At 49.7% G+C, this 60,514-nt stretch overlaps 1 protein-coding gene across 3 annotated transcripts; it reads left to right on the plus strand.

The window, feature by feature from the left end:
- Nucleotides 1-2,703: 2,703 nt before the first annotated feature.
- On the plus strand, nt 2,704-56,994 carry TRIM67 (tripartite motif containing 67). Of its 3 annotated transcripts, XR_009252088.1 has the most exons (11): nt 2,704-4,652; nt 39,401-39,496; nt 40,648-40,770; nt 41,824-41,934; nt 43,507-43,666; nt 45,695-45,840; nt 48,389-48,527; nt 49,857-50,160; nt 52,839-53,001; nt 54,146-56,233; nt 56,539-56,994. XR_009252088.1 is itself a non-coding variant. In XM_058696131.1 (10 exons), the coding sequence occupies exons 1-10, from the start codon at nt 3,609-3,611 to the stop codon at nt 54,209-54,211; spliced, it is 2,352 nt and encodes a 783-aa protein (XP_058552114.1). In that variant the 5' UTR covers nt 2,704-3,608; the 3' UTR covers nt 54,212-56,994. The 3 variants fall into 3 exon arrangements, 2 of the variants coding, with proteins under 2 accessions (XP_058552114.1, XP_058552115.1); XM_058696131.1 differs by having other exon boundaries at nt 54,146-56,994; XM_058696132.1 differs by having other exon boundaries at nt 2,705-4,652; nt 43,507-43,660; nt 54,146-56,994.
- The last annotated feature ends 3,520 nt before the right edge of the window (nt 56,995-60,514 follow it).

The following is a 60,514-nucleotide window of genomic DNA, read 5'->3' on the forward strand; positions in this document are numbered from 1 at the left end:
TAGCTAAGAGACAGAGAGAGAGAGGGAGAGAGACAGAATCCCAAGCAGGCTCCAAGCTGCCAGCTATGGAGCCCGACGTGGGGCTTGAACTCATGAACCATGAGATCATGACTTGAGCTGAAAACAAGAGTAGGTTGCCCAACCAATAGAGCCACCCAGGTGCCCCAGTGGCCCAGCCTTTGATAATATACTAGTGACTTGAAAAACTGGATAGGGCATTCAATCCTGGGATCAAATTTCTTCATGAGTCATTTTTATGAAATGGGACATATTATTAATAATAACTAATATACAGAGCCTTTTAGAACCAAAAGGAAATTTAAAGTTCAATGAATCCTATCCTTAAATTTTATAATCGAAGTAGACCGAGGATCAGAGATACTAAAGACTTTTCTACACACCTATGCACATGGCACAGTTGGGGCTGAAAGAGGCCTTTTGATAGATAATTGTTGACAATTATTAGTAATTATGGTTCTATAGAGTGAAGTATTGGAACTGGTTGTATCACATGAGCTCATCTGAAGCAGCTAGAGAATACCAATCTCCCAAGTGAGCAATGCCTTAGCAACACGCAGTAGAAGGCTAGGCTGATTTAAGTCATGGAATTGAGTCGGTGGGGCCTATGGTATACACTCACAGGCGTATATTCCTGATGTATTACATGAGCTTCCTTCCCAAGAGAAACAAATTCATGCTCAACCTGAGTGACAGAGTTATTGAAATGGTGGGTCCTCTGTAGGGTAAGATTTGCATGCCCCTCCAGCAGCCATCCTCACACCGCCCCCAACCAGTTTACCTGGGTCTGAAAATAACAAAGTAGATTAGGTCTCAGGGTTATGACTGCTTGGTGGGGGAGGAGGGGCTGCTCACAAAAGAACCATAAGAGGTTATTACTTTCTTTGTAGTCACCAGGAAGCAGGGCTGGGCTGGGCTGGGCTGGGCTGGACTGAGCAATGACAATGCTAAAATCACCAGAAATGCATCTTCAAGTGCATTCAGTCACAGATCTACCTATGCTCATGCCAACCATCCACGACCTGATACTGTAGCAACTTCCTTGAAGGCTTATCAAAGCGTTGCAGGCAGGATCCAGCTCATTGTGGCTTTATCTACAAAAGGCAGATGAGGACAGACTTGTCACCATCTCCTGCCTGGGGAGACTGATACCTGGTTAAATAATCGTTCTAACCTCCCTGTCGCTGAAGGGAAGTCAAGTCAGGTCTCTTACTGCTGGGGTGCTCTATCTGGCACTAGGTTGGACTGCTCTTCAACCTTAAGACAAACCGGAAGCAGGCTGCTCAATAGTGGACAAAACAGAACTGAAAAGTCCTAGGATTTCAAAGCAGAAGGAGGCTATGCAATTTGCATTTAGGATTACTTCATTTAGCTCGAATACATAATTTGACCCATCTGACAGAGGTGGGATCCGAGACTAGGAAAGCTTAAGCAAGCTGCTCAAGATAGGACGACTGATCAGTTAGTTAAAGGGCCAACAATCCCAAAGTTCCAGGCGGGGCCACAAGGAGTACTGCAGAGAGTGTATCGCCACCCCGCTGCCCCAGCGGTGTACCCGCGAGTAATCCCTGTCCCTAAGGCACCAAGCCGCAGGGCTGCAGCCTTTTCCTGCTGTGACCCGTCAGCCAGCTCAGCCCCCTCACCCGGTGACCCGCAGGCGCTGAGCCTCCACGCTTTGCTCTGTGGCGCCTATCTTGTCTTTGTTTGGAGTCCGGGAAAATCTGAGACCGGGGGAGGCGTGACTTCACTATTCATATCGCTTTTAAACAAACGATTTCCCAATGTGTGTCTGTTTCAAGGCTGCTGACACTTCCGTAGGCAGAGCCTGCCGCGCGGTGAGCCCTACCTTCTGCCTATCCCCACCCACCAAGCCCTCGGCCTCCCCCCACCGCGCTTCCCTCGGCAGCTGAGAGAGAACAGCGGAGCAGTCGAAACAGCCAGGGCCGCGGGTGGGAGGCTGTTCGCGTAGCTCGTGGCTGGCGTGGAGATCTCCCCATTCATAAAACTACCATCCCTGCTCGCTGAATTCCCGCCGGCCCCGCACCGCCCCACACTCAGCAGGGTAGGGCTGGGCCCCGGGTGCTCGGTTCCGAGGGCCACGGGGCCTAACGCGGCTCGTTTTCGCGCTTCGCCATGAAGTCCCAATTTACAAATCCCATCTCGTGTCCTCGCTCAGTCTGTATGGACGACTGACATCGACCGCGGATGAGCGCTCTCGGTTGAAAGCAAGAGAGAAAATGGCTTGGGGTTCAATGCATAAATAACACCTCACTCACCCTTTGACTTCAGGCTATCCGACATTTTGTGACTTGCATTTTTTGCTCTATCCTAGATTTAGGAAGCGCCTGTCAAACTATGCTACCTATTCATTTGTAAACAACTGGCTTTTTAGGTCCCTTTCTACCCTTTTACGGCGGTGGGTGGGAGCGCGGTAGTGGGCAAGAGAGATGATGGCAGGGGCGGGGCGGGGCAGGGCGTTGTACTAATTTAAGATGCAATTTCCATCCAAATAATAGATTGTTATTAACAATGATCCTCTCCGCGAAACCCTTAAAATTGCCCCATGACTCCCCTAGCAGCAAAAGGCGAGCCCTTATTCGCTGAGCTGACGCCTCCTCGGCTCCCCCCGCCCCCCACTACTCCTGCTCTGGAAATTACAACTCCTCAGCGCGCCGCGCAGGGAGGAGGAAGTGGCGGCGGCGGCGGCAGGAAGGCGGGGAGGGGATTCCCGAGCCAGCCGGGCGCTCGCCCTCCGCCCGCCGGCTGCAGCGTCGCGCGGCCAAGGTCAGAGGCTCCGCCGCCGCAGCAGCAGCAGCAAACCAGATCAGCGGGTCAATCCTTGCCGCGGAGGGGAAAAGCCCCAGGGCGCATTTGGTTCGCACCAGCAGCCACCAGGGAGGGAGGCGAGAGAAGGTCTCCGAGCCTGCTGGGCCCCACCGAGACAGTCGCGGGCGCAGCGACCCGGCACGGCAGGTGGCCGCCTCTCAGTCTGCGCTCCAGGAGCTGGGGCGGCACTTTGAGCTCTGGGCGCTGTCCGTCGCCTCGTGGTGCTGAACCCAGCCCCACGGCCAAGGGGCCTGCTCACCCGCCTTCTCGCCTACTGATCGCTCCGATTGGGGCAGGACAGGGGCAAAAGGGAGCCCCTGGGCAGCTGCCCACTGGAGCCGAGGGGTTGAAACAGGACAGCTAAGAAACGGCAGCCTGGCCGCTGCTCCTGATGTGCATAGGAGACGCGCGCTGCAGCCGGCGGCGGCGCTAGTGCTGATTCATCACCTAGAGCTCCTCACAGGCCATCGCGAGGGCAGCGGACTGACTCTGGACTCTGGCCGCAGGTTGAAGCCGCTGGCGCAGGAGCCCCGCGGGTAGGAGGTGAGGACCCCTTCCCTGCTCTTGCCCCCAGTCGTCCTAGGGCGGTGGCGCCAGGACACAGAGAGGGGCGTGCCCCCAGGCTGTGAAGTGGTCATGCCTGTGTAATGCCCTCGCCTGCAGTCTCTCCGGTGCTGACCACGCTTGGTCCCCTCCTCCGCCTGTCTCTGGAGCTTGGGCCGTTCCATCTCCCACCCTGAGCACCTCGGTCTGTTCGCGCCGCGATGGAGGAGGAGCTGAAGTGCCCTGTGTGCGGCTCCCTGTTTCGGGAGCCCATCATCTTGCCCTGTTCCCACAACGTCTGCCTTCCTTGCGCTCGTACCATCGCCGTGCAGACCCCGGACGGTGAGCCGCACCTGCCCCAGCCGCTCCTGCACTCCCGGGGCTCGGGGCTACCCGCCGGCGCCGCCGCGGCACCCCCTCTGGACCACGACGCGGCGGCTGGCCCGGCCTGCAGCGGCGGAGGCGGGAGCGCAGCTGGCGGCCTGGGCGGCGGTGCGGGCGGTGGCGGGGACCACGCGGACAAGCTGAGCTTGTACAGCGAGACAGACAGCGGTTATGGTTCCTACACGCCGAGCCTCAAGTCCCCCAACGGGGTTCGCGTGCTGCCCATGGTGCCCGCGCCGCCAGGCTCCTCGGCCGCCGCGGCCCGGGGTGCCGCCTGCTCTTCGCTGTCCTCGTCCTCTTCAAGCTCCATCACGTGCCCGCAGTGCCACCGCAGCGCTTCCCTGGACCACCGAGGCCTGCGCGGCTTCCAGCGCAACCGGCTGCTCGAGGCCATCGTGCAGCGGTACCAGCAGGGCCGCGGGGCCGCGCAGGGGGCGTCCGCAGCCTCTGCAGTGGCCATCTGCCAGTTGTGCGACCGCACCCCGCCGGAGCCGGCTGCCACGCTATGCGAGCAGTGCGACGTCCTCTACTGCGCTGCTTGCCAGCTCAAATGCCATCCATCCCGGGGACCCTTCGCTAAGCATCGCCTGGTGCAGCCGCCGCCACCACCCGCGCCGGCGGAGGCAGCCTCAGCATCCCCGGGCGCGGCCCAGGGCGCCCCCAGCGGAGGTGGCGGCTGCAAGAGTCCGGGGGGCGCGGGGGCTGGAGCGGCGGGGGGCAGCGCCGCCCGCAAGTTCCCTACGTGCCCCGAACACGAAATGGAGAACTACAGCATGTACTGCGTGAGCTGCAGAACCCCGGTGTGCTATCTGTGCCTGGAGGAGGGCCGTCATGGCAAGCACGAGGTGAAGCCGCTGGGAGCCATGTGGAAACAGCACAAGGTGAGTGCAGGGTGCGCTAGCGTGGGATCACGGGTGCAAAGAGGGTGGGAGGAGAAAGGCTCCTGGTCTCTTCCCTGGAGAGTTGGCAGAGGCAGGGATTACTTTGTTCACTCCCTCATTCCCTCCTCAATCATTTGACAAACACTTAAATGAATCCAAGTACTCTGAATTGGGTGTCGGAATGGGAAAGGCAGGGAAAGAGGACTTATTCGGTGCCCTTCCCCTGAGACTGTATGATTCTACACAAAGGGCACCCATAATGCAGAAACAGGGTTTTTTTCATTCCCAAAGTTGACTAATAAATTACCCTGACGGCCCCTTCGGTTTTATGGCATCCAGGGCCCTCTTCCTCCATGGAAAAAGATTTTTTAAGTACAGATGTTCCCACCTGCTTGCAGGAAATTGCAAGGCAGGGAGGATTCTTTCCGAGCCCTCAGTGAAGGGACACACTATTTCCTACAGAGCAGAACTCCCCTCTGCTACCAGAACAGAAATTTGCCTACTGTTTCAAGGAGTCTCTAGCACTTTCTACCCCCAGAATGTATCTCAGCCAAGAGGGAAGATATAATTGCTCATGGGCTTTGAGAATTTGGCGGTGCGCCCTCTTAAGAAAGGAGCATCATTTTCCCCCAGAGACTTTCTCTTCCTGGGACTCTGTCACTCATGCTGGTGGGAGTGTGGTGGCCCTGCAGAGCAAGCCACCCTTCCCTCTGCAAGCTGCTGCAAACCTTCTTCCCCTGCGACTGGCCTGGGGGTGCCACCTCCCAAGTGAAAATGGAACAGCCTCTAAGTGCCAGTTCACGGTTGCCAATGTGTCTTCCTATCTGACACTGGGCAAGAGAATCCTCAAAATCAGGTCATGCCCTTGTTCAGGCCCCCAGGCAAGAGTGGGTCCAACTCTTCTAATGAACATTGACCTTAATTTCCTATCCAAAGGCCAAGCCAAGCAGCTGGACTCAGGGGCACCGAAGGTCAGTGATTCTGGTCTGGCAGAGTTAGAGTCCCTGTTGGATGACCCCAACTACACCTGCACATTTGGACACTTATCATTCAATATCCTCTTTCCAGTAAATTCTCACTCCACAAAGAGGCAGGAGGTCTTAAGTTCCCAACAGAATTATGTATTCTGCTTGAGGAGGAAAGACACAGGAAATTAATCAATTTGCCATGGTTACCTTGTATCATCCAACTGGAAATGGACAGAAAATGTAGCATACGTGAGAGAAGGGACTAACCTATTCCTATTATAGATTTATTATAGTCACAATAAGTAACTATTAACTATATAATTTCATCTGCTACAATGAGTGTGCTATTATTGTAATTTAACATTTTCAAATCAGAAAATTAGAAAAGGAATGGGGAAAACTTTAGAAATCCCCCTTGGAGATGGAAATTTGCAGAAGAGACATCATGTCACAAATAAAACTTTTGCAAAGAGGTTGTGATCAGTTACCAAGACAAGAAGTATAGGTTCACATTTAGATGTCACAAGTTGTTAAATTTTCACAGTCTTGAAGGCTAGAAATAATTCTAGGTATTGCCACCCAAATCTTTAGACTTAGTGAAGAGTGGAAACCAACATGAATTGAGATTTTTTTTTTAAATTAATCTTTAAAAAATTTTTTTTAATTTATTTATTTTAAAAATCTTTTTTAAAAATTTATTTATTTTGACAGGGAGAAAGAGGCTGTGAGTGGTGGAGGGGCAGAGAGAGAGAGAGAGGTGGAGAGAGAAAGAGAATCCCAAGCAGGCTCTGCACTATCCATGTAGAGCCTGACATGGGCTCAAACCCACAGACCGTGAGATCATGACCTGAATTGAAATCAAGAGTCAGATGCTTAACCGATCGAGCCACCCAGGCTTCCCCAGATGAATGTGCAGTCTTAAAAGACATTAAGACTCTTGCCAGGAAAAGTGAGTTAGATAATGAGCTATGGTTTCCAGAGCCTCTTGGTTCTTGCAGAAAAAATCATTAGTCATCCTTTCCTTGATGTCCACAGCACTTTTATAACATTTCTAACCTCAACCAACAATGCACAGTTATGAGAAAATACGGAAAGCACACGTGAAATTTGCTCAACAGACTGGGAAAGTTATCTATGGAAAACACAACTATGCAGAATCTGGTGTGTCAGTGCTGTATGTAATGCCACAACTTCAGGGAAATCACAGCTTCACAAATCCAGAAGGAATGATGGGAGATACTTTTGTGAAACCCCATTTCCAAGAATGAATAGAAGTTCTCCTGTTCTCTTTCAGCAGGTACTGGTTTTCTAAAGAAAGGAAAATTATTGAGTGCTTATGATGAGCAGCTCACTGAAGGGCATGGAATCAAAGGAAAAGATAAATGAGGAAGCACAGGTGGAACATTTGGTCTTGCTTTGTGGTCAGGCATGTAGACCTCCACTGTGAGAGTAGCTTTTTTTTTAAGTTTATTTATTTATTTGGCGGCGGGGGGGGGGGGTTGTGGTGCAGAGAGAGAGGGAGAGAGAGAGAGACTCTCAGCAGGCTCCACACTGTCAACACAGAGCCCATCGCAGGGCTGGATCCCACATCCGTCCTCAAGATCACGAACTGAGCTGATATCAAGAGTTGGGCGCTCAACCGACTGAGCCCCCCAGGTGCCCTGGTAGCTACCTTTGAAAGAGAAACTGGAACACTCAATTTCACAGTCCCACTGGGGCAGTTTAAGTTCTTCAGTAAAACTTAAAGTCTCTGTTGTTGTTATCATCCAAAAATCCCAGCCGCCATGACAAAGGCTTGCTGCCCTACCAGAACTAGACTTGGGACAGAAACATTTCCCTAACACTCCTGTGACTGCAGAAGCCTTCATTTAAGCCCTGCTCTAATTCCTCCCAAGCATGACCAGAGCTTGCCATCTAATTAGTGACTCTTTAGCAAAGAGAAATGTAAGTGACACTGAAATCTATTTTAAAACGAGATTGATTATCACCTTTTGAAAACAGTGTAAAAACTTCAGGTGTTGGCTCAACACATTTTTATGTATTGAAGTATACTTGACATACAATATTCTATTAGCTTCACATGTACAAGTTAGTGATTGGACATTTATATACATTGCGAAAACTGACCACCATAATAGGTCTAATCTCCACCTGTCCCCTTAGAAACTTAATACAATGTTACTGACTGTATTCCCCATGCTGTACATTGCATCCCCATGACTTGGTTTTTGTATAACTGAAAGTTTGTGTGTCTTGATCTTCTTCACCCATTCACACCACCCCCCTTTTGAACCCCTTTCCCTCTGGCCACCACCACTCTGTTCTCTGTATCTATCAGTGTGGGTGTTGTTTTGTCTATTTGTTTGTCTTTTTTTTTTTTTTTAGATTCCACTTATAAGTGAAATCATGTGGTATTTCTCTTTCTCTGACTTATTTCACTTAGCACAATAACCTCAAGGTCCATCCATGTTGTCACAGGTGGCAAGATATCGTTCTTTTTTATGGCACAGTAATGAGAGAGAGAGAGAGAGAGAGAGAGAGAGAGAGCCTCTTCTTTATCCATTCATCTATTGATGAATGTTTAGGTTGTTTCCATATCTTGGCTATTGTAGCACTTTTTAGATGATTCTTCCAGAAAAGTGTTCATCCTTTGAAAGACACGTTGATGTAAAGAAACAATGTGTGGGGAAAGATAGGACAAAGGAAGGGAAGCTTTCTAGGAGAGCTTTTGTCTTTCTGCGTATTGAATATGGAATTCTAATTTTCCTGAAGCCAGGATTGTTGAAAGCTGTGTCTCTTCCCTAGACAGACACGTCCTGGATTATCAACAAGTCCATCTGTAACTCCTACTGGGTGCCAATGGTCAACGCTAAATTATTATCGGTAGAAGTTGATTCCTGAACTGAGGTATAAAATGCTAGATGAACCCTTCTTTAGAAGTCTTTGAAGATCCCGGGAAAATAAGAGAGTATTAAAACAAAATCTCGTTGAGACCCCAGGATTACTGTTCCTAATGAGTCAGCACTTCACAAGAGCAAAGGAAGGGATGACGAGGCCTAGAAATCTCAGGGAAAACAAGACTTCAGGTTACTTTCATGTCTTGAGGTTCTGCCAGAGGGCACTTGACTTCTCAGCACCCTGTTCCTACCTGATTTTATTTTTATAAAAGGGATAAGGAAAGGCTTTTAGCCTTTAAAGCCCGAGTGTAAAGGCTTCCTCCATTAAAAGAAATAACACATAAATAACAAAGGCAGAACATGTCATTGTAGCTGAACTGTGATCATTAGTACACTTATTTGAATATCGGCAGAATTTTATAACACAAGTGACCAATGCTCATTGTTAAGACTTAGAATTACAAATCTAGAATTGTAAGAAAAGAAATAGCCCTAAATCCCAATTTGGAGAGAAAAAAAAATTTCTAATGTTTAGGTTTTCCTTGTAGAATTCTATCATGCATTTATTTTGTGTCCTTTTTTCATTAATCATACAATATAAATATCTTTTCTGTCAATTAATGTACATCGTTTTTGATACAGCACGCCATTGCTGCATAAAGATTTAGTATTTTACTTGAGCCACACCTTAGTGCTGGACTTTAAGTTGTTTTCAGTCTATGCCTATACTCTTAATTATTTAAATCTATGCCTATACTCTTAATTATTTCCTTATGTTACATTTCTAAACATGGAGTTACTATGTGAAAACATACCTGGCTTTAAGATATTTGATTAATATGGGACGCCTGGGTGGCTCAGTCCATTGAGTGTCCGACTTTAGCTCAGGTCATGATTGCACAGCTTGTGAGTTCAAGCCCCACATTAGGCTCTGTGCTGACAGCTCAGAACCTGAAGCCTGCTTCGCATTCCGTCTCCCTCTCTCTCTGCCCCTCCCCCACTCATGCTCTGTCTCTCTCAAAAATAAACACTAAAAAAATTTTTTTAAAGAAATCCTATATATAAAAAAAAGATATTTGATTAATGTTACCAAATAAAAAAATTTTTTTAAAGAAATCCTATATATAAAAAAAAGATATTTGATTAAGGTTACCAAATTACCTTTCATAAAGGTTATACTTATTTTATCCCAAGAGAAAAAATTATGTAAATAATAAAAAAGTCATGTAGAGAGAGACCATGGTGGGCAGGAGAAAGGTGGATTATTTTGTGTCTAGTAATTACTACTTGCTATTTGCATCACATTATTGATAGAATTATTTTTAAAAAGAAGATTACAAATACAGTAAAATCTTGGATTGCGAGTAACTTGTTCTGCGAGTGTTCCGCAAGATGAGCAAACATTTTTAATAAATTTTAACTTGATAAGAGAGCAACATCTTGCAATACGAGTTATACATGATGCTGAATGTCACATGATCACAACTGAGCCAATGGCTCTTGAAATTCACATTGATATATGAGTGCTTTGGATTACAAGCAGATTTCTGGAACAAATTATGCTTGCAAACCAAGGTTTTACCATATGTAGAATTTTAAAAATTTTTTTAAGGTTTATTCATTTTTCAGAGACAGAGAGACAGAGCGTGAGCGGGGGAGGGGCAGAGAGAGAGGGAGACACAGAATCGGAAACAGGCTCCAGGCTCTGAGCTGTCAGCACAGAGCCCGACGTGGGGCCGAACTCACAGACGGCGAGATCATGACCTGAGCTGAAGTTGGACACTCAACTGACTGAGCCACCCAGGCGCCCCCATATGTAGAATTTTAGATCCCTAACTACTAGTTGGGGATCTGCCTTCTCTCAAAACTTGGTTTGATCTGCATGGCTGTTGTCCAAATAGACCTCTTGATCTTGAAGGCCTATGAAAAGACCAGGCCTTGAGGGCCCACCTACGGCACTTTAGGGTGGGGTTGGGTGGGGAGAAAGAGTTCAGTAGAGAGAAGTGCTTGGCAAAATCCTTTGGGGAGGTCTGAGTTCTATTACTCTATAGCTGATTGCTGCACAAGAGCTGAGCTGCCTGTTCTAAGCCAACTGCTACTGAGTGAAAATGCATCAGTGTCATCAGAGCATGTGGCATGGAAACATGTGCAATCTGAGGGAAAGTCTGGATTAAAAAAAAAAAAAAGGAGCATGCGCAAGCAGGGGAGGGGCAGAGAGAGAGGGGAGACACAGAATCTGAAGCAAGCTCCAGGTTCCCAGCTGTCAGCACAGAGCCCCTCCCGGGGCTCGAACTCATGAACCATGAGCCAAAGTCAGACACTTAACCAACTGAGGCACCCAGGCACCCCAGAAAGTCTGAATTTTCGAGAAGCTGAATCTTTCACCAACTCTAAAGTTCTGAGAAATGTACTGTAGGCTGGCTTCTGTTCTATATGCCCCAGGCCAGCTAAGAACCAATGGCTAATCTGTTTAGATTTCTGGAAACATGAGTTCACTGGAAACATGATAACTAGAGACCACCACGTACTCTCAAACCACCCTCCATGTTCACATCACCACTGTCTTCAAAGACACCTGGGCTATAGTCCTGCTCTTTTCTTGGATTTAATCCCAAGCAGGTTGGTGATTTCAGAACAATTACTCGAAAGAACCCTTATGTTAACAACCTTTGAAATATATGCTTTCCTCATCACTCCACACATTTGGAAAACAGAAGTGGGTTTCAGAGAAGACGGCAAAAATCCATAAGCTTGAACTGCTTTCCTTGAAGGCTGTTTATAGAGATAGGAGTACTTAGAATTTAGGAAGACCTTAAAGAATGTGAACGGACATTGCTAGTGATAAATACATTTCATACTGTGTGCTATGGTAGTCATTCCATGGCTGAGGTGTTGTCTTTTTAGCCTGCACTGGGAGGTATGGATGGATATTTATGGTGGGTGGATATTCATGGTGATGGGACTTTAGCTGTGGATGTCAACAACGTGGAATATTCCAGAGGGGAGCTTATCTCTTCCTCTCTGAGGCAGACTAGGGAGAGGGTTGACAAACTGTAGCCCACCATCTGTTTTTGTGAATAAACTTTTACTGGAACTGAGCCACGCTTGTTGGTTTACATATTGCCCATGGCTGCATTTGGCTACAGTTGCTGTTGGGGAGAGTTGAGTGGCTCTAACAGAGACCTGTGGCTTGCAGAGCCGAAACTATTTACCATCTGGTCCTTTGTGGAAAAAAGCGTGCTGACCTCTAGACAAGGACCTGCGACCACAGTGTGGTCTGCTGAGCAGCAAGCAGCAATGGCAATACCCAGGAGCTTGTTGGAAATGCCACAGTCTTAATGACTCCAGATTTGAATGTTAACCCTTGATTTGTGTGTACTTCAAAGTTTGAAAAACCCTGATGGGAATGCTTTCTGGGCTTCAGGGCACTGGGCCCATCACTCTAACTGTGCAAGTCATTTGAGAAGTGGGGTGCCCCCTCAAGCCTGAAGCTGATACTCAGTAAGCGGACTCTAGGGAGTCTAAGCAGATTGAACCAGAGAGCCTTACTTAATTACTCTGGCACCAAACAGAATCTTTAGGTTCAGCAAATTCTGGGTGCTGGGAGACATTTCAGTGTTCGAAGAACACCTGACCCGGAGGGGCAGGAATCTCTGAGGGGTGGAGGTGTGTGCAAAGCTGAGCCTTCCTGGGCTCAAGCATAGGTATCACAGGAGAAGAGAACGCTGGACAAATGCTCTTTGCTGCTTCCCTGGGATTGAACAGAAATGGATTTACTGTTTGTATCTCTGGATTTCCTTTGGGTTGATGACTTAGTTGTTCTGTGAAGAAGCAAAGAGAGTCTTTATCTACTCTTTAGCCAGGTTTGAAGGGCCTGCCCAGGGAATGGTGGAGTTTGGAAGTATCAAAACCATGGAACCTAAGGGGCAAGGGAAAATCCAGGCAGAGATGGGGGGGTGGGGGTATGAATTCACCCTTCCCTGCTTGCAATTTCCTCTTGCAAAGCAAGAGCTGTGCAGGATTTTAAGTTTTTCATTCCTAGAATAGACTGTTTCCGGCAGACGTGGTGAATTCCAGCCTCCTCATTTTGCAGATGAGGAACTTGAGGCCCAGGGGCTTGCTATTGTTGCACAGCAAGTTGTGAAATGATTTCGTAAAAAGATGATCCTTTCAATCTCTTCATTGTACCTTTTGATTAACTACAAAAATGTAACAGAATGCTGTGTATGTATCTGAACAAAAACACGTGTATGGCATCACTGAGAGAGTAATTGTGAATGGAAGAAATATTCTAAAAAGTAGGGACAGAGATTGGGCATGGCCTCTCTTCCATTCACCTGCAATGGGGCAGCATTAAATAAAATGGAAATAAAAGGATGTGGAGGAGACAAAGCATCCTGTTTAGAATAAATAGGATGAAAGAATTTGAGGGCTGGAGGGAATGTAACAGATTACATAGCACCGCCTCTTTATTTTCCAGGTGGCTATAGAGGGGTTAAGTGGTTTGGAGGAGAGAGTAGGGAATGGCCCAGAAGGGACAGGAATGGTGAGGTGGGGCTAGTGAGCTCAAGAGTGTAGAAGAGGTCTAAGTGACAGAGATAGCAGGATGGAATACTGGCACCTGCCAGAAGACTGGGCCTTGGTCACATGTCATTTGAAAAATCTGTTTGGACAGGACATTGTTTTTGTTTGTTTGTTTTTTTTAAGATATATATATATATATATATATATATATATATATATATATATATATTTTATTTTTTAGAGAGTGAGTGCAAGTGGGGGAGGGTCAGAGGGAGAGAAAGAGAGAGAGAGAGAGAGTGAGAGAGAGAAAGAGAGAATTTTAAGCAGGCTTCATGCTCAGTGCAGAGCCCAACTTGGGGCTTGATCCCACAACACTGGGATCATGACCTGAGCTGAAATCAACAGTCCGATGTTCAACCAACTGAGCCACCCAGGCACCCCAGACAATACATAGTTGTTGGTTTTTTTATGTTTGTTGTTTGTTTATTTATTTATTTATTTATTTGGAGAGAGAGAAAGAGAGAGAGAATGAGAGAGGTAGAGAATCCCAAGAAGGCTCTGTGCTGACAGCACAGAGCCCAACAGGGGGCTCCATCCCATGAACAGTAAAATCATGACCTGACCTGAAACCAAGAGTCAGATGCTTAACCTACCGAGCCACCCAGGCACCCACAGACAGTACATAGTTTTTAAAAATGAGGTCAAGGCTGTGTTAAGAAATGTAAGCAAATGTTGTCCAATCTCTTAATTCTTATTAATTGTTGGATTCTGGGTGGTAGTTATAAGGGCTGGAAACCAATAAAATATGAATAATCAGAAATGAGAAGCCTCTTAAAATGAAAACTGTGGCTTATCATCATTCAATGAATTATGTGTTGCCATATGGTTGACTTTGCCTATCAGCTGAGTGGTATACCCACATAACTAAAAGTGATCTCTAGTACTTAACTATGGATAACTAAAAGCTGGTGGGTGCCTCTTGACCATTAAGTCCTTTTTCTGAGCTTATGTCTCTAATAAGTATTTATTCTTCAATTCAACTAATTACTTCTTCAATCAACATGTAGATTGTGACTGTCTAAATCATACCAGGCACCATTCTAAACACCAAGGCTGCAGAAGGGTGTGCTCTCTTCTCACAAAGAGCATAAATGTAGTCCCAAGAGAAGAAAGATCAACAAGTGTACAAATAAATCAATTTCTAATATTAGATGATTTCTTAGTGGATATCAGAAATTATCTGATATCCACTAAGATGGAAGTAAAATAATGTGATAACAAAAAAAAAAAAAAAACAAACTTGGTGGCCTTCTTTAGGGGGAAGATGGAAAAAGCAAGACTTGAAAACTGGATGAGATGTGGCTAGCCCTGCCCAGTTCTGAAAGTAGCATGTTTCATAAGGAAACCAAGAACCAAGAACCAGAGGTGCAAGGTGCCCAGTGTGTTTGTAGGACAGAAATGGGCCCCTGTGTTTGGAGTATAAGAAAGATGAATAAGTGGCAGAAGCAGAAAGATAGGCAGAGTCTGGAGGCCACAGGAAACAGGTTGGATTTTATGGTAAATGAATGCAGTGGGAGACTGCCAGAGACCTTCAAGCTTGGAAGTGATTTTTTTTTTTTAATATCATTTTTGACTGCTGTTTGCAAAATGCATAGTAGGGGGACGAGAATAGAGGCAGGAAGACAAACTGGAGGTGATTGCAGTAGTTTGGGCTACTTTAATTGGGAGAGAGGCAGCAGTGATGGAGAGAAGTTTATATATTCGTGTCCCACTTGGAATTCTCTGAGCTTCTTGGAGTTGTGGTCTGATGTCTTTTATTATTTGGGGAAAATTCTCTTATATTGTCTCTTTAGATAATTCTTTTGCTCTGCTCTCTCTCTCTTGTCCTTTTTTAAATTTTTTTTTTTTTACCACTTATTCATTTTTGAGAGACAAAGAAACAGAGTACAAGCAGGGGAGGGGCAGAGAGAGAAGGAGAACACAGAATCCAAAGCAGGTTCCAAGCTCCGAGCTGTCAGCACAGAGCCTGATGTGGTGCTTGAACTCATGAGCTGTGAGATCATGACCTGAGCCAAAGTCGAATGCCCATCTGACTGAGCCACCCAGGAGCCCCTCTCTTGTCCTTTTGGAGTTCCAATAACATATATGTTAGATTGTTTGATATCATCCTACAGTTCTTGGATGCTCTGTTCTTTTTTCTTTAATCATTTTTCTTGTCTCTTTGTGTTATGGTTTCAATAATTTCTATTGACTATTCTTCAAACTCGCTGATTCTTTCCTAGACCGTGTCCTGTCAACTGATAAGCTTATTTCCAGATTTCCTCTGCATTTTCTTAGTTTCTTGTCCCTTCTCCAGCAGTAGGAAGCTTCAAGTAGTCTGGACCCATGACTGTTTTCTGCATATCCCCCAGAAACATAGGGTTTTTCTCTTTCCCTTTCTCCAGCCATAAGAGGTCTTCACCTTATTCAAAGCAATGAGGTAGAAGGACAGGAGTTTCTGTCTGTCCTCAGTGGCTTAGGATTTTGTTCTGGATGGGAGAAGGATCCCAGTGGAGCTTTGCACTTCCCTGTAGTGATTGTCACATGCCTCCTTCGACGCAACTTCTGGGGTGCAGAAGTTTCCCTTTTTTTAATCTAATGATCACTTTAGATTATGTAACTAATCAGGTTCCCTTTTCTCTTCAGCTGTTAAAATGTCTAGAGCCAAATATTTGATACATACATAATAGATTTAATTATGTTATGGATTCCAAGCTTTATTTCTGGCTCCATTTTTGTCCTCACCCTTCTTTTTCTCTCGTTTAAGTGATGCACTATTGAATTCTATAGCCCCTTGCAAACTGCCTTAAATACCTTTTGAAATAGATTAATAAAGAAGCAAACAGTGGCCCACTTGAATCAAACCAAAAAGAATAAGAAACCTCATTAAGATAGTACCCTAGTTCTGAGCAGTGCTCAGCCACTGCTAAAGAAATGCTGCTTGAAAACATTCAGTTCAGGGTACAGGGATCTTCCCAGTCACTGGGACATGTGGCTGCTCCCTTTCAGTCCTATGTAATAAAGAGACTCCAAAACGACTGCCTGCTCTAGACAATAGATCATTCACCCTATTTCACATTCTTCATGGGAACAACACCATATACCATTGGCTTGTTTGGAGGGTGTGATTACTACCTCTCAAATTGGCTTCCTTTCCAAGTATTTGCAGCTTATCACTGATGAATGTGTGTCCTCCTTACAGTCCAATCTAGCAGGGGCCACACCTGTAGCTTTTAGGGAATACGAAGATGCACAAAGGGGCAAGCCAGGGCACATTAAAGTCAAGAAGATCCTGCTGGGAGTAGTAGTGTCAGGAACTGTGAGACGTTTGAAATTTTAGCCTATGTACAAGCTCTCAAATCCAGTTACTACAATTTCATGCATGAAGGCAGAAGACATGAGACTCGAGGCAGAGATGAAGAACAATTTATCACTCCCAGCAATAGCAGTAGTCAGAGTATCAATCAGTATATCTGTGCCAATTCCCTGAGCCTCCATTCACCCTGGGTTGTATGCAGAGGGCCAGATCCACCTGCACACATAGTAGGTTGCATCACAAGACAGGAAGCGTGAACTTAGAGAGCCCAAATCTTTTATAAAGGGCAGTTATCATGGGGCACTTTGCTCCAGAGAGAAACAGCTGTCTAGTTTCCAAGATTGTTGTCTCTACAAACATTCTTGGAAAGACTGTCCAGAAAAAAAGAGTAATCAGTACTTCATGGTCAGATTTGCAGAAATGTGTGAGACCCACAGAAAAGTGTATTCCAACAGGATTAAAAAAAATTTAAATAGTTCCTCGAATGATTTCCACCTCATATGCTTCATGGGAAGTTACACAGGCCCCTCTGGTGCCCAAAGCTTCTTTTCAGTTTAGGTACACAGGTCTCAGGGCCACCTGGGTAAAGCAGGAAGGATTCATGCTGTTATCTGTCACGTTTCTTGCTCCTTTAGGGTTTGCCAGGTATCATGATGGTGGTGGTGATGGAATCTGTGTAATGGAGCCCAAATAATGTTATGAGTTAACATTGCACAGTTAAGGTAGCTTTCGTTCCTGAGTCTATTGATGTTTCCTCTAGCATATGAATGACAACAAACATCATTTCATGGCTCTGTATTATCTAATCAAAACATTCCATTGGATAAGCATTTGTTGGGCACCTACTGTAATTCACAGGCTGTGCTGGGGACTGGGGATACGCATAAAACAGGGGAGACTGAAGCCAAGATCTTTGAGCTAATGTTATGAATGATGAGTGTGAGTTTTATCAGTCAAGAAAGAAAGAAGGAACTTAGACGTACAGCAATGTGTGAGGTGTTAAGAAGAATGTTTTATGGTAGAGTAAGCCAGGGCTTAACATATATCCACTTGAAGCAAAGGGACATTGAGAAATATGATGCCATTCCTGATTTAAAAAAAAAACAAACAAACAAGGGGTCCTCAGTTACCCATTTTTTTAGCACCTGAGACTTACTGAAAACATACTGGATCTGGAGTGGTAAAAGAATAATGAGGGTAATTGGATTCCAGCAGCTGCATTTAAGACATCTAGCTTGAGAGGCTAAGAAAGGTTAAACATTAGCTTTATTTCAATTTCAATGGAGAACAGGAATAGCTTGGGTATAATCCTTTAGAAGATTCTTGTAATTTTTCATCATTTCCCCAGGTGTTATATTTACCCTGTTTGCCAGTAAAACCTGGTAACAAAAATCTGTGAACATTTCAACTTGCTTTGCTCGGTTAATGGGTTAGGGGAGGGAAGAGAGGAAACAAAAGGAGAAGAAGAAGGAGAAAGAGAAGAAGGAGGAGGAGAAGGAAGAGAAGAAAGAGAAGAAGAAGGAGAATAAGAAGGAGGAGAAGGAGAAAGAGCAGAAGAAGAACAAGAAGAAGAAAGAAGAAGAAAAGAAGGAGGAGGAGAAGGAGAAGAAGGAGAAGGAAAAGAAGGAAGAGGAGGAGGAAAAGAAGAAGTGAGAGAGCTGGATGAGAAAAGAGATTCACAGGAGAAAGGAGGTGATAAAAGGGACTGGACCCAAGGGCTGATTAATAGGGTGATTTTGGATTGGTCATTAGATAGACGGGAGGGCTCATCTCTCCACTGAGGCACAAAAGATAAAGAACAACTCCAGAGCACGAGTAACTTGTGCTGAAAGTGCATGGAACCAACCTAAAAATGAATGGGCTCAGAGTAGGGAGTCATACCAGCAGAGACGTTAGGGAGGGCTGTGAGAAAAGGGGGAGGTACAATTGAGTTTCAGAGAACTGGAAGAATTTGGAGGGGTGAAAAGGAAGGAGGTGTCCCAACAAAAAGGCAAATGGTATTTTCCGTAATTTGACCATGGAAAGAAAACTCTCAATTCTCATCAAACATGATTCTCACAAAAACAATTCTATTATGGTTACCAGTGATGACAGTTGGCCTGATCCTAACGAAGCAGTTTGGGTTACTGGGCCATAAAAAGGTCCCCTCACCTTTGCTCAGTAAATGTTTTTTTGTGCATTGGCAAAGTCAGGATTCTGGTCCCGTGGGGTCTGTGGGCCCGACATCCTATCCCAGGCTTGTTTGGTACCACCCACACATGATCTGAATTACTGTCTGCTCTCTGGCCGGTCTTCATGGTCATGGCTGTGCCCAATTTTACTTTTCTGCCAATAGGGTCCTCTCAGAGTCTTTATTACTCCGAGAAGTAATTTATTACAGAGACGAGTCTTTATTATAACAAGTAATACTCATTGTAATACTCCAGACAGCTTTAAAAATAAAATCCCATCTTGATTAGACTTTCCTTATTTATACGTATCGATGGGGTCTTGCAGCTAACAGAGACTTACCAGGTGTCTGTCCTTATTTAACCAACTTTATACATCACATGCATAAATAACACTGTACTTTGAACATCTTGACAGCAAGAACTGTCTTATTTATCTTTGTATTCACAGTACCCAGCAGAGCGCTGGCATCCAGTAGGCTATGAGAAACATTTATTTAATAAAGGAATAGTGACAATACCAAAATGTGTTTTAAGAGCAATGCCACAAATGACTATTCCAGTGGAATCCTTATGAATCCATGGTGAATCACGAAACAGAGTGATTCATGAAGGAGGGGCATTCCAGCCAATGGTATGGAAAATGAGGGGAGGAGGGATTTTGCATTTTTCTGGTCCCCCTATTGAAAAGAGCCATCCACACTTGCTGGCATGGCACTCCCTTCTCTCGTTATATATGGAAGTGGTATCGGAAACAGTGAGCTGATCTCATGGCATGACAGAAGCTAGCTGGAAATGTTGGTGGATTTTTCCTAGATGTTAGCATTGCTACATCGCTTTTGTCATTAAGTTTTAAAATTTTAATTCCAGTGTAATTAATATACAGTGTAATATTAGCTCCATCACTTGCCAGGGAATGACCTTGTACTAAATGAGATAATGCACTTTAAGAAACTAAGGCAGTGCACACGCCCTGGTAGGCGTTCAATAAAGGAAAGCCACTATTATCATCATTGTCGTGGTATTATTGTCAGGGTCAAGTGTGGTGTGAAAGGGCACTGGGCCCATCTTCCAGCGTCGGTCCTCTGGCGGGACCACTTCACACCATCGCATAAAATGGATGTCTAGAGAGATCTATCCCAGGATCGTCGGAACCGACCTTCTGGTCCTTCGCTGGCTGAAGTCATGGGAAGGATTTGAATTGAAATCAAAAGATCTAGGATCACTTCAGAGCTGTGTCTTTGGGTTAGTGTTTGATGGCTCTCCTGCCTCAGTTTCCCTCCACTTGAAAGGCTGGTGTGGGATGAAATGAGATGAAGTAAGTAAAGGTCCCTATCATACCTTTGAGGCACTCATTCCTTGCAGTCCTTGACTTCTTTCCTGAAGGTACGAGGAACTTGTCCTGCCTTCCCTTTAACTCAGTACTTGTATTTATGATGTGGAGACTGAGGACGTGTGATATGATCCCATGTGGTGAATACATATGAAAGAATACATGGTTAGATGGATAGGTAAAAGGAGTATATATCATGGCCCCTTGTTAGGGCCGCTGAAACAAATTGTCACAAAGGGTGACTTAAAACCACCACAATTTATTCTCTCCCAGTACTGGAGGTCAGAAGTTAGAGATCAAGGTGCCAGCAGGGCCACGCCCCCTCTGAAAGCTCTAGGGAAGGAACGCAGCCCAGGCCTCTTTCCTACTTCGGTGTGTTTCCTCGGCTTGTGGCCATGAACTCCCAGTTTCACGTGCCATTTTCCGTGTGTGTGTGTGTGTGTGTGTGTGTGTGTGTGTGTCTCAGTATCCAAACTCCGCTCCCTCGCTTTTTAAGTTTATTTACTTATTTTGAAGTGGGGGGGGGCGGCGCTGCAGAGAGAGAGAAGGAGAGAGAGAATCCCAAACAGGCTCCACACTGTCAGCAAAGAGACCTATATGGTGCTCGAACTCATGAACCCTTAAGATCATGACCTGAGCCAAAATCACAAATTGGACGCTTAACCGACTGAGCCACCCAGACCTCCCCAAACTTCCCCTTTTTATAAAGACATCAGTCACATCCGATAAGGGGTCACCCTACTCCACTGTGACTTCATTTTTTTTTTTTTTAACTAATTACATCTGCAATGACCCTCAGCCCAAATAAGTCACATTCTGAGATACTGGAGATTAGGACTTCAATATAGGAAGTTTTGTGGGACACAGTTCAACCCATGGCACACAATAACATTCATAAATCAACCTGGACGGAGAAATGAAACAAAAAAAGAGCTGGCAATCGAGAGACAGAAGTTACAAATCCAAGCAGGTCAAACCAACTGTTTCCTAAAACCCTGTGACAATATTCAGCCACATTGACTGGCTTTGCTCCTGACGTTGCAGAGACCAGGCTCACTAAGGGCCGTGGGGGTTTAGACTCCAATTGTGGGTCAGGGGCAATGAAGGTCCTGTGGTAGGGGAGGGACCAAGGGTGTTAGGTGGCAGTGCTGGACATCTGCAGGTGTCTGAAGACTCCGGGCAAAGAGTAGGAGAAGGGATGGAGGGGAAGGTGGCTTCATGGGAGCCTTTTCAGCCTTACCATTTTCTCATGAGTCCTCACGATAATCACCACAAGTAACTATATTGAAAATATTAACCATCCAGGATTACAGCAAAGAAATATCATCGCTTAACACTGTATGTTAGCTACTCTGGAATTACAATACAGAAATAAAAGCAGCAACAATACATATGTATTATTGCTGCATCAAGACTTTGTTCTCACATTTAAATCCTGCATTAGAAGGTATTTGGGGGAAAGAACGTGGGGCTGTTAGTTTTCCTTCTAAAATTGCTTAGTGGTGGAGATTTCAAATGAGATCTTAGTAACATTATTTTTTTTTAATTTTTTTTTAACATTTATTTATTTTTGAGATAGAGAGAGAGACAGAGCATGAATGGGGGAGGAGCAGAGAGAGGGAGACACAGAATCGGAAGCAGGCTCCAGGCTCTGAGCCATCAGCCCAGAGCCCAACGCGGGGCTCGAACTCACGGACCGCGAGATGGCGAGATCGTGACCTGAGCCGAAGTCGGACGCTCAACCGACTGAGCCACCCAGGCACCCCAACATTATTTTTTTAAAACAGAAATAGCTTTATTGTTTTTTCTGATTGAAAAAGAAGAATAACACTCATTGTTTAAAAAATTCAGAAAATACAAAGATGCAAAGAAAAATGTGAAAAATCACCTGTACCTTTACAACTTACAATGTGTGTGACACACACACACACGTATATAATTACCTTAATAGTGGCTAGATAGATAGATACAGTATACACACACACACACACACACACACACGGTATATACCATGTATACACACACACTACTTATTTATATGTATAATTTTTTAAAATATTTTTAAATGTTTATTTATTTTTGAGACGGAGACAGAGCACGAGTGGGGGAGGGGCAGAGAGAAAGGGAGACACAGAATCTGAAACAGGCTCCGGGCTCTGAGCTTTCAGCACAGAGCCCATGCGGGGCTTGAACCCACGAACCGTGAGATCATGACCTGAGCCAAAGTCGGACACTTAACCGACTGAGCCACCCAGGCACCCCTATATATATAATTTTTTAATGAGATTTTTTATATGTGTTTTTTGGTGTAATGTTCTTCTTTCTACTGAACAATCTATCACGGAGATTGTTCTATGTCAAAATAGAAATATATTTGGCATCTTAATGGATGCTGAGTATTCAGTTACCTGGATAAAGCACCATTTATCTAATCCTTATTCCTGAAAATTTAGATTGTGTATAAATTTGTACCACAAATTTTACAAATGTAGTGGTCATTCATATATATCTTTGCATGTTATTTTTTAGCCTGTTATTTCCTTTAAAATAAAGTCCTATACAAATACTAAAACACATTAGGGATGTATTTCTTATTTCTCCCTGAATATATAAAGCCACAATCTTGTCTTTAAGAAGCAATTGTCAGCACTTGTATTTAAGAAGCAATTCCTCCCACTGTCTCTGTCTTCCTTTCCTGTCCCCCTCACTCGAATACTTGCCTTGCCCTAAGCTGTTCTGACTCCTGTCAGATCCATTGCATTGAAGTCAACAGCATGGAAAGTAGAGGATGGAGGAAGAAGGCAATCGTAGAAGGAGGGGTGGATGACCCAAGGGGAGGAAGAAAAAAAAAAGGAGCAGAGTGTGATATGTTTTTCAATTTTAATTGTCACAAGTCAGAAGTAGGTGCTGTAATCCACAACATATAGATTCTATAGAAGAGCGAAGACTTGCCCAAGAGCCCATGGCTAGTAAAGGGACTGACTCCAGGCATCATGTTGCTATATTAAAAAGAAATTTTTTAATGTTATTTATTTTTGAGGGGGGTGGCGGTGCAGAGAGAGAGGGAGACACAGAATCTGAAGCAGGCTCCAGGCTCTGAGCTGTCAGCACAGAGCCTGATGCAGGGCTGGAACTCATGAACCACAAGATCATGACCTGAGTTGAAGTCAGACACTAACAGACTGAGCCACCCAGGTGCCCCATCTATATATATATATATTTTTTTTTTAAGAACATCCCTTTTGTTTAAGTTTATTTATTTTGAGAGAGAGAGAAAGAGAGAGAGAAAGAGAGAGAATTAGCAGGGGAGGGGCAGAGTGGATCCAAAGCAGTCTCCATGGGGCCAGTGGAGAGCCTGATGTGCGACTCGAACTCCCAAACTGGGAGATCATGAGCAGAGCCCAAGTCGGGATGCTTAACCAACCAAGTCATCCAGGCGTCCCATGTTACTACATTTTATTATTTCTTCAAAGCACCTTCTGCCCTCCTTGTGGGATGGTTTTACTTCCTGCCCCATCCGTACAAGGAATGAGAGCAAGGAGTAAATGCTTGCTGTTGGAAGTGTCTGAGTTGTGTGTGGGAGTGTTTGTTACGATGGCTTAACTAGCTTCACACTGTCTGATACAACCACACTCTTTCCACTTCACTATCTTGCCTCTCCCTTCTGAGCCTTGCTCTGTTTCTTGGTCAAAATGTTTCTATCTTTTCGCGGTGTCTGGTTGCTCAGTCAGTTGAGCATCCGACTCTGGATTTTGGCTCAGGTCATGATCCCAGGGTCATGGGATTGAGCCCCGCATCGGGCTCCTAACTGAGCGTGGATTCTCTCTCTGTCTCACCCTCTGCCCCTCCCCCACTGTCACACACACACTCGCTCTCTCTCTCTTTCTAAAATAAAGAAAAAAATTCTATCTTTTCATTTGATTTCATAATAATGAGGAACCACTTTTTAAATCTAGCACTGTCCTCTACCAGAACCATGTTTAGATTTGTTTTCAGACCTGATTTTTTTTTTAATTTGGGCTTATTCTCATGAACCCCTGAACTATGAAGGGATAGATATTCCCTGTCACACATACGACTCCTGGAAGAGGGCATCCTGTCCAGAGGTGACTTTTTTATCACTTTGGTTTTCCTTGAGCTTCTTTTCTCTGTCCTGAACCTTTTTCTGGATGGTTTCATTTTGCTTAAAATCCATGTATTCTACTATGGTAGAAACATAAATCTAATACTTCCTGAGCAAGTTTAAAAGTGACAGTTTGAGGGGCTCAGTCAGTTAAGCGTCCACCTCTTGGTTTCAGCTCAGGTCATGATATCACGGTTTGTGAGTTTAATCCCAACATCAGGCTCTGTGCTGACAAGCACAGAGCCTACTGGGGATTCTCTCTCTCTCCTTTCTCTCTCTCTCTCTCTGTCCCTCCCCCACTCATGCTCTCTCTCTCAAAATAAATAAATAAATAAATAAACTTAAGAAAAAAAGAATTCAAAGCTAAAATAGAGCTCTAATCCTTGCTTCCAATCCACGGTTCACGTTACGAAATTCCGTGTCTTGTTGTCTAATAAAAAACGTGATTCATTTTTTCAGCAGATACTTTGTACCCTGGTAGTTCATACAGAGGTAGAGCAAACAGAATTTCCATCCTCTAGGACCACTCAGCTTAGCCGAAGAGAAAATGAACGCATGACAACAGTATAATATAATAAGGTGTAGGGTGACACGGGGGCCCAGAAAAGGGGCATCTCCATAGACTCCAGGAGAGTGAAGGAGGGAGGGGACAGGACAACCTGGAGGAAGGACACTTGAGCCGATTTTCGAATGACAACTGTGTGCATCGGCAAAGCGGAGGACACATCAGGCAGGTGAACAGCAAGGCAAGGGTGCAAAGGTGTAGCGCAGCCCAACAGGTTGTGCTAAGGTGGTTTGTGTCTGGAAGGCGGCCGCAGCCGCTGCCCTTGCCTGTTAACCGCAACAGGAACTGACAAGCCCGAGTCCCAGGGGGGACAGGCAATTTCCAATTATTCTGAGTCTGGTTCCTGCACATGGGCACCCTTGAGGGTCACTTGGCTCTAATGGACCCCCTTCTTGGAATAAGAAGCAACGGCGTGCCCATGGGTATATTTAATGATTAGAAACTACTTCCTGGTGATATCAGCCAGGAGGCCTGCCTCTTCTTATTTTTGACCTCAGCATGAAGTCCCAGCCAGGAAGTTTGGTTGGGGGCTCTGATATATCAATATTGGCAACTTCAAGATCCCAGCGGACAGGCCAGACTGCCCCCCAACCCTTGCATGCCTGGGGGCAAGAGCTCATGGAGAACTCCTGAGCTGTAAGCATTTGGAGAGTTGGGAGTCTGAAGCTGAGTCGTGGGTAGGAAGGAAAAGAGGTCTCCCTGCCTCCCCATCTCCATAAGGATCAGATTCATCGAATCATGAATCATAACACAGCTATCTGTGTTTGTTTGGCCTCCTTGCCACTAAATTAGAGTTCTGTGTTGCAAACAAAAGAATTCAATTCTGGGCAACTCAAATCGAAGAGGATTTATTGGAAATATCATCCTTTTTTGCTGAGCGCTCGCAGAGTCGGGGGGAGCTTTGAGGGCCGGGATTGAAGGCATAGCAGTGGTGAGCACATGCACAGCATTGCATGGGAGACGCGCTCTGTTCTCAGCTCCTCGCACGTCTGAACACACTTCATCACGCTAGAAGGTACCTACCGCCATTATCCCCTTTCTGTGGTTGAGAAAAATGGGGGCAGGGAGAGATGAAATGATTCACCCGAGGACACAGGAGTATGTGAGCCGGGATTAGAACCCAGCATTCCAGTTCCAAAGGCTTTTCCAAATGCTGAGAAGCAAGCCCAAACAGGAATGGTCTAATAGCAGGAATCTGGTCAGGGAGCAATGGAAAAAAAGCTTATTTTTCCAGGTCTGTTTGTCCCTTTGCTGAGTTTTGAATTCTAAGGAGCTGGTATACTAAGGGCCTAGATCAGGGCATGCGTTTGCCCCTTGTAGGGGTGAAGGCGATGATATCAGGGCTGATTCCAGTCCCACCAGACTGTCCCCCATGGGGGAAAAGGCAGTTTCTCAAAGCAGCATAAAGTACTGTTATGAAGAACTGGATGGCCAACAGCAGGGAAACAATGGTCCTGGGCGCCTCGGTGGCTCAGTTGGTTAAGCATCTGACTTGATCTCCACTCAGGTCATGATCTCACAGTTCGTGGGCTTGAGCCCCGCATCCAGCTCTGCCCTGACAGTGTGAAGCCTGCTTGGGATTCTCTCTCTCTCTCTCTCTCTCTCTGCCCCCTCCCACTCAAAATAAAGTTTAAAAAGAAAAGAAAAGAAAAGAAAAGAAAAGAAAAGAAAAGAAAAGAAAAGAAAAGAAAAGAAAAGAAAGGAAAAGAAAAGAAAAGAAAAGTATGGCCCTGCAATTGCCTGGAGAAGCCCTCTCTGGGGTCTCATTATGCTCAGAACCACCAGTGGAATGTCCCTGAACCCAGGGCTTTCCATGAACGCTCTCACTAATACCCTGCCACAGCCCTATGGGGGCATGTATCATTACCCCATTTCACAGTTAAGGACACAAAGGCTCAGAGAGGGTAAGAAACTTGGTCACATAAAATTAGGGTTTGCATTCAGATCCGGACTCCAAAGTCCATTTCTAGGAGTCACTGGGTGAACACGGGGCAGGGCATCTGAACTCGTGGCTGGCAGGTGGTAGAGGGTCAGCTTATTGTGCTCTCAGGGCCTGAGTTAGTGTGAAGCTGAACTGGGATCTTGGAAGCACTTCAGTCACCTTCTCCCATCTACCAAAGCCTGAGTGGTTGACTTAGGGAAAATATCCATCTGTAGGAAATTCTGAGTCAAGCCAGCCAACATGTAGCTACATGGCATCCATTCCTGGCCACACTCCACTGTTGTCTGGATTGGCATAGCCTTTATCTGAAACCTCTCTGTAAGAAAGGAGCCTCCCCTCCCCGCAGACCTCCCTCCATTCCATCCATCTGCTTTGGAGGGATGTAAGGAAAGCAAAGGAAGGAAGTCAGAAAAGTGTCTGGCTCTATGTTTCTCATCTTAAATGGGGAAGAATCTAAAATTGCCCAAAGGAGTGGAGCTCAGGCACCCCCACCAGGGTAGGACCACTGGAAGGGGCCATGAAGCTGGGATGAGCCAGGCGGGGCAGGCCAGGAGGTGAGGCTACCTCAGGAACGGGGCATCAGAGTCCCTAGAAATAGAACAAAGTACAGTCCACAGCTGCTCGCCTGGACCTCACCCAAGGGAACTAAGACTTATCCCTGCTTTTCTGTTGCCCCCAGAGTCCCTGGCACAAGATTCAGTCAATTCACTATTCACTAGCGAGCAATTCACAGACACTACTGAGTGCCTGTTCTGTGCAGGCACAGAACCTCTCACTCTGAAAGTCCCAAGCCAGTGAGTGACACCGGCAGGTAGGCAAGGAACTAGATCTCAAGACACACAGTGATAAGGACTATCACTGGGGAAAGCAAAAGGCCAAGGTAGAACAGTGCAGAAGGGGTCCCACAAACTCATGGACTCTTGGAAGGCTTCATGGAAGAGGAGAACTGTGAGTGAGACTTGGGCAAGCAGAGTCCATTATTAGTGGAAGTGACAGCTGGGATAAGGGCTCACAGCTGTGGGGGAGACGCCAGGGTTGTGGATCTTCTGGAACGTAGGTGCCTGGGTTTCAAGCTAGCCCAGGGAGGGAGAAGGTGCTAATCCTTCCAGCCATATAACATGTCTTCCTCATCTATGGGAGGCCAACAGATGGTTGTTGACTGAGTAAACCAATGAATGGATGAAAGTCTTGACGGCCTGGTGGAGAAGTTCTGACTTTGTTCTGCATGAGCTGCAGAAGAGAAAACCTTGAACCCCAAGGGTCAGAGGGAGAGATATTGTGGCGGAGACAGGATTTTTTATAGAAGGAGGAATCCATTTCAAGGTAGGACAGAACAGATCAGGATCAACCCCTGGCTTCTGTGAATGTCCTGCTTAGACCCTTTTGCATTTTGCCAAGGCTGCCATAACAGAGTAGCACAAACTGGGGCACCTGGGTGGCTCAGTCAGTTGAGTATCCGACTTTGGCTCAGGTCATGATCTCATGGTCTGTGAGTTTGAGCCCCACATGGGGTTCTCCCCTGTCAGCACAGAGCCTGCTTCAGATCCTCTGTCTCCCTCTCTCCCTCTGCCCCTCCCCTGCTTGAGCTCTCTGTCACTCTCTCTCACTCTTTCTCTCTCTCTCTCAAAAAGTAAATAAACAGGGCACCTGGGTGGCTTAGTCGGTTAAGCGTCTGACTTCAGCTCGTGTCATAATCTCACAGTTTGTGGATTCGAGCCCCGCGTCGGGCTCTGTGCTGACAGTTCAGAACCTGGAGCCTGCTTCGGCTTCTGTGTCTCCCTCTCTCTCTGCCCCTCCCCTGCTCACACTGTCTTTCTCCATCTCTCAAAAATAAATAAATGTAAACAAAAATTTTTTTAAGTAAATAACAACAACAACAACAACAACAACAACAAAAAACACCAAAGTACCACAAACTGAGTGACTTGGAATGCCATAAATTTATTCTCTCACAATTCTGGAGGCCAGAAGTCTGAAATGAAGGCAACACAAGGCCACTTGGTTCAAAGGCTCTAGGGGAAGATTGGTTCCAGGCCTCTCTCCCAGCTTCTGGTAGTTCCTTGGCCTGTGGCTGCATAACCCAAGTCTTCACATAGTGTCCTCCCTCCACGAGTGTCTATCTCTGTGCCTGTATATAAGGACCCCAGTTGTATTGGTTTAGGGCCCACCCTAACGACGTCATTTGATCTTGAACACCTCTGTAAAGACCCTATCTCCAGATAAGCTCACATTCTGAGGTACTAGGGTTAGGACTCCAACATATCTCTTTGGGAAGATACAATTAAACCCATAACACATCCCCTTGAAGCTGATCAAGGGTGAGGGCTTGAATTGAGAAGTATCTTGACTGCGGGAAAACGGCAGTCAGCCTCTCCCTGCTGCCTTCCAGATGGAAGCTGGGATAATGGAAAGGTATTGCTCTGGCCATCTGGATTGCTTCTATCCCCTGTCAGAGGCCTGCCCATCTTACTAACATACTCCCATGGCATCTACGTCTGCCTGATCAGCAAGGTCATGTGTCTTACCAGGCACATGAATCTCGAACAGAAGATAAATCTACGAACGGAAAGCTCAGAGGCCTCCCAGGGGAATGACGAAGCTGGAAGGTCACCACTGTGTTAGTCATTGGGGTCCCAGTTGCTGGGTCCTCCAGCTCTTACACAGCAGAAGAGAACATTTCAGAAGATGCAAGGAAAAGACGTCAGTGGGCTTGGACTCCCCAAGTGGGGAGTAGGATTCTACCCTGGGAGACTGAGGAGGCCACCTGCTTGGGCGGGGGTGGTTATGTCTTAACACTGCTCATGCGTCTCCAGCCACAAATTTTAAAAACCAACACATTACTGCTAGCAGAGGATGAAAAGGTGGGAGAAATACCCTGGGGCCCATGCAACCCCATTTCACCACCTCCTCCTCTGTGTGAGCGTGCCAGATGCTCTGTGAATATCCAGCTCCTTTTTCAATGTATCCCTTCTCTAGTGTCTCCCGAGGGGGTGTCACGCTGCAGAGGAGGTGTAGGAAAGGCAGGTCCAAAGGAAGCCAAGTGCCCCAGAGGCACAGGAGGGAGGGACAGCAAACCGTCTCTGAGCCGGGCTGTGTGCAGAGGGCTCCTGGTGGTACTTCCCTGTGAAGACTTGCTGGATGTGGGCACTTGATTAGGCTGAGGGACAGGACATCTAGTTTTAGTGACAGCAGAGAGAGCCATTGGGAATGCCCTTTACAAATGAAAAGCAAGTCCTCTTTTCTGTTTGCTCTTCTAGAGTTTAGCTGCCCATGTGCCCCTCCCCCACCTCTCTAGTCTGCCTCTCACACCCTCCTAGTGCGATGATAGTGTGATATTGTGATTTAAAAATAAAATATGGGGGCGCCTGGGTGGCGCAGTCGGTTAAGCGTCCGACTTCAGCCAGGTCACGATCTCGCGGTCCGTGAGTTCCAGCCCCGCGTCAGGCTCTGGGCTGATGGCTCGGAGCCTGGAGCCTGTTTCCCATTCTGTGTCTCCCTCTCTCTCTGCCCCTCCCCCGTTCATGCTCTGTCTCTCTCTGTCCCAAAAATAAATAAAAAACGTTGAAAAAAAAAAAATTAAAAAAAAAAAAAAATATGTATGTGGTCTTCATCCCAGTTCCTGGCACAGAGCTCCTAAAACCCTAGAAATTTCCTAAGTGATGAGAGCAATAAAGGTTTCTTTTACATTAATGAGGTGACTTTTGGGAAGCCCCTAGGTAACCTACAGTTGGCCATGGGACCAGAGGGTTAAGCTGTTCAGCCCCTCCCCACTCTGGCACCCTCTCCTCCACCACCAACCCAACTTCCAGGGAGGGGAGGGGGGCTAGAGGTTGAATCAATTGCCAGTGTCCAATGACTTAATCCATCATGCCTCTGTAATGAAGCCTCCATCAATATCCAAAAGGGTAGGGTTCAGAGAGCTTCCTGGCTGGTGAATTCATGGACATTTGGGGAGAGTGATGGCTCAGAGAGGACATGGTCACTCTGCACTCTTTCCCCAGGCCTTACCCTATGCATCTCTTCAATCTGACTGATCTTGAGTTATATCCCATTTTAATAAACTAATAATCTAGGAAGTAAAGTGTTTCTCTGAGTTCTGTGAGCTGCTCTAGCAAATTAATCAAACCCCGAGGAGGAGGTCATGGGAACCTCCCATCTATAGCCAGTCTGTCAGAAGCCCCACGTCAGGCTCTGTGTTCACAACTCCGGGACTGGAGCCTGGTTCAGATTCTGTGTCTCCCTCTCTTTCTGCCCCACCCCCACTCACACTCTCTCTCTCTCTCTCTCTCTCTCTCTCTCAAAAATAAACATTAAAAAAAAAAGTGTTCATGGAAAAGATAAATTCAGCTGCCAGGTGTAGCAGGCTAAATAATGGCCCCAAGAACATCCCCTTCCCAATCCTCAGACCTGTGAATATGTTACCTGATATGGCAAAAAGTACTTTGTAAGGAGTTTGAGATAAGAAGACGGTCCTAGATTACTCAACTGGGTCCAATGTCATCGTAAGCGTCCCTGTAAGAGGAGGCAGGAGGCCAGAGTTGGTAGTTGAAGACATGAGGACAACAGCAAGAGGCTGGATGATGAAGGAAGAGCCAGATGGGGGTAGTGCCTCTAGACAGTGGTAGAGACAAGGAAACAGATTCTCCTTTAGCCTCCAGAAGGAATGAGCCATGATTTTACCTTGATTTTAGCCCCATAAGTCTCACTTTGGACTTCTGGCCTCCAGAACTGTAAGAGAATAAAACCAGTGTTGGCGTGGGTCACTAAGTTTATTGTTTTTTTTTTTATTTAAAAAAAAAATTTTTTTTTTCAACGTTTTTTATTTTTATTTTTGAGACAGAGAGAGACAGAGCATGAACGGGGGAGGGGCAGAGAGAGAGGGCGACACAGAATCGGAAACAGGCTCCAGGCTCCGAGCCATCAGCCCAGAGCCTGACACGGGGCTCGAACTCACGGACCGGACCGCGAGATCGTGACCTGGCTGAAGTCGGACGCTTAACCGACTGCGCCACCCAGGCACCCCAGGTCACTAAGTTTATTGTAACGTGTCATAGCAGCAACAGGCAACTAATACAGCCTAAGAACTCACAACCAGGGGAACTGAATGAGTCTGAGAAGTCAAGACAAGGCAGATCCTCTCAGAACATTCTCTTATTTTGCATCAATGCTGTGTGGGGGCAGTAAGGAAGGGTGGGGTCTTCATAGATAACAATTCTTCAGTGTTGACAGGGCCATGGCAGTAGCCTCCATCTAGAGGTTCTGGGGTTGGCAGGCTCATAGAGCAGAGCATTGGATTAGCATCTAGAGCCCCATTCAAACACCATGTCTCTTCCTTACTGGCTTAGTGGCCAGAAACACAGGGAGCCAGTGGGGACAGAGCTGTGATCCTCTAAACTGTTTTGCTTCAGGGGACTCCCCACAAACCTGGCCCACATCCACTGGAAAGAAGCTCTCTGGGTCACCCCTGGTTGCTTAGTTCTTCCGGCAAAGATATTTTGTGCTACTGGGTGGGTCCCCTTAGCCTGTGACCCAAAGTAAACCCAGAAGAAGTCTGCCATTCAGCATTGCTCCCCTCAGAGCAAATACTGGTCTGATCTGTCTCAAAGCAGACTTCTACCTAAGGGCCCTGTCCATGTTCCCCCTTAGCATCAGTCCTTCACACCCTGTGGATCAAAGTCTCTATGACTTGGCCCCTTGGGGGTGGGGGCTGAGTCCTGGGAGCCGACTGGGAAGGAAGGGTCTTATGGGTTAGAGGATTCTGGGAGGCCTGGCTGCCACTGCCTCATTGTGGGGAGGGTATTCTCATTCCCATCTCAGCACCCTGCGTGGGTCTATCCACTCCTCCCTCCTGGGAACTCCATGTACCCACCTGTCCCTGTGAGCTGTCCCCAGGGACTGGAGTGCTAGGCTTTCCAGTCTCCAGCTCTGTCACTGCATCTGCCTCAATAGTAACGGCAATCAAATCCCACCACTGGCTTTCCGAGCCTCACTTTAGGCTGACAACTAGGACAGTTTTATTCATTTAGTTACTGGGCTCTTGAAGCGTGTGGCTAGCAGGTTGGAGAAGACTGGAAAACAAAGCTGTTGTCTGCCAGCTAGAAAGGAGGGTGCTGCTATGAGACAGGGCTTTTCCAGCTGTTGGCAGTTTGCTCAGGTCTTCAAGCAGGAGCCAGGAGTGGAAGGACATCAGAAGTCCCACCTAGTACTGCTACATTTGGGTGGATCTGTGGTGGCAATTAACTAGAAAGAGTTAACACCCAGAAGTCATGAAAATCATCTCAATCACTAGGGTAGGGTCAGATTGCCAATGCCCAGTACCATATGGGGCTCTGTGCCCTGGAAATGGTGGGTTCAGAGTGGCCACATGGCCATTTTAATTATGCCCAGCAGGTGGGAGAATTGAGTCTTGAATAGCTCAAGGGAGCTAGTCAGACAAAATCCAGAACAAAATCAATTCACTGACACAGATATTTATGCAGCACATTCTAGGTTTAAGGCATCGTGCTGCCCACACAACATGCACAGGGCAAGCTTGCCAGGCACCAGGGGCTGGGACTGGCCAACAGGACAGGAAAGTTAATGCACTTCTCCTGGGCCACCTGTCTCAAAGACAGTGAGATATGTCCTAGAAGCCAGCCCTGTTTGAGGAATTCAAAGGGAACACTCCATTTGCTGAAGGTCACAAAACTTCAGGAGGAGGTAGCATTTGGGAAGGATCTTTATGGATGGATGGACGGATGGATGGATGGAAGGATGGATGGATGGATGGAAAGATGGATGGGATGTTAACAGGCAACAGAAGGCAAAGCAGAAGTGAGAGAGCTTGTGAGGCAGAGGGAACTGCAGGAGCCCAAGCAAGGAGGAGGGGAGCCCAGGGGTTGCTGAGTCCAGTCTGACCGAAGGGTGGAAACCATGTGGGCAGCCCTGGGAGGTAACGCCAGAGAGGGTGACAATGTCCAGAGCCTTGGACATTGAGCTAAGGACTGGACCATGATTCAGTGGGGAGTGGAGGCCATTGGTGAGAGGGGAAATGACATGGTCAGAGCTGTTTGAGAGACAACAGTCACAAGGTAATTTGGATATGCAGGATTCAGTTTCCTGGCATGACCTTTAAGTGGTGATCTTCATCATGTAACCACACATTTCCCCCATCAGGGCATATGGGCAGCGTTGAACTCAAAGCCCTACCTCACTCCCCAGTTGATGGGGGCTAACAGTTCTACCGGGAGCCTTGCCTTTTCTCATTTGGCAGTGGGGCCTCTAGTGCTAAAAGGAAGGATTCAGCAGCTCATGGGAAAAATGTTCTCCAAACATTAGTAGCTGGTGTTAAATGAACACAGACACTGTAATAACATGGGTCTCATTCCTCCACCCCCTTCAAGCCTATGGACAATATTTTCCTTGAGAGGGGCGCCTAGGGGTTCTAGACCTTTTACATTCAAACAGGAATGGCTTTAAGCAAGCTGTATGACCTTGGGCAACTTCACGAAAGAAACATTTCATGAGTGTTTACTGTGTGTAAGGCATACCACCCGTATAATTTGTGCCATCTACCATCAAGGTAATACACTAATGCATTTGTGCACTCCTTGACAGTCACCTTTTACTAGGGGCTCAGTTTTTTCGTGTATGAAATGAGAGGTTGACTGAGCCATGTCTAGACCCCTGGTGTCTAGCCAAGGATGTTCGAGAACAAGGACCGAGTTTAAACGGAGGCAGCTTAGGACCTTCTGCACAGAGCCCATGACAAATGGATGAGAATGATCTCTGAGGCCATTTGCAATGAAAATATAATAGATTCCAGTCGGGTAACTTAGATAAATTCACGCCCTGGTCTCTTTCAGCCCCTCTAACAAAATACCACAGACCGAGGTAATCAACAACAGATTCATTTTTTACTGTCCTGGAGACTGCAAGTCCAAGATCAAGGTGCTGACTGAGTCACTTCCTGTTAAGACCTCTCTTCCTGCCTTACCAATGGCCAGCCACCCCATCACTGTATCCTCACATGGTCTTTGCATAATGGTAAGACGTCTTTGGAGGGAGGGGTTATTACTATCATCCCCGTCTTGTAGAGGACACTACAGAACAAAGAGATGGCGTAGGAAGGAAGAAATAAAAATGATACACAGCCGGTGACAGAGCCAGGATTTGAACCACGCTAGCCCAGAGTTCTCGTGCGCCATGCGTTATAATGCTCTGCACCGCCATCCAGAATATGGAAGACGAAGGCAGAGGACTGCCCTGTGTACCTAGAAGCTGCTCTTGGTGAAGACAGTTTGCTGGGCCAGGCAGGCAGCTGGTTTGACCCAGCTGGGAAATACTTATATTTTCAAGCTGCCTGTCTCCATTTAGAGACTTTACAGGAATGTAATTCCAACCTTAAAAGAATAAGGAGACATAATGGGTACCTGGGTGGCTCAGTTGGTTAAGCGTCTGACTTCGGCTCAGGTCATGATCTCATGGTTGGTGAGTTCCAGCCCCGCATTGGGCTCTCTGCTCTTGGTGCCAAGCCTGCTTTGGACCCTCTGTCTCCCTCTCTCTGCCCCTCCCCCGCTTGCTGTCTCTCATCCTCTCTCTCTCTCTCAAAAATAAATAAACATTAAAAAAAAAGAATAGGGAGACATAAAATGCAACTTTTTTGATTCGGGTTAAAATCCATTCAGTCATGAATCACTGTATTGTACACCTGAAACTAATATAACACTGTATGTTAACCATCCTGGAATCAAAGATTTTTTAAAAATCCATTCAGTCATGAAAAATATTTCACCTTCTGCCTGGATATTTCCTTTCTTTCCAAGAGTTTGGTATAGTCACCATCCAAAGAGACAACACGATCCATTCTTATTTCTCAGACCAGAAAGAGACAATTCTTGAGGCACCTAAATGGCTCAGTCAGTTAAGCATCCGACTCTCTGTTTTGGCTCAGATCATGATCTCATGGTTATGTGAGTTCGAGCCCCCAAGTCGGGCTGACAGTGACAGTGACAGTGTGGAGCCTGCTTGGGATTCTCTCTCTCCCTTTCTCTCTGCCCCTCCCCTGCTCACACTGTCTCTGTCTCTCTCAAAATAAATAAGTAAAACTTTAAAAAATGTTCTTTATAAAATAAATAAATAAAAGAAAAGGACAATTGTCCATGTCCTCTGCTAGCACTCCAAATAGTCCCTGTAGAAAAGAAAAAGCACGTGTCTTAAGGAAAACTGAAGCGGGGCGCCTGGATGGCTCAGTTGGTTGGGCGTCCAGCTTCAGCTCGGGTCATGATCTCACAGTTGATGGGTTTGAGCCCCGCGTCAGGCTCTGTGCTGACAGCTGAGAGCCTAGAGCCTGCTTTGGATTCTGTGTCTCCCTCTCTCTCTTTGCCCCTCCCCTGCTCATGTTCTGCCTCTCTCTGTCTCAAAAATAGAATCAAACATTTAAAAAATTAAAAAAAAGAAAAACTGAAGCAAAACACAATATGCTGTAAACCCCTAATACATAGCCAACATATAAACCATTTGTCCCTTGAGAAGTGATTTCCACATTTGCCCCCAGAACCTTTGCTCCTTTTCCACTAGAATGCCCAGGTCCATCTTCTACAATGCTGTCCTCCCGGCAAGTAGAGGTGACTTGTGGCCATTTCATGCACAGAGCAATGGGGGTCAAGAAAAGTACAAGTTTGTGCTTGTGGGACTTCCATTAATGCCCCCCCGGCATTCACACTGCCATCAGGGGCTCTTCCATGGGGAAACAGCAGACCAGGGTATAGGAGCCCCCACGTGGATGAGCACGCTGCTGGGCCCTGGGATGGTCTGTGCTTGGACAGCCTCTCTGGGGGTGCATTGAGAAGAAGGAGCTGGAAAGATCAGGCAGCAAGGCTGGTGGGTCTGGAAGCAGTGTCTACCAAGCTGTGAGATTATTCCCCTTGGAGCTGGGTATTTGCCTAAGGTCACTTGTGTCCTTCAAAATCACTCTGTTCTTGGGCTCCTTGCCACGCTCCTTGGTCTACTTGCCAAGCAGGAAGCAGGTGGACAGGCCCTGCGGTGGGCTGGGCTGCTGGGAGGCCAGTGCTGGCCGGATGCAGTGGGGACAGAGCCATGTTGGCGCCAAGTACCAGGAGGAGGGTGAAGGACCCTCACTAATGCCACCTCTCAGAACTTCTTGCTGGCAAAGGGTGCCCGCAACAGTGATAGGTCTCCTGGAATCTGTCCCATGTTAGCATGTACCTCCAGTGAAGCAATCAATCTGTTTTGGTTTTTTTTATCCAGCCAGTGAGGCTTTTCTGAGCCCCTGCTTTGTGCCGGCATCACTGGCTAGAAATGCAAAGACAAAAGACAAAGTCCCCAGCATCAAGGACTATATAGGTTCATGGGAGATGCCTCCCCCCCACTTGGGGAAGGAACTGTTTCAGTCACTGTGGGCCCCATGCTTTGGGAGACTGTAATAGGGAGGAAGGTGCCACACTTTTCTGGACACTGATAAACTTGCATTTAAAATCCCTATTGTATGGGAATGCAAGCTGGTGCAGCCACTCTGGAAAACAGTATGGAGGTTCCTCAAAAAACTAAAAATAGAACTACCCTATGACCCAGCAATTGCACTACTAGGCATTTATCCACGGGATACAGGTGTGCTGTTTCGAAGGGACACATGCACCTCCATGTTTCTAGCAGCACTATCAACAATAGCCAAAGTATGGAAAGAGCCCAAATGTCCACTGACGGATGAATAAAGAAGATGTTGTATATATATACAATGGAGTATTACTCGGCAATCAAAAAGAATGAAATCTTGCCATTTGCAACTACATGGATGGAACTGGAGGGTATTATGCTAAGTGAAATTAGGCAGTCAGAGAAAGACAAAAATCATACGACTTCACTCATATGAGGACTTTAAGACACAGAACAGATGAACACAAGGGAAGGGACACAAAAATAATATAAAAACAGGGAGGGGGACAAAACAGAAGAGACTCATAAATATGGAGAACAAACTGAGGGTTACTGTAGGGGGTGTGGGAGGGGGGATGGGCTAAACAGGTAAGGGGCATTAAGGAATCTACTCCTGAAATCATTGTTGCCCTCTATGCTAACTAATTTGGATGTAAATTTTAAAAAATTAAATTAAAAAAAAATAAATATATCTTGAAAAAATAAATAAGTAAAATCCCGATTGTTGAAGATCCTCTTGGGGCCCATGAACGATCCTGACATCTCAGTCTCTTTGTGGGTGCAGCTTTCTGGGGATGGGCTGAGTTATCCTGGGACCTGTAACCTTCCAAGGCTGTCCACACCAGCAGCCACTGGCCACATGTGAAGCATTAACTAAATACAATTTAAAATGCACCTCCTCAGTTACATTGGCTACTTTTCAGTGCTCAGCAGCCACACGTGGCTGGTGGCTGCCGAATCAGAGCAGACACGGAACCCTTCTGTCATTCCCGTAAGTTCCATTGGCTAGTCTTCATGCATAGATACTTATAATAGAAAGTGGTACCCCCTGTGTGAGCTGTGGGGGGCGGAGCCTAAACCACCTGGGGTGGGGGTAGGGATGGGGAGGCCAGTGGAGAAAGGAGCAGGACAGAGCCCAGACCTCACCCTGACCTCAACTTGAGTGTGGATGCTTCCTGGGTCTGAGGCTCCCTCCTTCTCTCTCCTCATTTTTCCCTGAGTGGTCTTTTCCACTCCATGGCTTCCTTTACCATGTTCCCCAGAGATGTTCAACCAGGCTGTGTTGGTACAGTTCAGTGGATCTCAAACTACATCAGATCCCCTGAGAGGGCTTCATAAAAGCCAGGCTCCTGGGCTTTCACTCCCAGTTTCTGATCAGTAGGGCCAAGGGTGGGGCCAGAGAAGTCGCATTTCAAAGTCCCAGATGACAGGTGACCCCGATGCTGCCAGTCTAGGAACCACACTTTGAGAATCATTGGTACGGCCTAAAGAATCACCTTCACTGGGGCACATGGGTGGCTCGGTCAAGTGTCCAACTCTGGGCGCAGGTCATGATCTCATGGGTCATGGGATCGAGCCCTGCACTGGGCTCTGTGCTGACAGTGTGGAACCTGCTGGGGATTCCCTCTCTCCCTCTCTCTCTGCCCCTCCCCTGCTTGCATGCATGTGCGCTCTCTCTCAAAAGAAATAAACTTAAAAAAAAAAAAAGAATCTCATTCACGGATTCACCCATTCCACAAATATTCATGTAGTGCTACCGTATGCCCAGTGCTAGAGGTGAACAAACCAGGCAAGGTCCCTGCTCTAGGGAGCTTACGTGCAGGTGAGGGGAGACCATCAGTAAACAAACCTGTGTCAGGTGGTGATGAATGTTATAAAGAAGAACAGAGCAGGGCAAGGGGAGAGGGCTATTTCATAGGGTCATCAGGAAAGGCCTCGCTGACCAGGTGACATTGGAACAAAGACCTGAAGCTAGAGGGGAAGGGCGGGCCGGATATGACCCTGGCCTTTCTGGCCCCGTCTTTGGTTTTTTAATTAGCAAAATGTGACTCATGGTCAATATGGCCACAATCAAGGTCATCAGTCTCCAGCAGCTAGGTTCGAAGACCAATTCGATTGCACGTGTATGCATTTTGTTAAAAAGGCCATAGATTCCATCCGGGCTGGCGGTTCCACCTCTGGGTGCCAGCAACTGGTGTGCCCTTCGAGCCCCCTCTGTCCACACTGCCCTCTGCAAGGGGAGGACTCTGGAGGGCTAAGGGGCCCGCCACAGGAGGCTGCGTCCCACTTCCAGAGGATGCCTTAGGGCTCCCAGTCCATACGGCTCCGGCACGCGGGATCCGTTCTAGCCCCTCACATACCCACAAGCCTTTCGGGTGCGGCGCAAACTCTGGGCCGTTCACGCCGGATTTGTCTTTTCACCGCTCGGTATCTTTTTAGGCCCAACTGTCACAGGCCTTAAATGGAGTTTCCGATAAGGCAAAAGAAGCAAAGGAGTTTCTGGTTCAGCTGAAGAACATCCTGCAGCAGGTCCAGGTGAGCAGAGCTGCAGCACGGGGAGGGCGGGCGTGTAGCAAGGGAGGGTCCTGTGGCGAGCGTCTTGTGGGGGACGAACACAGGAGGCTTAACTGTCCTGCTGCACAGCCTCGGACGTTGCAGACATCACCCGCTCAAGCCGCCGACAGCCGTGTGGCACCTGATACTGGAAAGGGATCCCCCATGCACCCAGTTACGGAGAATCGTAGAACGAGAGCTGGAAAGGGGCCAGCACTCCGTGCGGCCACGGAGGCCTATGTAATATCTGTGCACGGTGCTTCTGTACCCAGGGAATCGATACATCATTTACCGCATAAATGTGTTGACTGTGCCACGTACTGAGCCCAACACAGATCAAGAAGTCTCTGGCTTCAGGAGCTGTCCGCAAGGGAGAGGACACACACGCGTGTGCTCTATACGAATGTGCATGCGTGGAGGGCCCATTCGTACAGACCGGACCAAAGGCACCGACTTCTTAATCTTGGAGCAGCCCCCCCACGAATGACTCCATTGTAATGTCATCACCTCTCCGGAGGCCTTGTCTCCAAACACGGTCACATTCTGAGTTCCTGGGTGTGAGAGCTTCACCAGAGGCCGTAGCACGAGGTCCGGATCCCTGCTGATCTCTGAGACCTAGAAGGATTCTTTTGTGAGACTGACCGAGATCCTGCAGTCTTCCGTTGTTTTCCTGCTTTCCGATTATAAAAAGCAAAAGCATGTATTATAGAAATTTTGGAAAGTAGAGAGTGAGAGAGCCATGGAAAGGTTCACCAATATCTCCCCCCTGGGGTGACCACCTCACCATTCTGACACGTTCTTCTGCTATGTAGACACACGTGTGCACGCACACACAGGACGGAATTATGCTGTGTGCAACTTGTAGCCCCCCTTTTGTTTTCTTCCCAGTCCCTCATGAGCATTTTCCAAGACGTTAAAAACTCTCAACGGACGAGGTTTGAACGACTACCGGATATTTCACCATACTGGTGTGCCAGGATTCATGGTACCCCCTCCTGATTCGTATTTACGTTGTTTCCAATGTAGTAATGTTACAGATGACTCTGGGGAAAGCTTCTCTGAAACACGTCTTCGCGGCTAGCACTGGCCAGGTTTCAGCATGTCTTCTGTCTAAAGCTCTCTGCTCCCCCCAGGAAAATGGACTGGACTACGAAGCCTGCCTGGTTGCTCAGTGTGATGCGCTGGTCGATGCTTTAACTCGGCAGAAAGCCAAGCTGCTCACCAAGGTCACCAAAGAGAGAGAGCACAAGCTGAAGGTACGTCCCCGGGTGACGACACCCTCGTTTCCCATCGTGGCCTCCACACCGCGAATGGACTGGAGCACACAGTAGGTACTGGGTCGATATTAGGTGGGTGAGAGAATGAATGAATGCATGAATGAGTGAATGAATGAATGAGGCAAGGAAGGGATAAGCCAGCTGCCCCGGACGTGCTCACACTCGCGTGACTTTCCCCAAAGCCAGCCATCACCCACACTGTCCCTGCAAAGCCACAGTCAGGTGCACTGAATCCTGCTGTTCTCAGGTCAGGGGTACCCTTCTCCTATCTTCTCTGAAGTCCTGTTTTCCATCTAAGGGACTCCACCTGTTCTCAGCTTGCAAAGCAGTAGTGACCAGTGACCGTAGTGAGGCCGCCCTCTGTTCGGGTCGCCAGCTCTGTCACCTTCTTCAGGCCCTCTCTAACATCTCACATATTCAATAATCAGCAATAAGAATGCAATATTTTTATGGCATTATTAAATATTAAATATTTATTGTGTTGTTAAATATCCACCACGGGAAGGGGAGGGTGTCCCCTCACGGGACGTTGGGCTCCTGCTCCGGGCAGGTGCCATGAACGCTCTGCGTTGACAGAGGACTGCTTCATTGCCTTGACGGCTCAACCGATTTCATAGACATTTCCCAACTGAAGCAGGAAATATTACTTTCAAGGAAAGGAGGAATGCGTGTTGGGGATAGCCCATGGTTTCCAAGTGAAGAGGCCGAGCCCATGGAGTTATCCACGACCACCAACGATGAAAAGTAAGACAGGAGGTGGTCACTGATCACGTGGACAGTTTCAGACCATGCACTTTCTCTAGTGCCCAGGGTTCAGGCAGAGTTTGTTCTGTTGGGCGGTGGGTCCGTTTATTCCCCAAGGAAGAGGGCACGTGGAGCTCAGGAGCAGAACAGCCAGAGGAGAGGGTGCAAGGTGGCGCAGACCAGCGCTGCAGTGTCTAGGGCTTTCTCTGTGCTAATTCTCCAACTTCCACTGCAGCCTGGCTGCCCCTCCTCTGATGAGTTGGTTACTAGGGGTTCTTTGCATCACAGATGGTTTGGGACCAGATCAATCACTGCACACTGAAGCTGCGTCAGTCAACCGGGCTGATGGAGTACTGCCTAGAGGTGATCAAGGAGAACGACCCCTCTGGCTTCCTACAGGTGAGCCTGCGCACTGGGAGGACCCAGGCAGGCTTGGCTTCCTGCCTCCAAGTCCACCACCGCTTCCCAAGCTATCCGGAGTTTTAGGACGGTCCCTACCAGTGGCTTGGAATTGAGTAGATTCTCCCTTGCTCAGAGATTCCAGAAGATCCAGGTTCTCGTCTCTCGTCTGCCTCTCACTAGCTGTGACCCTGATTCTGTGCCCTCGTTAAAAAAGGAGGTCAAATGTATTAATCCCTAGGGCCAACGTGTCGTGCATTTATGCTTTGACTTCCAGAGACCCCAACTCAACATTTTCTCCACAAATGGGAAAGGACAGTCCTTGCCAAACAAGCTGGAGGCTTGGAGGAAGTGAGTTAGCAGAATCCACACGGCCCATTACCTCAATGTGCAGAGTGCCACAGGCCTGGACAGATGGCCGCTGCCTGCAGAGCCCATGCAGGCTTGCCAGGGCATCCCTCCAACAGCCAGGCTGACTCAGGGCCACGAGCATCTCTAGAGGACAGGGCAGTGACAGGGGCTCAGCCCTCCATCTATGGGGAAATGATGGCCCCCTTCACTAGTCCCCACGAAGGGTTCACAGGATGGCTCGACAGGGACACGTGTAAGTGTCTGAATGAGCAGGACTTTCCAGCGGAAGACAGCGGAGCTGGGAGTGCAATGGAGGGACAGTTTGGAGCAACTTGGGGGGAGGGCGAGGACACACTGTGGGGAGCAAGCTTCAAAACTCCGGGGATACAGGAAGCGCTCTCTTCAGACCCTGGGAGGAACTGCTAGTATGTTTCACTTTGCAAAGTACTGGATCTCACAAAAGCAGTATAAGGAAGAATGCTTTTGCGCATTTGCTTCACAAAACGGTTTGGCCTGGTATCTTCATATTTTTTAATGTGTATTTATTTTGAGAGAGAGAGAAAGAGAGAGAGGCCAGGGGAGGGGTAGGGAGACAGGAAGAGAGAGAGAATCCCAAGCGGGCTCTGCACTGTCACACCAGCCTCGATCCTACCAACCGTGAGATCATGACCTAAGCTGAAATCAAGGGTCAGACGCTCAACCGACTGAGCCACCCGAGCGCCCCACCTGATACCTTTAGATAGCAGGTTCTTCTTTACATTTAAATTATTGCCCTTTTAAAATACGATTTAGGGGCGCCTGGGTGGCTCAGTCGGTAAAGCGTCCGACTTTAGCCCGGGTCATGATCTTGCGGTCCGTGAGTTCGAGCCCCGCGTCGGGCTCTGGGCTGATGGCTCAGAGCCTGGAGCCTGCTTCCGATTCTGTCTCCCTCTCTCTCTGCCCCTCCCCCGTTCGTGCTCTGTCTCTGTCTCAAGGATAAATAAACGTTAAAAAAAATTTTTTTTAAATACGATTTAAACAATACAGTTCACTTTTATTTGCACGGTGGCATGCCGGCAGGGATCATATACTCCCTGCCCTGGCTGGCCTGAGAGCATACGGCTGACACAGCCCCTTCCTGTCCCCAAGCCACAGACACCAAGCCCCTCCTCTTAACCCATCACTTGCTGCATGATTTTCCCTTTGCACATCGAAACCCTATACTCTGTGCTCCCCTTTAAGATCTCGGATGCTCTGATCAAGCGCGTCCAGGTGTCTCAGGAGCAGTGGGTCAAAGGCGCCCTGGAGCCAAAAGTGTCTGCGGAGTTTGACCTGACCTTGGACAGCGAGCCGCTGCTGCAAGCCATCCACCAGCTGGACTTCATCCAGATGAAATGTAGGGGTGAGCCGTGGTTGGCCCAGTTCTGTCTGTGCCTCTTTTGGAAGGGGCATCCACTCTGAGGGGGGCAGCTTAGTGTCACCAGAAGACGGGTGACACACATAGTGAGGCAGAGCGGGAGGGGAAGGCTGCCCGAGTCACAGGCCGGGGCCCAAGTCCCAGTTCAGCCTGGGTCACCCTGGGTAGCTGGAGGACCTAGGACGGGTGGCATCCCAGTCTGAGTCCAAGTTCTCTCCTTTGTAAAAGAGGGTTCTTTTTTTATTCAGACACTTAGTGAGTGTCTACCCTGTGCCAGGCACTGTTCTAGGAGCAGGACACCGCTTTGAACAAGTCAACATACTCGCTCACAAGACTCAGCTGATATTCCAGAAAAGGAAACAGACAGTACACAGATACATCGTCTCATGGCCAAAAGAGGCTTTTGGGGAAAGCGGGATGTTTTGAGGGGAGAGAGATGCAGTATAGGGAAAGAACATTCCAGGTGGCGGAGGAGTGGCAAATGCAAAGGCCCTGAGGCAGGAATCCATTTTCTGGGTTCCAAGAAGAAGAGCAAGAAGGTCAGAGGTGAGAGCAGAATGAACAAGGTGGAGGAGGCTGGGAGGTGAGCTCAGAGAGCCACGAGGGACACAGGCTAAGGGTCAGATAAAGTTGCGTGGCTTGCACCAGGTTACAAAGTAGCAAGCGATGGCCCGAACCAGTCCTGATCCAAAGGCCGCCTCTCCAGAGGCATCGAGGCCACATTCAGGAGAGGCAAGGAAGCTGTTTGGTTTTTTAAAACCAAAATATCAAAGGATGGAGTGCTACACCTGCAGAATCTGTTGAGTGCAAGAAATCCTTACCCGCCAAACGTGTGGCCATTTTTACGCCAAAGATGAAACAGGAGTCTTGCACATCTGCGTGCTCCCTCCCACACTCGGTTTGCACCTCGGGCCAGGGTTGGAAATGCCGCCTGCCCTGGGTGTGAATGAGACGTGGTGCTGAGGAGCAGGAGGAGCCTGGCAGAGTGTGCAGGGGTGCGGCAGAAGACAGGGGGGCTCGGGAAAGCTGAGGTGCCAAAGGTGGAGGCCTGGAGCCGCTCTGGACACTGCTCCGGGAGGGATTCACAGAGGGCGTGGGAGAGCCTAGGGATAGAGGGGGACCCCTACCTGTTTGTAAACCGAGGCCCCGGGGGAGTCAGCTATGCTCAGCCAGCCCTGAGACCAAGTCTGTAAGTAAGACAGGGCTGCACCCAGCTAAACCATGGGGGGAAATCTGGGAGACGCCCCTAATAACGGGGGCCAAATGGAAATCTGGAAGTTTTACAAATCTGATGTTGCAGTTTTCCCTTTAAAAACTGTCAGTGTGGACTGTATTTATTTCTAAAATCTCCAGAGCCGGAACAAGGCTAGAATATAAAAACTTTCTCCGGATCTTCCTGTGACAGAACTTACCATGATAACATTTGATTCAAATCCCTGATTCCGAGGGCTGACCACTGGATACTCCGATTGCCTCTCCTTCCCGGCTCTGGTTCCCTGGGCCTCTAACGTGCTTCCAGCCAAAGGTTTAAATGCGTCCTTGGATTCACCCCACCAGCACCTTCCCAGCCTAGTGTCAGCTGCACGCTGGCCCCGCAGTGGCTCCGAGGCACTTGGAACCCGGCTCTGTTGGCAACCCTCACGGGTTCCTTGTGGGTCTGAGACTCAAAACTAGGGATTCTCAGTGGGTAGGTGGGGCTCCTCCTTGGGGCTCCAGATGCAGAGTCGTGGAGGCACAGGCCATGCCTCTCCCACCTCCCACCCCAGATTCCAGGACAGGCTGGAAGTGCACGGTCACCTGAGATCGCGCTGCCCCCACCCTCCCTCTGCCAGCCTTGAGACTGAGATCCCGGGGCTGAGGTGTGCCTGCGAGAGGCTGGGAGGGACCGCAGGGTGGCGCCACCGTTCCTCCTGGGGGCCGGGGGCCCTGCGATGGGGGAGGAGAGTCCACACAGGTGTCTGGCATGCTGTCGGGGTCCGTGAGCTGAACCCGCCGTTCCTGTTCCTGTCACAGTGCCGCCCGGCCCCCTGCTGCAGCTGGAGAAGTGTTGCACCCACAACAATAGCGTCACACTGGCCTGGAGGATGCCGCCCTTCACCCACAGCCCCGTGGACGGCTACATCCTGGAGCTGGATGACGGCGATGGGGGCCAGTTCCGGGTGAGGCCCTGATGTTGGACTGGGGGGTCCTAATGCGGAGGCCTCTGGCCTGCCCTCAGCTCCATTGCTGCCCCTAGAGGGCGTTGGCCCAGACGCAGAGGGCTGGTGGGTCTGGAACCTTGGGAGATGGGGCTTCTCTGCCGGGGGCTAGGTCTGGGCAGCTGGGGCAGGCAGAGGTGACAGACGCAGAGAAAGTTTAGGATGGCCTCTCTGCGGAGACTGACACAGGTCTGAGGCAGAGGAAGAGCTCGGAAAAGGTATCCCCTGCCCTGATCTACTTCCTGCTTCACCCCACCGGTGCAGTCCCGGCTATTCCTCAGCACCTTCCCAGATATCCCCGCTCACGCAGGCTCCCCCCGCCCCGCCCCCCGCCCCCGCCCCTCCCTCAATGCTCTATCCCTCCTTGCCCCGCCTGGGTCACACTGACTGTTCTACCTGGCGAGGTGCTCTGTGGGTGAGGACAGCCACTTGGTAAATGGCCGTTGGGTTGAGATGAACCTCTACCCTCGTGTTTCCAGGGATGAAATGTCATGGGGACAAGAGAGGCTCTTAGTGAGCCAGAAAAGGGTGTTCTACTCCCCCATCCGGTAGAGACCCCCCCAAAGCCAGGCCCCCTAAAGAACTCTTCCCTGAGTTTTCACACAGCAAAGTTCAGGTCACTGTCAAGTTGCTTTGTTGACCAGGGTCTTCTTAGAGCTCCTCCTTTTCCATTCCCAAGGAGACTGCATAAAGATGTTCCGGAACAAAGCATTGCAACCACGACAGTTCCGACATCCCTTCTCCTGGGGGGCTGCCCCATTGAACAAATCTTGCTGAAGATCAATATTCCTTTCGTTTCTCTCAAAGGGATTTATGCATAGGCCATTTCATTTTCTGTTTGAGACCTACCCTACAAGAACGTAAGCGTTGGGGAAATAATAGCAGCCTTCCCTTGGGAATTATTGGGTCCCGTGTGAATATATGGGCAATTTAGGGGACAGAGGAGTTGAGGAATGGCAGATCATTCACTGGGTCCAGAACCTCAGTCGTTGTGGCTGTGCGGAGAAGCTAAGGTTGGAAAGAACTCCTGGACTGGAAACCAGGAAAAGAGCCCCTGTTTCTGAAACGGGAAGGGAAGACTGTTTCCGGATGTTAAAAGAAGCAGCCACAGGGCTCACATACTGATGGCCCCTTCCCTCCGAGACATAGCCACCAGCAAAAGCTGGATACAAGGGCTAGAATTTATGAGGAACCACCTGTTAAAGTGGGAAGAGTGTCGGCTTTCAGTGCAGGCAGGCCTGGATTTGAACCCTGGCTTCCAAATGGGTTCATCTGGATCTTGGGCAGGTTTCCAACCTTCTCCGAGTCTCCTTCTGTATGAAATACAACAACAATAACAAACCAATAACAACATCCAAGGGTTGTGTGAGGATTAAAATGCCCTACACAATGCCTCGCACCCAGCTGTTATTATTAATGACTTGCCATAACAAATGAAGCGTGAACCCCCTAGACAACGAGAGAGGAAAGATGTTTGAGACAAAGTAGAAATGGTGACACAGGATGGGGTGCAGGGCTGCGCATTTGAGGGAGTTAATAGGACAAAGGTAAGTTTGAAGTGAGTGGGGAACAAAGTCAATCCCTACTAACGGATCTTTGGGGTCCCCTGCAGAAATGTCTCACCTCTCAGGAGGCCATGAGAAAAGCCGTTCAGGGGGCAGGGGGGGCCAACGAGGGGAAGATGGCAACCTCAGGGGTGGCGGAAGTTGGGGAGGGGGGCGGAACACCCCTCTCGACCCAGAAGCGATCCCGGCCCAAACCCACCTGAACCCACCTGTGCTTGGTCACGCCCTTCCTCTGTCCACTTTTTCCCATCATGGGTGATGACCCTTCTTCTTCTTTTTTTTTTTTTTTTAATTTATTTTGAGAGAGAGAGAGATAAAGCACAGGTCGGGGAGGGGCAGAGAGAGAGAGAAGGAGAGAGAATCCAAGCAGGCGCCTCACTGTCAGCGCAGGCTCCAACGTGGGGCTCGAACCCACGAACTGTGAAATCATGACCTGAGCCGAAGTCGGACGCTTAACTGACGGAGCCACGCAGGCGCCCCTGTGATGACCCTTCTTTTAAAAGTATTGCTTATTTTGTTTATTTAGCTGCTTTAGCTCATGTTTGCTAGCTTAAATTCCCGCCGACAACCAAGAAGGAGGTGGGGGTTTCTGCACCTCCACCCCTCCTGGAGGAGTGGGTGTCCCTGGGATCCAGGGTCCTATCTGATCGGCTGGCCTCAGCAGAGGTAGGACATTCTCGGGCAGCTGCCTAGCTGGCTACACACCGGCCATCCCTCCCCGCCTCCCTAAGACCCCATCACACCTCACATTCTCACGGGCAGAGGGGCTGGCCAGCCAGGAGTAGAGTTTGTGCCCAACTTGGACACGGTCTATGACCCTGCCTCCAGTCCTCCAAATGTCCCTTGTTCAAGAACTCTGCTAGCACTTTGAATGTCAACATGTTGCTAAGAGAAACTTTCCCAATAACGGAGGCACCTCCTGAGCAGTCTTGGCCGTCTTTTAGGAAGTGTATGTGGGCAAGGAGACCCTGTGCACCATCGATGGTCTTCACTTCAACAGTACCTACAATGCCAGGGTCAAGGCTTTCAACTCCTCCGGCGTCGGGCCTTATAGTAAAACTGTAGTCCTGCAGACATCTGACGGTGAGCACTGGGGTGCTGGGGGAGCACCAGATTCAGCCACGGGTGGATGAGCTTCTAAAGGAGGATGGCAGGGGGTGAGGGGTGGGGGGAGACTATCAGCTGTGCAGGGCAGGGGAGTGAAGGGATGGAGGAAATTCGGCAGCAGCGAAATGTATGCGTCTCCTCCCAGCCCTGTCCCTGCCCTTCTCACCACGGCCCCTTGCCTACTTCTCCCTACTCATGAGCCACAAAAAAAAAAAAAAAAAGGCCATTTCTTCACCCCATTTGCTGGCGTGGGAAAGGAGACAAGGATGTGAGAGGCTCAGGGAGACCCAGGGACTGAGACTGCACAGGACAGACCTGGAGAAAAGGCCACTTAGTCCCTGGGTTTGACCTTCCCCCCAGTGGGAAACTATCCCTCGGATACCTGGCACGAGAACCCAGATCTGATGGCTCACATACCCAGCTGCGTCCTTTCAGGTTTCAGGCAAGAGGAGCACATCAGCATCAGTGGGATGTTGGTCATCTGTGTCCTTAGCAGGAAGAGATGATGTAAATAAAGAACATGTCCCAACAAGAGCCTGCCCTGCTAACCCGGGCATCCCAGGATGGTGTCAATCCTGTTTATTGTCATCGTGCATCCCAGCACATCCTGCGGTCGCCCTGAGGAAGATGTGACACGCCTGGCTCGTCTCCCCAGGACGCAGGGGAGAGAGGGCAGGGGCAGATGCTGTTGTCAAGGGCACGGCTGGGGACGCTTTTCTGAAGATCACCAGCTTTCTGCCCTTAGGTGCCCTCCGCCCTGCAGAACAGTAGTTCTTGCCCTGAGCACTGTGGTCACGATTCTAGAGTCAGGACCTCACTTCCCGCAGCCTGAGGATATCGGAGAACAGAAGGAGGACTGCAAAACAGGAGGATGGAGCGTGGGGACTTTGGTTATATCACTTCACTGCTCCGGGTCTCGGATCCCACACCCACAAAGTGGGGCAGGGATTACCTCCTTCCTCTTTAACTTACAACGGCGTAGGAAGCGTAACGGAAGGGTGTCGGAAACCAAGACTCCATAGAATGCGTTTAGTTTTGGGGCTCCGGGGCTCGAATATCTGCGTTCCTTGGCAAGGCTGGGTTCGTGGGACGGAGAGCTTGGATGAACAGAGATCGGGGAGCGTGTGTGTGTGTTCGCGTGTATGTGCGTGTGTCCCTGTGTGTGCCTGGGAATCACACAGGGAAGAGCGTGTGTGATGCTGGATGCCAACTTGCTGGTAGATGTGGGTGAGTGAGTCTGTCTCCGAGCCCAGGTCGGAGACTGCTAGCGAGTCCCATCCCTGACTCTGCTTCCTTCCTTTCCAGTGGCCTGGTTCACCTTTGACCCCAACTCTGGGCACCGGGACATCATCTTATCCAATGACAACCAGACGGCCACCTGCAGCAGCTATGACGACCGGGTGGTGCTGGGCACAGCCGCGTTCTCCAAGGGCGTGCACTACTGGGAGCTGCACGTGGACCGGTACGACAACCACCCAGACCCCGCCTTCGGGGTGGCCAGGGCCAGCGTGGTCAAGGACATGATGCTGGGCAAGGACGACAAGGCCTGGGCCATGTACGTGGACAACAACCGCAGCTGGTTCATGCACTGCAACTCCCACACCAACAGGTGCGTTGCCAGTGGCGGGGGGGGGGGGGGGAGGGGGGCAGTTGGGGAATGAGGCTCCTGTGGGGGACAGCATCCCTTCTGCTAGGCATCAGGAATGTGGGGGAGGCCTTTCAGCCACTTGGGTGTCCCATTTCCAGGGAGAAGTGAGTGTGTGCCCAAGGGACAGCATGCAACAGAGACTAGAGTGGCCCCAGGGCATGTGGCTTTACGTCACCCGGCCAGCCACACGACCAGGCTCTGCCAGGTTCCTCGGCGGCCACTCCCTTCCCACTTCTGCTCCGTTTCCCTTTAGACACTGTCAGCCAGGGGCACAGCCGGTGTCCTCGTGGCTGTGACCATGTCTCTACAGAGGGAGCAGGTGCCATGGGCCTGGCAGTGACCCCCCCCTCCCCACCCCGCCCAGCCTTGTGTGGGCTTTGACCCAAGACAGTGCCCCCAAAAGGACAGGCCTGGGAGTGGCAGGCACTATTGGGGTGCTCACTGCCGGGGACTCTGTCAAGGGCCCTGCCAGGGCTGCCTTACTCTGAGGCCGGCCCTGGAAGTGGTGTTACCAGGGCGGACACAGGAAGATGGGCCCTTTGGGGTCGCCCTGGGAAGATGTCCCTGATATCTGGGCTCCTTCAGGGACTTGTGGGCACCTTGATCTCTCTCCTCAGAGAAGGCAGTGCCCGCCCCCCCCCCCCCCCCATCATAGCTCAGTGCTTACTTTCTCCTCACCCAGGGATTCCGTGTTCACACCCGGCCTGTGTGTCCAGGGTGGGGGTGGGGGATGGAAAATCTTTTAAGGCCAGCACTGGCCAAGGAGCCCAGAAATAAAGAATGGTAGTCACCTGGAGCTGCCCTCTCCCCGCGCGATCTCCTTCCTGGCCTGCTCAGGGCCATCTCCCCAGGAGCCAACCTCACGGGGCCCAGCTCTAGGCCAGGTCAGTGAGCCTGGAGGCTCTCAGTGTACTGGCCCCAGGAGTCCTGATCTGGGGCAGGGACTTGCCTGAGGGTCCCCAGGGAAGCAGACTGCACCTCTCCCACCTGCCATTTCTCTGGCAGTGACCTCTAGCTCTGGAGGCCTGCGGGAGGGTAGCACCTCGTCCCTCTGTCCCCTCTGCCTGGGCCCTGCAGGCTGACTGGGTGTTGCAGGCTGCCAGGGGCTGCCGGCTGACCCCGCACTGGATCTACCCCCGGCCGCTGTTCCCAAACCACAGAAGAGTGGAGTCCAGACCTACCAGCTCCATCTCTACCTGCTTAAACCAAATGGTGCCCAGATACACGGCTGATGCGGGTAATAACGGAGCGTTATTGAGCTTACTTGGTGCCTGAGGCTGTAGGAAGCACCTGACTTCCATGATCTCCCTTAGTCCTCCGAAAAGTACTATTATGATTGGCATTTTACCGATTAGACCGAGGGCTTAGGTGAAACAAGCGTCCCAAGTCACAGGGCTACTTAGCGGCGCTGTCAGGAATCGGCTCAGAGTCCTCCGGTTCTGGGGGGGGGGCCAAGGGAGCCCGGGTAGGGGGCTGCGGTGGGGAGCCCATGAACCTGGGGCAGCCAGCGCTTGGGTGGGAATCACGTGTTTGCGCCTCACGCCGGTCTCTACCGCCACCCGGCGGTCAGTGTCTGAATAGCATCAGGAGCCCGGTCGTAGCTCCCTTTTCCCACCTGCAGGATCCTGTCCTGGGGTCCTGACGCCGCTCCCCACCCCCACCCCCACGCCTCCCGCCCTGGGGAAATTTGACCTCCTGGGAAGTGCCTTTCCCGTCAGCGCACCGAGTTTTCCTCACGACTTTCCTGTGCTCTCTGCCAGGCCATCAGCCCCCAGCTAATCAGCACCTGCCCCATCAGGAAAGGCTAAAAATGGTTTTCTCATCAGAGCGGAGCAGCTGGGGTGGAGGATGAGACCTCAGCCCTCAGCCCTCAGCTAAGGGAAGGGAGTCTGACGGACCCTCTTCTTCCACGGACAGGAGGTGGATCAGCCAGGGAGCCTGGGGAGAGCATCTGAAGAGATGCTTCTCGCGGGCCGATATGAATTCCCACCACTGCCGAATGTGGGATCACAGACATTTATCAAGAGCTCCACAATTTAGTCTCAAGGCTCCACCGCTGGCACTCATGGGATGGCAACTCGGGACAGGGGACTTGATTCCAGATTCAGCATCTGTCCCCTGCCACGCATGGCTGTTCAAGAGTCCCTGGGATGTTTCGGAGAGCAGCTGACGTCGAGTGGGCCTCGAGATCTCCCGAAGGGCTGGCTCTCTGCCTCTTTGTGGATCTCAACGTTCTCGCTGGTTAAAACTATAAAGGGTGCCAAGCTAGTTCTTTCCCTTGGAGGGCAAAGGAGCCTTCCCTACCCAGGCTCCAAGCTCCGGGTGTTCAGGTGGGACCCGCTCATCCACACCCTAACTCCCTGGGTGCCCAGGTCTCAGGGACTGCCAGGAAACCTCAGGGACTGAACAGGCCGATCCCTCCGGGGTAAGGAAACTTACACGAAGGGTAAGGTCTTCCTGTGTGGCCCTTAACTGGAGAGTGCGTTTCAAGGCAAGTCTCACAGCCCAGAAGAACAGCTCCCTGCACCTCCATGAGGGCTGTGTTTTAGGTGAGGATATTCCTAGCATCTTCTGAACCACCACCTACATCCCAGGCTAGATGTGGTGGTGATGGGGCTTCCTGGGGCTTCTCTTCCCAGGACGGAAGGCGGTGTGTGCAAGGGGGCCACTGTCGGCGTGCTCCTGGACCTGAATAAGCACACTCTGACCTTCTTCATCAACGGGCAGCAGCAGGGCCCCACAGCCTTCAGCCATGTGGATGGGGTGTTCATGCCAGCCCTCAGCCTCAACCGCAACGTGCAGGTACCACTTACCCTTCTGGGCGGGAGCCCCTCTGGCTGTCCTCTCAGGGTGCTGGGGCCTCCGAAGTGCACTTGGACGATGTGGGCTATAAAGAAGCTGACTGCTGCCCGCCTGGGCAGAGAGCCACCTACCAGCTCCCCTTGGGCATTCCCCGGGGATGGTCCTCTGTGGCATGATCAGTTCGTACTTGTTCGCTTGACATAAGTGGAGGCGCTAAGCTGCCAGCTTGTGGAGCCACAGTGGGAGGGAGGGGGGAAAAGGGAATGGAGGGGGAGGCAGGTGGGGGTTCCATTTTCTGGGACGGGTGCGATGGAGGCATTCGTTAAGCCATCAGGAGGAAGTCAGTGCCCCGTGCCCAGCTTGAGCCGATGGCCAGGTATGTATGCGCTGGGGCCTTTCAGGTATGGCTTTCCCCAGAGAGGAGAAGCACAGGGGGGCTGGGAGAGACCAGTCCCAGGGGCTTTGAGTCTCCTTCTGCCCCCTCTCACCCCTCCCTGCCCCCTCTGGCTCCCACCTGAAGCAGGCAGGAATGTTGTGCTTTTAGATCTCAGGGCTGGAGCCAGTCCTGGGGGGCTGGCGAGGGCTCGGGAGGCCCCAAGTGGACAGAGACAAAATGGGAGCTCAGTGAGGGGGCGAGGGTGGAAGAGAAATGTGGGGGCACTACTCTTAGCTTCTAGCAGAGCCCTCCTCCCTCTGGGAGTCCTGGCTGTGAATACTGACAGGCCTACATCAATCACTGATTGATTGATTTGTACCTGCACTCACTCATGAAAGGGCTTTGAGGCAGCTTGAAATATAACAGGTGTAAGAAAGGAACGAAGGCCATGGGAAGAATGCAGAAACAAATATACAACCATGAGAACCGTTCACCTGCTGCAATGGAGCATCAGCCTTGCCGGGGCTCCTGCGACAAGGTGGGAAACCCAGGCCCAGACCGGCTCCTCAGGATGAACTCGGGGACGTTACGTTAGTGAGACTGGGCGACAATAAACAGCATACCCCGCAGTACAGAGAGGCCCTCAGGCTGCTGCCTGTGGCGACCCCAGGGAACAGGGGGCCTCGCACGTGGCCGCTGGGCTGTCTGAGCACTCAGGATTCTCGTAGTGGCCTCCCCCATCCTCACTGACTGGGTCGTCTTTTCCAGGTCACCCTGCACACAGGATTGGAAGTACCAACAAACCTGGGGCGGCCAAAGCTGTCGGGCAACTAGCCTCCCGGCCCCAGCTGTTCACCGGCGTCTGGGAAAAGCCCCACCATCCCTCGCTGAGGTCGAAGGACCCGCGAGGGCAGGACGATCGCCTTGAGGGGTGCAGCCCAGCAGCCGCTCAGTATCTTAGAGACGTGTTTTCTTTGGGGGGTGAGAATAGGTCTGCAGGCCACGCTTGTTGAGGCAGCTGGTTAATAAGTGGCCACTGGTCGGTGGTGAAGCTGTGTGTGTGTTTCTCTCATTCCTCCTGGACATTACGAATGCTCACAGAGAAGGAACTTTCTCGAGGGAGGGAGAAGGCATCCGGGGTTTATGATTATGTTTCCTGCCATCTGTTTTCAAAGCTTGTCTTTTTTGCTGGTGGGGGGGGGGGGGCAAGAGGAGGGCCGACTTTGAGACTGGCATCCTGAGAGCAGAGGCAGGAAGGCACTTCCGGAATCCCACTCCCCAAGTGTTGATTGACCCTTTGCTGGGACACCTCTCTGTCCCGAGGCTGCAGGTTCTCATCTCCTCCAGGAAAGGTTCTCCTTTTTGCTTTTTTGGTCCTGGAGTCTCCACAACATTATGCCCTTGCAGACCTAATCCAAGGTCAATAGAAAGGGGCATTAATCTTGACCTTCACCATTCCCACTGACCTTCACCATTCCCACTGAACTATTGAGAACCTTTAAAATGGTTTCTTTTGGTCCTTCATTAATCATCTCTCTCTCTCTCTCTCTCTCTCTCTCTCACACACACACACACACACACACACACACATCTGCAAAAATGCATTCACTCAGTTCTTAGTCCTTAAACACAAAAGAAAACAATGGAATTGGAGTGACCACATGAAGCGTGTCTGCTGGCTGGCAGCTGTCTTCTGGAACTGTAAGCTTGTCTGAGTTGCTCTCTTTCAGGCTTTGGTCCTCCCAGGGGGACCCTGGGGAAGCCTCTTAGAGTCTGCCTACCTTTTCTTCCAGACCTACCCTACTGTCATCATCAAAGTAGGAGACAGCCCCCCATGGCAGTGGTGCCTCTGCCTTGGGATGGGCAGGTCCTCTAATGAAGGCAGGAAATAGCAATATCAGCATGTCCCTTACACCCCAGCCTCCCGGGGTGAGCCTGGCTGTGCCAGAGGCCCAGGCCGAGCCCCCTAGCAGGGCGCCCTCATGGGCCCAGGAGGTCCCCATAGAGTCATTTGCATCCCTCAGAAACAGAGCTCGCTTTCGGGGGTCTGATCCCGGAGCCCGCCACAGTCCTGTCCCCAGAGCACCTTCCTGTCCCCTCCTTCTCTTCCTCTTTGTCACCTGCCACCTCCATTTCCATCTGGTGGCAAACCTTTCTCCTTTTTAAAAAGAATATATTTTATCAAGCATTTTATTTTTGAGGTTGAGGAGTACCTTGTCCATTTGCTGGATTGGATTTTTATAAAACTTAGCCCATAAACCGGCAGCAACTGTGTTTACTCGGTTCTACCTGCTTGTGTAGACACTGCCCTTGTTTTCTGAGCGGCCAAGGCCAATGCTGTGTAGATCCTGCCCCCCTAGCAGCAGATCCTACAATCCTACCTCAGAGCCCACGCACCCTCGGACCTCGAGGCTGCCTTGTCCCCGCTGTGTGGGCAGACGTGGCCGGCTAGGCCACCTGCCCGGCGTCTTCAGGAGCTGCTTGGTGCTGTTTCGACCTCCGAGCTCGGGTCCTGGCAACCACCTGTGTGTGGAGCTGAGGTCTTGCCTCTTGGTTCTCCGCCAGCGGCGTGGTTTCTCAGGCACCCGGAGGTCTTCCTCGTCCTGTCCCGGACCCCCGCCAGAGCCCTGAGGGGGATGCAGGCTCCTGCCTGTCCTCCTGCCTGCACCTGCCTCTCCGTTTCACTCCTTAGCCATAGCTCCGGGTGGACTCAGCTTGCTAGCTGGGGAAGCTTCCTGAAGATTGGAGGACACAGAGGAGCCACAGCCTTGCTGGGGCTGATGAAGCATGGCCGGCAGGTCCAGATGCATCGGCTTTGGGAAAAGACTGGCCAGCGTGCCGGGAGTGACACCAGGAGTGAGTGTGCCTGGGGAAGGTGGCAGTGGCTTCCTGTGGTGGGGGCTGGATGAAAGGCTGGGGAGCTTCCAGAATCCCCGAAGCTGGGCTCCCCAGGCGGCCCTGGCTCTGCCTCTCCGGAAAGGAGCTGCTGGAGTTCAGCTGGACTTGGTGACACCCTCAGGACAGCCAGCACCGGGGTCAGAGGGAAATGTGGAACAGGGAGAAGCAGCAGTCCCACAATGGCGGGGGCGGGGAGGGTCTCTTTAGGAAGAAAAAGGTAATTTTTCAGAGGGAAGCCGCCAGAACTTGCCGCCTCCCTGCAGGGGTCAGCAGCTCCAGGAGGCCCCGTGAGTGTCCCCAGCAGGCACCTTTCCGGCTTTGCTCCTCCTCCAGGAACCCAGCAGCACCGTGTCAGGCTGTCCTGAAGCCACCTCTCCTGTCCTCAGCACAAAACACCTTTCAGGGACAAGAACGAACCTAGGAGAGAAGGCAGGTCTGTGCCACACTTGTTTTCGAGGGATCGGCCAAACAAAGAAGGAATCATCAACGGCTGTGGCCTGACTTACGTCACCCTCCCAGGAAGCCCCTGGGATTCGGAGCAGAGGCTACAGGTCGTGAACGTCTCATTGGCCATCGAATTCCCTGTCCCCTTACAATGTGGTGGCATTCTTGTACTTAGAATTGTATCAGAATGATGCTTTTGTTGGGCTGGCTGAGGAATCACTTGGTGTTTGTCTATCAAGCAGTTTCAGTGAGAAGAGAATTCAAAGTAACTTAAATGTCAGGTCCCAATGCATTGTAAATAATGCCTCCTTGACGTCGTTCCGCGGTTCGTGCTCTGCTCGTGAGCAAGTTTGCTCAAAGCATATGCCTTTCCTTTTAGAATGAATCCTTTTAAGCGTCCACTGGCGACTCACCGCAAAGCACCCTAGCTCCTAATTCAAAGCAAAAGCTAAAACATTGCACACAGCCCTCTCTGCCCCGTCGGGGAAAATAATGATTCTAATCAAAGTGGACATCAGTAATCCTGACCCACAAAGTAACTGGCATAAAAACTATGTATACAGTTTTATATATAGCTCTGGGCTGAATCTTCAGTCCTCTGTGAACCCTGTGGTTGTGACAGCGCCCTCGGGCGCCTCGTGGCCCACCAAGAGTGAGGAGGGTCATGCTTTCCAGAGTGAGCCTGGGCAGAACCGGAGTTCACCAGGGACGCTGGGAACAGGTTCGTGCTTCCTGCTCTGGGTGCCCGGGAAAGCCCAGCCGTGCGGTGCCCGTGCCCTCTGCCTACAGATTCTCAGGAAGGGATCACAACGCAGGGTCTACGTGTCCTTCTTCCGGGGACATTTGCATTTTAGCCTTAATTCTGGTTGCAAGTGAAAGGCTCGGTCCCCTGTGAAGGTATGTTTCAGCACAGACGAGCAGACAGTTGTCCTGTGGCCACCCACATGCGGTGAGATGGGGAGGATAGGGAGGGTAGGTAACACTCCGAGGTGGGGGTGGGGGGGCACTCAGCACGGGAGTGCTGGAAAACACTCTCACATCAGGCCATGGCTGATGCCAGGGTTCCTCAACCTCAGCACACCCCGGGGGTTCTCTTATTTTTGTGGGCTGGCCATGGCCTCCCCACACTAGATGCCGGTAGCACCCCCCCAAGTGAGGGGTGACGACCCAAAGCGTCTACAGGCATTGCCAGATGTCCCCTAGGGGACACCCTGGGTTGAGAACCACTAACGGTTTGTCATGTGTCCATGCGTCGATATGCAGGGTGATGCTGGGGTATCCACTTCAGCGTTACCCAGAAAGCCTGTATCACAATGTATGGACCTTCCTACCCAAGACCAGGATTGTCCTTCCATAGGCCTGCAGTGCTCTGCCAGCCGGGGCAGGTAGGGGGAAATGGAGGTGAGCCACCAACAGAGGCCAAGCTGTCAGGTCTCACTTTGTATTTACTGAAGATGCCCCCCCCGCCCCCCCCCAGAAGACACCCCCCCCATTCCTAGAAGGCAAAATTTGTTACCAAATGTTTCCTTGGCCGCTTTTGCCTGGAGGCAACAGGAACTTAATGGATTTGTGGCCTATTATCTGGTTTTAAAAATCTAATCAGATCTCATTAGAAGATATTTAGGGTCTCTGCTGATTCTGGGAAATCTCTACTTTTGTTTTGCAAGTAAGCCAGTAAGCTGTTTTCAAGGATCACTTTCCTTGGCAGGTTCCTCCTTAAAGAGAAAGGGATCCTGGCGGCCTTTGCTTTAAATGGACTGTACGATAGGTAAGAGTAGGTGTGGGGTAGGATGTGTGGCTCAGGCACCGCATTCAGCCCTCAGACACTCGTGTCTTTGAACCTGGCTTTGATATTGGTTCACACGTCTTAAATCTTTCTGTGCCTCGGTATCCCCACCGAGGGAATGCTTTTGAAAGAAAAGAATATAGTCTCTCATCTATTGAGTCTAGGCTAATGGTCCCCTTCAAAGAATCAAGCCTGTGTGGTGACCTTCCAGAATGTTCTCCGACCACAAGACAGTGTCTTCCATCCCAGCCTCTTGTGACCAGGAGCATGTATGTATTAACACTGCTGCCTGGCCTTGAGGAGGGAAAATTGACATTTGAAATAGGCTTCACATGACCATGCAAAGCAACACCCCAGACGTTCCCAGTCCCAGCGAGGCCTGTTTTAACGGTACTTTGGTGCAACGTGCTGTAAGCGGGCCACACGTCAGCATTGTCATTGTTAGTCCCAAAGGCATCTGTGTGCAGAAGCCCCCATAAAACGTAGAAAGAGGTTGACCTGCCTCTCTGTCTCCTCGGTCACCTTAAGTTCTAACATCTGAGGTGTCCCCCAACCCATGCTGTGTCTCCATTGTTTCCGAAGATCTCGGCAGGGGAGTGGCTTTGAGAACCAATGTCTAAGAGTAAGGCCGGAGGCACCTGACCCCGCGGCTGGGAGTCTGCACGGCCCTGGGACTCCACTCGCACTACCTGTTGGGGAGGGGGGTGGGGGGTGGTTCCCGGCTTTCCTTGTGAACGACGTTGGCTTCAGGCAGGAGTTGGGAGTCCAGACCCCACAGGGGAGTCTTGTCTGGAGGGCGCGGGCTGCCCAACCTAGTCCTGGGGAAGACCCCCGCAAGGTGGGCGCCAGTCACCAGACCAGGCCCTCAGGCAGCCTCTGAGGAGACTCCAAACACAGACTTCAGATCCGGAAAAGCGGCCTCCAGTGGCTGTGGAAGCAGGAACACGGCGAGGGCCTGCAGACCTTTCCAGCTCATCCCGCGCCGGGTGGCTGGGCGTCCCCAGCCTGACTTCCTCGGCACCAAGAGGAAGCGCGGAGTGAGCCAAGCAGAAGACGTTAAATGCATGATGTAGACGTGCTGCTTTCCCACTAACTTTGTCGTATTCAGCATGAGTGATTTGTTTCACGTTGGCAAAGGAATTTAAAAAGTAACAAGCTCTGTGTCCTTGTTTTGGCTGTCCACAGTTCTCACATTTCCCTGCCTTCCTTTACCCCCACGCGCCCCCCCCCCCACCATCGCATCCACTTTCTGTCACAGTTGTCCGTATACGGTGGCAGCTCTCGGTCCCGTTGGTGTTCGTGTTCCACTGGAAACACGGGGGGAGGGGGGGAGGGGGGGGAAAGCAACTTTTTTCTAATTTTTGTATCGGTATCCACGAGCGTTTGTATTTTTTGAATTGCAAACACTGTGTTTTCTGGTCTTTGGGGGGTTGGTTAACTTTGTGTATTGCCTTCTGGAAAACCTGAGTTTTATCACAGTCTTGAGCAGATTTGAAATAAATTCTTTGGACACTGCCAACAACCGAAAGGCAGGGCCCGGTCTGGATTACTGTCCAGAAGCACGGCGCGCCTCTTGCCACGCGGGCCCTGGGTGGCGGCGGGCGGCTGGGACAGGGGAGGCGGAAGGGAGGCCACCCCGTCTCTCCCCTGCAGGGCCTGTGCCTGTGAGACCCCATAGGGCTGTGCTGCGTGTGCCCACGAGATCTTGAAGCGGTTCCATGGCTCTGAGTAAGATGCATCTCAGACAAGGGGGGCTTTATGAATTCATTCTCGCAAGAGGGGACAGGGCTAGACATTGGTAACAGTTAGCACATGGTTAAGGTACATTCGTGAATAAAACATTGGTCAGGGGTTACAAGAAACTGAGATTTGGGGGAGACTTCCTAATAACCTAGGAGCATCAGGGAGACCGACCGGCCCCTTCAACCACACCGTCTGAGCCCAGGTGCGTCCGACCTGAAACCTCTTAGCCTTCCTCAAACTGTGGTCCTCACAAACACCCATCTCAA

Source organism: Neofelis nebulosa, chromosome 13 (genome assembly GCF_028018385.1).
Source record: "Neofelis nebulosa isolate mNeoNeb1 chromosome 13, mNeoNeb1.pri, whole genome shotgun sequence".
Taxonomy (NCBI): domain Eukaryota; kingdom Metazoa; phylum Chordata; class Mammalia; order Carnivora; family Felidae; genus Neofelis; species Neofelis nebulosa.

Excerpts from the sequence above, each read along its gene's own strand:
- TRIM67 (XM_058696131.1), top strand. The coding sequence starts at position 3,609 with ATGGAGGAGGAGCTGAAGTGCCCTGTGTGCGGCTCCCTGTTTCGGGAG. Across the intron at positions 43,667-45,694 it reads CATCCAGATGAAATGTAGGG|TGCCGCCCGGCCCCCTGCTG; the intron begins GTGAGCCGTGGT and ends TTCCTGTCACAG. Across the intron at positions 50,161-52,838 it reads TGCAACTCCCACACCAACAG|GACGGAAGGCGGTGTGTGCA; the intron begins GTGCGTTGCCAG and ends TTCTCTTCCCAG.